Source organism: Malania oleifera, chromosome 3, assembly GCF_029873635.1.
Source record: "Malania oleifera isolate guangnan ecotype guangnan chromosome 3, ASM2987363v1, whole genome shotgun sequence".
Classification (NCBI taxonomy): Eukaryota; Viridiplantae; Streptophyta; class Magnoliopsida; order Santalales; family Ximeniaceae; genus Malania; species Malania oleifera.
In genome coordinates, this window is record NC_080419.1 from 62,888,759 (window position 1) to 62,960,847 (window position 72,089).

The following is a 72,089-nucleotide window of genomic DNA, read 5'->3' on the forward strand; positions in this document are numbered from 1 at the left end:
TCTAGTTGAGGTTGTGTATAATAATAGTTATCAGACCAGCATTGGGATGACACCATTTGAGGCATTGTATAGTAGGAGATGTCGATCTCCATTGTACTAGGATGAGATTGGGGAAAGAAAGATATTGGGGCTAAAGCTGATACAACAGACTTAGGAAAAAGTTAGACTTATTAGGGACATGATTAGAACAGCGCATAATTGGTAGAAAAATTATGTAGATACTCACCGACGAGAGTTAGAGTTTGACACTAAGGACCACGTATTTCTAAGGGTGGCACCATTGAAAGGAGTTATGAGGTTTGGGAGGAAGGGTAAGCTGAGCCCTAGGTATATTGGACCATTCGAAATTCTTGAAAGAGTGGGTCTAGTTGCCTACAAGTTAGCTTTACCACTAGTTTTATCGAGAATTCACAACATATTTCATGTTTCCATGTTAAGGAAATACATCCCCGATCCCTTTCATGTGATTAGATATGAGACATTAGAGCTTAATGATCCTTTGTCTTATGAAGAAGTGCCAGTGCAGATTTTGGATCGGAAAGAATAGAAGCTGTGTACGAAAAACATACAACTGATAAAAGTTTTGTGGTGCAACCATGCAGTAGAGGAAGCTTCTTAGGAATTAAAGGAGCAAATGCACCATAGATACCCACACCTGTTTGGTGGGAACCTGGGTTAAGGTAAGTGTTTTGATTTGTATAGTGTAAGATAGTTAGAGTTTTGGTTTTCGAAAAGAATGGTTTTGGGGAGAATTTTCTTTCAATGGTTGTAATCTCCCAGAACCCCTTTGTAACCATGGTATTCATCCGCCATAAGTGAGGGTGATTAATAAAATGGTGATGATTTTCTTTAAGAATGGAAATGTGATGAATGACAAATTTTGAGGATGAAATTTTATGAGGGGAGAATGTAGAGACCCTAGAAAATAAAATAATAAAAGAAATGGGAAAAAGTGGTTTTTGGCTTAAAGGGGAGAAAACTAGCGATGATTTTTTGGAGAGACTAGAAAACCAGCAATGGTTTTGGTTTTACCGCGAAACGGTAACGAGTAAATCGTTAAAATTGGGCCGGTTAAATAGAAAATCAGCAATAGTTTTTTGAGGGTTAGAAAGCATGGGGCGTTTTAAGAAGGGATCCCGCAAGTGTGTTGTTAAATAAAACCCAAACACACACACACACACACACACACTCTTTCTCTCTCTCTCTCTCTCTCTCTCTCTCTCTCTCTCTCTCTCATGCAAACCCACGACTCCTCTTCCTTCTCTCTTCGATTTTGGCCTCATCTAAGCCTGGATTTACGATCAGGAATGACCACGGGGTTCCTGGGAAGACTATTTGCAACATACGCAGAGCAGATCTTCAAGTTGGGGTTTTGGGGCACCATCCCAAAACTAGGGTAAGTGGTGTATTTTAGGCTTTTTAAGTTAATTTGGAGTATATGAAATGTAGGAAATGTTAAATGGAAGTTATTCTGGGAGTTGTGTTGAATAATTTGGGGTAAATGTGAATTTTAGGTTTTTGGGCTGCGAACACCAAGGGGCATAGAAATTGGGCGTTTTAGCGAGATCTCAATAATTTAAGTAAGGGGAATAAATTATTATAGTCAATTCGAGAAATACCAATTGAATGATTTTGTGAAAATGGTATTATAATATTTTACCTGAAATTTATTATGATATAAATATCAGATGAAATTTGTGTGGCATATGACTTATATTGAGAAATGTTTAAAACTGGGTTAAATGATTTACCCTGAGAAATATGAGATTATGAAATGTGAATGGAGATATGATATTTGAAATGGGGAAGAATGATGAAAGTGAAATGTACTGAAAAATGTATATCTTCTGAGAAATGATGAATATGAGATATGAAAATGTTTTATTGAGAATGTGAATTACGTGAAATGAAATATGCATATGGATTTATGAGATGAAATAAGTTGTGAATACTGAATTATGGAGGCTACATTTAGAATATTGCAATGTTAATACTGCAATGAAAATAATGAAATGTGAATATTGAAATGAGAATATAAGAATGTGGGTATTGTAATGTGAATACTACAACACGGATATTGAAATGTGAATATAAGAAATATAAGTATGAGAAATGTGAATATGAGAAATATGATTATGAGAAATGTGAATATGAAAAATATGAATATTGCAACGTTTATTTTGCAATATGAATATTGAATTGTGAGAATTGAAATATGAATGTCTGAAATATGAATACAGAAATGTGATTGATGAAATACCAATACCGCATAATGATTGCGGATATGTGGTATGATAACTCTAATGGATGGATATGGAAACCCTAATTATGGGTAGTGATATTGAGCATGGTACGGTTGCTAGTGGAGATAGTGCAACCAAACGGACTCGTGGAGCGTGTGGCATGACAGTAGACTGAGTTGTATAGTACAGTTGTTGTGCCCCTTGAGTCCAGATCAGGGCTATAAACCAGCCAGTCATACTACGGACACTGGATATATGATATGATATTTTGACCTAACCAAGTCGGCCAACCGCGGTTAGGTCCAGCCTTCGGGCCGCACAACCCTATTAATGGGGGGGAAGCATGACGTGGAGAGATACCCTCAAGGCAGCCATGAGTACAAACACTGATATATCGATAACTAGGGACACTCATGAGCTAGAAATGAATGGAAATGAAAATGGAATTAAGAAAGAAAATGAGAAATGAAATAGCATGAGTTAATAATATAAATAATTAAAGCGAAGTAAAACACACCACTTGAGGGCTTACTGAGTAAGATGAGTGCTCTGATAAGTATCAGTTGTAGCTGAACCCGAGTTAATCGGGCTAGAATGCAAATGATAGGGCCGAAGGAAGCTACTTGTATAGGCGGGTAAGCTTCCATGTTCTTAGGAACTTTGTTGGTAAACTTGGGTGACGAATGAATGATTTTGGAAATGAAAGTAAAAACTTATGAAAGCTTGTGTTTTATATCTATACAATTATGATTGTGGAAATGGTATATTTTCTCAGAAGATATTATTACTGAAATGAATATATGTGATGATATAATGAATCTCATACTACCACACATTGTAGATAATCTATGCCGTCTTACTGAGACTTGTCTCACACAATCATTTAAATATTTCACGAAACCAAGATAGACCTGTTGATAGAGCTTCGAGATAGAGGGGAGCCGATACCCTGAGTAGACAGGGTGAGTGTTTGAGCTAGGGAGGTTTGATTCCCCTAGAGTTTTTGTGTTAGACTTGTATTCATGGACAGTTAAAACTCTTCTATGTGTATTCACTGTGGTATGTGAATGTATATGTGAAATGACTCCCGCTGTTAGGTTTGTGTACATAAATATGATTATGTACTCGGTACCTACTTTTGGTTCGGGTTATGTGTTGTGGTATTAGTGGTTGATGTGGCTAATAGGTGATTCATGTTTTATTTATATATAAAAAAATGGTATGAAAAATCGGGGCGTCACACCTAAGATCCAGTTGTGGTATATACGAATAACAAAAAAAAAAAAAAAAAGCTGATCATGCAATCCCTAATTACGTGATTAGGATTATACCTACGAGATCTGTCTAGTTTGATCTTGAATCTACAAGTACTAAAACGAGCTCTCGAAGACGACCAAAAATATTTTACTGTATTCCTTGAACACGCCTTTCTCATTAGAGAGTGGGCTCATGAGCGGCTGCTAGGGTTTTCTTCTATCAGGAAACCATCTACCTCTGTGAGAGTTCGCTCTTATTTTTCTTGCTGCTAAGTGGAGCGCATATATATAGGCTACAATAGGAACCTCTGGGAAAATATGACTAGGGCTTCCCACATAATTAAGAATTCCTAATCTGACTCGGATTGATCCTTAATTATGTTAATTATAATTCATACCACTAAAGAATTATAATTTCACTCCCTGTCATATTCGAAATTAAATTTTGAGCTCCTATTATTAAATGCTTATTTATCTCCCCACATAAATATTACAGTTACCCATCTATTAAATTAAATTACTGACAATTTAATTAATCGACATACTAATTCCCTGAGACCTTCCACAAAACTTGTTTGATGTGTCGGATTCAAAATCCACCTGCAGGGTTTGACACAATCAAAACTTATAAGTTTCCTAAAATGAGTATCATCAATCCCAATACCGGGACGTGGATTCCATCAATAATTAATGTTCACCATACACATAATGTCATCACCAAACCCACCAAATTTATTGACCCAAAAAGAATCTCACTCTTCTTTGAATCAAAGTAATAAACACTATATGCACGTGTCTAGTAATCATACAGGATTAAGAGCATAAGCACCTGTAATAACTATGAGGTATTAATTGTTTTATATAGTCAGTATAAAAACAATTACCCCAAGATGGTCTTGTTTAATACACACAAAGTGTATTAGCACAAGGAGTTTGAACTGTACCATTACTAATAGTCAAAACAGGCCTATTAAAACCTTGTGCTATAGTCCTACCAATGTGTGTCCAACTTCATTTAAGACTGTTAACAATAAACTTATATTCCAAAAGAATTGATGATCTAATCTTCTTTGTATAAGTCGTACTCTACACACTAGATCACCTACTATATAAAATAAAAGACACATATGCATAATCATGAAATAAATAATGTCAGACAAACATTGCTCACAAAGATTCTCATTAAAATGGAATAAGTGAAGTTATTAATAAGTACTAAAACCAATTACATAAAGCATGTAGCATGTCTTTTAGTATAAATCCCTAACAATCTCCCACTTAGACTTAAAGCCATGCTACCATATATCTCACTCCCATCCCCTCTACATGACTATCAAAAGTACTAGCTAGTAAGCTCTTTGTAAATGGGTCTGCCAGGTTGCTTGCCGATGCAATCTTGATCACCATTACATCACCTCTCTGCATGATATCTCGTATCAGGTGACACTTACGCTCGATGTGTTTTGCTCTCTTGTGGGTCCTGGGTTCCTTTGAGTTAGCAACCGCCCCGCTATTATCATAGTAAAGTGTAGTATATGATTGTACTGAAGGCACCACTCATAGAAACAATAGAAAGTTCCTGAGCCAAATGGCCTCCTTGAGGCAGCCACATATTCAACCTCCATAGTGGAATCAGCAACACATAATTGCTTGATACTCCTCCAACTAATGGCTCCACCTCCTAGGGTAAACACATTTCCCGAGGTTAATTTTCTGGAATCCTTATCTAACTGAAAATCTAAGTCTATATACCTAATAGGTACTAGACTATCTGCCTGACAAACCAAGATATAATCCCTAGTCCTTTTCAGGTACTTGATTATATGTTTTACCACAGTTTAGTGTTCCCTCCCTGGGTTAGACTGAAATCTTCTGACCATGCCTGCGACAAAACAGATGTCAGGTATAGTGCAAAGCATAGCATACATAAGGCTTCCTACTGCTGATGCATAATGAACTGTCTTTATGTTCTCTACTGAAATTAGGATAACTTCCCAAGAGGGGGGTGAATTGGAATTTTTAAAATTAATTCAATTTTAATTCTTTGTTTAATATCAATAACCACAATAAGTAAATATAAAACAATTCAATCACAACTAATCAAGAATTCGATCTTTGTCTCAATAGCCCTGTAATGAATTGCAAATCAAGCTGAATTTATGTAAGCCCTGTGTTTATTTCAAACTCACAAGTCTTCTTTATGTTTAGCTTTTAAACAAACTCCCGGATTAATAAGTTTAGGTTGATCAACCAACGTAGTCTCTTTCCGTTTCCCCAGTCAATGCTGATCAAACCAAAAACAAATTATCCTCTGTTCTATTTAACAACTAAACACTTAGAATTTACAATTTAAAAAAACATACACGCAGGTTGTAAGTCTTTGCTGAAAAAGTAAAGAGTAAGAAAGAAGAGAAACACAAGATTTTACGAGGTTCGGCTTATACCCAGCCTACGTCCTCGCCTTTGACAAACCACCAAAGGATTCACTAGTTTAGTTCCATTGACGGGTGGAACAATACCGATTACAAACACTCCTTCCGTTAGGCTAAAGCCTGCCTCTCCAAACTATATACCCTCATTTGGTCCAACGATTCTATAGCCCTAAATCGTCTATGAATAAGAATCAAGATATAGAGATTATGTGTACAAGAAAACACTCTCACAGCAGAGTAGGTTAGTACAACATTCAGCATAATAATACTTCAAAGCAATTCAAATATAAAAGAATTTGAAGCTCAATATTTAATATGAATCACCAAATATCTTCCAAAATATGAAATATTCTGAATTTGAAAGCTTTGCTTCAGAGTTTGAATCAGTAGCATTTCAGTAGTTGAACACAAGAGAGTTTGAGAGCCTTTAAGAACTTTGATTGCTAGAAAATTGCTTGGATGTCTCAAACCTTTGAAGATTGGGGCTATTTATAGATGTTTAGAAGAAATTCCTTACCCCCAAAGTTTCCTTGAAATAGTTTCCAAGTTTTTTAAAATAATAGTGTCCAAAAACTTTGTTTAAAAAATCTTCCCGTTGAGAGTTTTTAAGCCAACGTTCGAGTGGTAGTCGCCTACCACGATTTGGCAGCCGCCTATCATAGAACAAACTCACAACACAGAATACTGGCAGTCGCTTGCCAGAACCAAGGCAGCCACTTGGCATGTTCAGGAAGTCGCCTGTCTTGCTATTGTCTCTTTGAAAAATCCCTTACTTAATTTGGCAGTCACCTGATCCTTTTTTATTTCAAAAGTTTTTCTTTTAAAAAACTCTTTCTTTTTATTGATTATAAAAATTATTCTTTAGAGTATAAAATATATTTCTAAATATTTTGAGGGCTTCAATTCAATTTATATTTGAAATTGACTTGAAGTACTTACATTTAGAACATCCTTTAAAAAATGATCCTTTAATCTTCAATCTTGTTCTTCCAACATCTTTGAGTATTTGTTCTTCTCTTTAAGCTTTTCACCAGATTATCTTTAATCCTTATGCTCTTTAAGATCTCTTTGTAATCCATAAGCTTTCTCATGCTCTTGAACTTTGTCACTTCCTTTAAGCTTTGCCTTATTCCTGAAAAACTTTCACTTGAACCACATTAAACACATCATGATTTGTTATCATCAAAATAAAAATTGTAAGCCTTATTAGGCCAACATCTACCATATAGATGCACTCATCAAGACTTCCATTAAGGAAAGCTGTCTTGACATCCATTTGTCAAATATCATAATCTAAATGAGCTGCAATGGATAAGATAATCCAGATAGACTTTATCATGGCTATCGGCGAGAAAGTTTCCTCATAGTCGATTCCCACTTTCTGAGTAAACCCTTTCGCAACAAGCCTAGCCTTGAAGGTTTTCACCCTCCAGTCTACTCCTCTCTTCTTCTTATAGATTCACTTGCATCCGATGGGTTTTATCCCTTCAGGTGGCTCTACAAGATCTCATAATTGATTAGAGTACATAGACTCCATCTCTAATTTCATAGCCTTCTTCTAGAGTTCTGCATCTTTATCTTGAAGTGCTTCACAGTAGTTATCAGGTTTGGTATCCAGTTCAACAGGGATCCTGTTATAAGACTCTCCTAAGAACATATACCGATCATGTTGGTGTACAACCCTCCCACTATAACAAGGCACATTTTGCTATGTTGATCCTGATCCTTGTGCACCATCATTCTACCCTGGTTGTACAACCAGCGTATTGATGGTAGTTGCACTTGATGGGTCAGACTCAGCTTGAGTTATAGAACTCCTCCCACTACGATAAGGCAATGGGATGTCAATAACTCTGTCTTGTGGCGGTTCTTCTTACACTATTGGCATAGCTGATATATCTCCTCTCAACTATTCTAGAACAATCCTACTTCTGGGTTTATGGTTCATTACTAGTCCTCTTCTAAGAATCGAGCATTGGTGCTAACAATGACCTTCTTATCCTTAGGACAATAAAATAAACCACCTTTTGTTCCTCTAGGGTAGCTAACAAATAAACAGACACCTGTCCTTGATTTCAACTTATATGTTTTCCCTTTTAGCACGTGTGCTGGACTACTCCATATCCGAACATGTCGCAGACTAAGTTTGCACCTAGTCCACAATCTTGTGGGTGTAGTAGGTACTGACTTAGATGGGACCAAGTTCTAAATATAGGCTGATGTTTCTAGTGTGTGCCCCCAAAACGAATTAGGTAAATATGAATAACTCATCATAGATTTGACCATGTTTGTAAGAGTCCTATTCCTTCTTTCTGCTACACCATTCTATTGTGGCATACCAAGTGTAGACAACTGGGATTCAATTCCCTCCTTTGATAAGTAATCCACAAATTCTCCTAAGAAGTACTCACCACCATGATCAGATCGTAGTGTCTTGATACATTTACCCTGACGCTTCTCCATTTTTGCCTTAAATACCTTGAATTTCTCAAAGCATTTGGACTCACGACGCATCAAATAAATATACCCATACCTTAAGTAATCATCAATGAAAGTAACGAAATACTCAAAGCCACCTCTAGCTTGGAAATTCATGGGGCCACACAAATTAGAGTGAATCAGTTCTAATGCCTCTTTTGCATTATAGTCCTTGGCCAAAAAGAGCTGCTTGGTCATTTTACCTTCTTAGTAGGATTCACAAACTGGTAGTGCCTCCACTTCTATTGAACTTAATAGTCCAGTTTGAACCAGTCTTCAATTCAAAAGGTTTCTTTCTCTTACATGGTAGTTTATCAATGTTATTCAATTCATTTAGTTGTACTGTAGAAGAAACATGATTAATAATATAAAGACCATACACCAATGTACTAGAACACACAAAACATTTATTTAACTTAAAAACAATGGAGTTATTAAAATAAACGGAATATCCGTGGTCAACTAACTTGGAAAATGAGATCAAATTCCATCTAATGGAAGTTACATAAAGGGAGTCTTTTAATATTAAAATCCTATCTCTACCAAAAGAAATGCGAATATCTTCTATTGCAACTACTGACACTCTTATGCCATCTCCCAGAAATACGTAAATCTCCCCATCACTTAGCGGCGGGTTTGCTAGAACCCCTGCAAAGAATTGCATATATGATTAGTGGCTCCCGTATCCACACAACAGGTATTGGTAGATATCATTGCTAAACATGTTTTAACTACTAACGAATGAGATATACCTTTGTTGTTCAGTTTGGTGAGATAAACTAGACATTGTGATTTCCAGTGCCCTGGCTGCTTGTAGTGAAAACACTTACCCTTAGACTTTTTCACTCCATCCTGCGGCCCATGTACTACTGGAGGAGCTCCCTGTGGTTTCTGAATCTGCTTCTTTCGGCCTTTCAGCTTAGAAGAAAAACCTTTCTCGGTCACAAGGGCAATAGTTGGCTTCCTGATGAGGCCCTTGGCTACTTGAAGCTCTTTAAGTAGTTCTGCCAATGAGTAAGAGAGCTTATTCATGTTGTAGTTCAGGCAAAACTTTTTGAAATAGTCAGAAAGCGACTGGAGAACGATATCGACCTAGGTTTCCCCATCAATTTCAGCTTCCAGGATCTCTAGCTCATTGAGAAGACCAATCATCTTCAAAACATGACCCCTTATTGGGGTCCCTTCTGCCATAGTAATATTCATAAGTTCCTTCATAGTAGTTTGCCTAGCAACACGATTTTGATCCCCAAACATTTCTTTGAGGTTCTGCATTATATCATAGAAAGAAGGCATAGACTGATGTTGATGTTGCAAAACATTCGACATAAATGCCAAAATGTAACACCACGCCATCTCATTAGCCTTAAACCACTTTTGGTAAGTTTGGGTTTCCTTATCGGTTGCCCCTTCACCGGGTTTTTGTAGACATACCTCTACGAGCACGTACTTGTACTCCTCTGCAGTCAGTATAATATCCAAGTTCCTTTTCCAGCCAATATAATTAGGTCCAGACAGTTTGTTTTCTTTAAGAATAACAGCCAGGGGATTGAAAGGCATTTCAATCTTGAGAATCACATATTATAACAAAATATGGTGAGCAATAATAAACTTTTAATTCAATTAAAAGAATATGGTTTTCTCTACTAATATTTTCTTTTAAAGAATCTATCAGTAGCCTAGCACACCGTGAGTAGTATACCTCGATGGGAGGTCATCTACTATTCAACATTTGTGTAGACAGGTGAGGACCTATTAATTTTACTATCTAAGCAAGTAATTATTACAAGAAAAATTAAACTGCTGACTTAGCTTTGGTCCTATAAACAATAGTAGTGACTTAGATGGTGAGGATACTATTATTCATAGTTAAGTGTATACCATCACATAATACTAGACCTATTGTCCCGTAGTGAATCCCCAGATGGAGAAGTGACGCAATACTAACAATTACTAGAGTTTATACTTGGTGAGTTTGTAATTATTCCCATCCGATGGGGAGGAAGATACTAATATCATCACATAAAGTTAATTATTTCACCTATAAACTAGTGATGGGGACCATGGGATTTATATGTAATAAATTTCCTCACCCACTTAGTTATTTAACTCATGAGGGATACAAACATGTGTTTAATTTTCAAATGAATTTAATATTCCAATATTGGAAACTAAATTACACGCAACAAATAAAATTCCAAATTTCCTTAATATTTTTTATAAAAAATTGTATTATAACTTGGGAAATAATTTTATTCTCTAGTTGCACATGCATAAACCAACATTGAAATTTTAAATTTTACATGCTAATGACATAACACAAAAACAAAAAACACGCCAAGAAAGCATATATAAACAAGAAATACGATATAATAAATATCTGGCTATTATGGTCAAGCAGCTTGCATCATAACATTGTGAATCCTTGTTTGCCATTACGCAATGCTGAGGTTCAGCGGGGCCCCGGGGGCAGTGCCCCGGGCAGGGTTCGACCTACCCAGTTAGGTCGTAGGGGTCCAGCTAAATTTAAATTCAAATTCAAATTCAAATTCAAATTCAACCTGTTATAGGGTTTTTCCTATTTTTCACCGCTGCTATGCACACGCCACAACTGTGCCTCATTCTCGGATGAAGTTGCATCAGATTACAAATCCTAAGCCTCCATAACCAGAGTTCACATGCTATGAGTCTTGTAATAAACTATCGCAATCACGAAACATACATTCGTGTGATGAAGCTACATCAAATTACAAAATCCTATACCTCCATAACCGGAGTTCACATGCAACGATTCTTGTAATAAACAATCGCAATCATAAAACATGCATTCATGTGACCATAATTTCCAGACAGAACGCTGCAAAACAGATATTAGTGCATACATACATTCTACCCTAAGCATGCATTGATTCGACTTTCGAAGAACATGGTATTATTATCCGTATACAGTATCAATCGAGGCTCTGATACCAATTGAAGGTACTTGAGGAATAGCCCTAAGATCTGGCTGTAGTGCATACAGATAACAAAAAAAACCAAATCATGCAATCCCTAATTACGTGATTAGGATTGTACCTGCGAAATCTATTTGGTTTGATCCCAAATCTGCAAGTACTAAAACGAGCTCTTGAAGACGACTAGGAATCTTCTACTGTGTTCCTTGAACATGCCTTACTCCTGAGAGAGTGAGCACATATGCGTCTGCTAGGGTTTTCTTCTCTCATGAAACTGCCAGCCTCTCTGAGAGTTCGCTCGGGTTTTTCCTAGCTGCTGAGTGGGGCGCATATATATAGGCTACAGTTGGGACCTCTAGGCAAATATGACTAGGGCTTCCCATGTAATTAAGAATTCCTAATTCAACCTGGATTCATCCTTAATTACATTAAATATAATTCATACCACTAAAGAATTATAATTGCACTCCCTCTCATGGTCAAAATTAAATTTTGAGCTCCTATTATTAAATGCTTATTGATCTCCCCACGTAAAGATTACAGATACTCGCCTATTAAATTAAATTACCAAACATTTAATTAAATGACATATTAATTCCCTAACACCTTCCACTTAACTTATTTGATATGTCAGATTCAAAATCCACTTGCAGGGTTTGACACAATCAAAACTTATAAGCTTCCTCAAACACGTATCATCAATCCTGATACAGGGACGTGGATTCTAGCAATAATTAATGTTCACCATACACAGTCTTCTTTGAATCAAAGTAATAAACACTATATGCACATGTTCAGTAATCAAATCAGGATTAAAAGCGTAAGCACTTATAATAACCATAAGATATTAATTGTTTTATATAGTTAGTATAAAAACAGTTACCCTAAGACGGTCTTGTTCAATACACACAAAATGTACTAGCACAAGGAGTTGGAACTGTACCATTCCCAATAGTCAAGACAAACTTATTAAAACCTTGTGCTACAATCCTACCAATGGTGTGTCTAATTTCATTTAAGACTGTGAACAATAAACTTATATTCTAAAAGAACTAATGATCTAATTTTCTGTGTATAAGTCGTACTCTACACACTAGATAGACTACTATATAGAATAAAAGACACACATGCATAATCAATAAATAAATAATGTTGGGCAAACATTGCTCACAAATATTCTCATTAAAATGGAATAACTGAAGTTATTAATAAATACTAAAACCGATTACATAAAGCATGTAGCATGTCTCTTAGTATAAATCCCTAATAGTATTAAATTCCCCCAGCTATTTTTTGGGAGATTTAAAATGGTAAATGGTAAATTCCCCAATCATGTAAAGTGATACTTGACAAATTGACATATAAGACATCATGTATGAAGGTCTACATGAGCACACTTGGCAAACTGACAAAATATGTTTTTAAAACAGTAAATAATAAGGTAATTGTCATTTTTCCAAGTGTGATTATGAGGTACTAAAGTCTTTTTTGTACCTTAACATTTTACTAATATCTTTATGGATTATTTTTCATAGATATGCATAACTCATTAACAATTGAAACATAAAACAACCATAGAGACATAAATAAGAAGAAACAATGTTATATGATAGAAGCACTCATCACATAATACGAAAACCATTTATTTAGCGAAAATATGCGACTAACCTAAATATCACGCCTTGTTATGACTCACTCCATCTGTATTATGCGCTAATGTATAAGGCATAGTAATATGAAGCATATTGTGTAACAAAAAGCATGATATTTTTATGACTTTTGTGTAGTTCCATTGTTTATTTAGAAGCATTAGTAGACCCAAAGTGAACTCGAATATAGGCAAGTAGTTTATCTCTAGGTGGTAGATAATCCATAACGATGCCGACGAACTCATCAGACCATACACACAATTTGGGATACTTGTTTGCCAATAATTTTACTGATCCTACCTCTTGAAACACTGCCATCCAATAACCTATGAAGTTAGTAGCAATGTCTACTAGTCCAATTGACTCTCCTCCAAAAGAATTTTTTATCCTCGAGCTCATTTTCAAGTATTTTTAGGTATTCGTGTGCTTCTTCTACTGCCTTGTCATCGCCATGGTAAGCTTTTCAAATTGCAGGTCGGCACTGTAGTAAAGAATAAATTGGCACGAGCTTTGACACATTCAATTAAGTACAAATATAGGATAGCAATACAATAACATTATAATATTTAAATTCTCAAAAAAAAAATACATAATATGTAAATTTGCTTACTATTTTAATTTTTATATACTAGTCATAAAAACATGTAAATTACATGAGATTAAAATTTTTATGCATGAAAAAAAAAAACAATGATTAGAACATGTAAAGCAAAGATGCCTTTAACCTATTAGTTTGTTGTCTCCTCCTACAATACTTGAGGGAAGGGCTGAGTTTAAGTCTATGAGAGAATGTATGAGAATGGGTTGGATTAAATTGTGTTTTGTAATTAGAGGCCCTGTGAATCCCAACAAATTCAAATTATAAGAGTAAAAAAAATAACTAAATTGTTATATAAATTATTTTAGTTTATGTAATTAAATAGATGTGTTAATAAAAATTAACTATTATGTTTATAAAATAACAAAAATTTTAAAGAACATTTACACTATAGCATTATAAGAAATTTTAAGTATCCCATTAGTATTATTATACCATAAATTGAACATTTTCTTTGTGAAATTCAACAGTTAATATTATAATCATAACTCATATGAAAATATTGCGTGTAAATTATTTTAATTCGTACACCATTTGGGAGACCTTTTGAAAGTTCTAATTTTAAAGCATGATTAAGTTATTTGGCAGTCTATATTTGTTTCATGTAAGTTTATATATGAAGTAACATAAGATGCATGTATAATGGATAAGAATTAATAAATAGTTATAACCTTATTTTTTGGAAGTAAGAAAAAAAATTTCTGAACAATTAATTTTTTTACTATATGGAAGTATGAACAATGCAAATCAATTGGTTGACAAAAGTACTCTAATTTTTCAAAATACACATTTCAAAAACAATAAATTTGACAATATAAACTTCTAAATAAAAATTTTTTTTAAAAGAAATAAATTTCTATATTGTAATGTAATTCGAACAAAATAAAATAAAATTACATTTAGAATGACTAGAAATTATTGTTAAAAATAAAAGAAAATTTTTTATTTAGTTAAAATAATAATATTAACCAACAGTGAATATATATATATATATATATTCATAAATATATATTTATATCAATATTATAAATTAATAAAAGTAAAAATTGGATAAAATTAATTTTATTTTTCTTAAGACCCCGTTTGGAACTTAAAAAATATGAGGGAAATGAAAGGAAAACATAAAGAAATCCAATTTCTCATGTCTATGAAAAGTTAGGTGAACTCCAAGAGAGGGGGGGGGGGGGTGAATTGGGTTTTTAAAATTTCTTTGCTTAACTTAAATTCGTTAGTTGAATTTTACTTTCAGTAATGTTTACTTTCAGCAAGTAATAAACTTTTAAAAATCATGTAACTTATATACTATTAATCGAGTTGAATCAATATTTAATCTCAAGTTCAAATCTTTGATGTGAAGGCACAATTGATCAATTTCAAGAATCAATTTTAAAATAGTTTAGAAATCAATATCAGATTTTAAACTTAACTTCGAATTTATTCCTTTACTATAATCAATGAAATATGATTCTCAAAGATTTGATTTTTGAAAACAATTCAAAGTACCTTTCTAACGTTTCAATATTCAAAAAATCAAAGCTTTGATGAATTTATCAAACCAACCAATAAGTTATTTTATGCTAAGTTTGGATATGCTTCAAAATCACGATTCCAGCAATCCCCAAAGGTTAGCAAGACATAAATATCATACACACATATAATATCTTGTTTAGAAATTTAGAGAGAGTGGGGAGAAGTGCTGAGAACCATATTTTTACAAGGTTCGACCTGCAGCCTACGTCCTTACCCCAAGCAACCGTTGTGAGGATTTTCCTTTCCAACTTTCCTACCATGCAAAGTTACAACCTCTCTTTATCAAGTGGAGACCCCTCTCTAACAAGAATTCCCCTTCTTGTTATCCAACGATTCAACAATCCTGAATCGTCAAACAAAATAACTAGAGAAAACAAGAAACAATCTTGTGTACAAGAAGAACTCTTAGCAAAAGCAAATTAGTACAATTGAATACCAATATACTTCAATCAAAAATCAATATAAAAGAGTGAAGCTCATATTTTTATCACCGAGATTCAAATATTTGAAAAACTTAGTAGAGGATGAATAGAAATCGTGAGTTTTTATCAGCAAGAACACAACAAGACTTCAGAAAATATTGGAGCAAGAAAGCTTTGAAAAGTAGAAAGAATTTAGCTTGATTGCAGCTTGTAGGTATGGTGTGATCTTTAGTTTTACCCTGTATTTATAGATAAAAAATTTAATTTTTGTATTCTGCAAGTTTCTTGCAATGTTTCCTAAGTTTTCACAAAGTTTGGGGACCAAGTAATCAGTTTTGGAAACATTCCATCGCTTTTTAAATTTAAAAGACCAAAGGTCAATCGACTATGACTATCAGGGTCAATCGCCTAATCTTTTATAGAATAGCAAATTTTGAAAGTCTTTGTAGTGTCAGTCACGTGATCTTGAATGGTCAGTCGCTTGAACTTTTACAGTTTAGTATATTTTAAAGGTCAGTACTAAGTCAGTCATCTAAGTTTGAGAGTTCAATCTCCTGATTCTATTCTGTTTGCTCAAAAATTTTTAGTATAAAAATGTCAGTCAACTGATGAAACACTATCAGTCGCCTAATCTTACAACTTTCATAAATTTCCAAAAACTTTGATTTTAATCTTTAATCTTGGAAAACATAATTGAGTATTTAAAAACATTTTCCGAGGTGTTAAAAAACAAGTCTCTAAGTCCATAGTGATTTCTAAGAGCTTCAAACATTTATATTGAGATTTGTGAAGTACTTACATGAGACTTCTTAAGATTCTAACTTTCTATAACACCAAGTCCTCATGCTTTTTGCTTCCATTTTGTAAGTCTATCTTGTCTTCATTCTTCAATAGACTTTAAGCTTCATTAGATCTTCTATCTTTGAGTCCAAGCTTTTAATGAACTTCATCAAGCACTTGAGATCTTGAACCTTTTATTAAGACCACTTGAATCCTGAAACATCATCACTTAACCAAATATGTTAAGTTCCCTTGATTTGTTATTATCAAAATAAGATTCTTAAGCCTTATTAGGCCAACAATCTCCCCTTTTTTTATAATGACAAATAAAGAGCAAAAAATGAGTAAGCCTTAAAAAGACTCTCCTTTACAATAAGCATAGTCTTAACACAATTTGGAAAATAAGTCATTTATTTATATGATTGCATATCAGATTTAGTTTCCATTCATGAAATTCAATTTAATTTCATATTTCAAGATCATCAATGTTACGTTCATCTTTGTCAATTCATAATCATAATATCATCAACAGTGTTTATCGACATTGTATATCTCTATATTAGCAATATATATGTGTGTGTGTGTGTGTGTGCTTTCTGTTTTGCTCAAAATTTCTCCCCTTTTTGACATCAATCAAAAAGAGATAAACACAAACATGCTAAAGCAGAGAGCAGTATCAGCACAAAATCAAAGAATAAAAGTCCTTATGTTGTAATCAAGTAGTCCAAAAAACAACATGAGAAGCATCCAAGAATTACAAAGCAATTTTCTGAAAGACAAATTTCGACAAAAATATCTAAGCATCTGCAGCTGTATCTTCATCTTCAGTTTCTTCTTCTTCTTCTTCTTCTTCTTCTTCATTTTCATCTACTTCTTCATCTCCTTCTTCTTCAGTGCCTACTTCACTTATTTCCATAGTATCTTTTCCACATAAAGAACCAACTATATGTTATTCAATACAACCAAATCGTTGATCCAATGAGGAATAGTTAACTTGAAAAGCAGCAAATTTGTCCTAAAGAGTTTAAAAGCCAACTCTCATTTCACTACTAAAATCAATGAATTGCTAATGGTAAGTTAAAAACCAAGATGGTGCATCATCAGTTGGAGGAGCAGGGTGTTGATCTAGTTGTGGAACTGGTTGTTGTTGTTCCTGAGCATGTAGGTGTCTATGATTGAACTTAGAAAACCAACCTTGATCAAGTTTCTTGTAACCCATTTTTAGGTATAGTAGAGGTGAAGAGGTCATAATGGGTACGCTTGATGAATAGGTCATATGGAGAGGTTACATTGAGATGAGCAAAAAGAAGGTTCAGAATTCCTCAAAAAAGAAGAATTACTTGACAAGCTTTTGTGCAAGAGATCATCCATTTGAGAATCAAGCTTGATAAATCAAGATTTTTCCCTTTCAGTAAGCACCACACGACAAAATAGTCCAAATATGACATGTAGTCGTAAGAACCAACATGAGGCAAGATGTTGTATGTGATTAGCTTCTATAGGATCTATGCCTGAAGGTTTAGTTGCTTATATAGTGGAGGATGACCAAAATAAACTGGTTCTTCAATCATGATTAGTGGGAAAAAATATTCAGGGGTGAAACCTTGTTACATGATTCAAGTTTGTCCAAATGCTGGACATTCAAATTCACCTTATCGTATATTGAGAATCATTGCCAAGGTCTGTGGAGTGAAAGCAATAGATTTTCTTATGATTTGGGTAGTGATTACCATTTCTCCTTTAACCATATTAGCATAGAAAATCTTAACCAAGTTCGAATAAAGTCCTTTGGATTGATAAGTGATAAACTTCTTCCATCCTAAATTTATAAACATATATAAAATGTCGGGAAATTATTCTTCAAAGAATGTTGTGTCAAGAATTTTACCAAGAATAGGATCAGTTGAACAAATATGCTCTCTGTATAGCATATTTACATGAGGAGTTACAATCCATTGCTCAATATTGTTGTCATCCTTTCCCAAAGTAGAACCATGATTTGTTGTTTGTTTTATTCTTGGAATTTTGAAGAAAATGAATGGTGAAACCCTAGAAGACTGTGGGAGAATGATGTAGAGGGATGTTCTTCAAAGTTTAAAAGGAGGATTTTGAGTGATGGAGGCACTTGGGATCAAAGGAGAACAGGTGGAGGAGAAGAGAACAATAGGGTCAAGTGCTTGGTAAGTTGAAAGTTTAGGGTTTTGCACACTATAGGTATTTAAATCTCCGTTAGTCAGTTGACTGAAATCGAGGGTCAGTCGCTTGACAATTTAGCGCATTTAAATTTGCCTAGACAGTAGCAATAAGTCGACTGAGGCTCAAAGGGTCAATCACCTAACTTTATTGATTCCGAAAAACTAACAAAGTAAGAAAGGGTTCAGTCGACGTGCCTTATGTTTTAGTCACCTGACCTCACTGGCCTTTCAAATTCTACTTTACTACTCATTCAATGTCCTCTTTAAACAACTTCTCTATTATGTAACAATCCAAGTTCTCTTCTTATAGATATAAATCTATCTTGTGGAAGAGGTTTGGTAAAAATATCTACCCATTGGTCACTTGTATTCATAAACTCCAAATTAATGTCTTCTTTTTGCACATGATATCTTAAGAAATGATGTCTTATGTCTATATGCTTGGTTCTTGAGTGTGATATGGGATTTCTAGAGATATTAATGACGCTGGTATTATCACACTTTATAGGTATAGCTGAGTATTCCAACTTGAAATCTTTTAATTGTTGCTTCATGTAGAGAGTTTGTGCACAACAACTCCCTACTACCTCATACTCAGCTTCAACAGTAGATAAGGCTACTAAATTTTGTTTCTTAGAGAACCAAGACACAAGAGATCTTCCTCAAAAGTGGCAAGTACCACTTGTACTTTTTTCTATCAATTTTACATCTAGCATATTCAACATCTGAATAGCTAATCATTTCAAAGCATGTGTCTTTAGGATACCATAAACCCAAAATATCATAAGATTCTTTTGACTGCTATTTGGTGAGATTCCTTAGGGGCTGCCTGAAAACGAGCACACATGCATACACTAAACATAATGTCCGATCCACTAGCTGTCAAAGATAGTAGACTTCCTATCATGCCTTGGTAATATTTCATATCTACCAATTTTCTTTTTTCATCCTTATCAAGACTTATAGATGTACTCAATGGGGTTCCTATAGGTTTGTTACTGTCCATATCAAACTTCTTAAGCATATCCCTTATATATTTTGATTGATTTATGAAGGTTCCCTTTTTAACTTGCTTAATTTGAAGTCCTAGGAAGTAAGTCAATTCTCCCATCATACTCATTTCAAATTCATCTTGCATACACTGTGCAAAGTCTTTACATAGATCTTCGTTTGTAGCACCAAATATTATATCATCCACATAGATTCGAATAATAAGCATATCTTCATTTTCAGATTTAATAAATAATGTACTATCTACTTTTCTCTAGAAAAGCCATTATCTAATAGAAATCCACTCAACCTCTCATACCAAGCTCCAGGAGCTTGTTTTAGTCCATATAGTGCTTTTGTTAATCTAAATACATGATTACGGTTATGAATATCATCAAAACTTAGAGGTTGTGCCACATAGACTTCTTCATTTATAAATCCATTTAAGAATGCACTTTGTACATCCATTTGATATAGTTTAAATTTTTTGTGAGATGCATAGGCTAATAAAATTCTTATGGCTTCCATTCTACCTACGGGAGTAAGGGTCTCATCGTAGTCTATTCTTTCTTCTGGATTATATCCTTGAGCTACAATTCTAGCTTTATTATGTACTACCATACCGTTTTCATCCTTTTTATTCCTAAATACTCATTTGGTTCCAATTACCGAATGATCAATGGGTTTAGGAACTAAATTCCATACTTTGTTTCTTTCAAATTGATTAATTCTTCTTACATAACTACTATCCAAGAATCATCCCCTAAAGCTTCTTTAATATTCTTGAGTTCCTCCTGAGATACAAACGCATAATGATTACACAAATTTTTCAAAAAGGATCTAGTGGACACACCATGGGAAGGTTCGCCAATGATTTGGGTTTTTGGATGATTTCTTACAAACTTCCATTCTTTAGGTAGTTCAGAATTTTTTATAGGTTCATCATTTGAGATTGATTCACTGTTCTCATATTTTACTACTTTAATTTCTAAGTCGTCCAATTTTTGTACTGTTTTAGCTTCCTCAATATCAATTGTTTTAGTGAATGGATTTGCCTCATCAAAGGCTACGTGTATTGATTCTATGCTTGTGAGTGTTCTTTTGTTATAGATTCTGAATGCTTTACTTTTTAATACATACCCTAAGAATATTCCTTCATATGATTTTGCATGAAATTTTCCTAAGTCTTCTTTATCATTTAGTAAAAAACACTTACATCCAAATACATGAAAGTAAGATATGTTAGGTCTTCTAACTTTCCAAAGTTCATAGGGAGTCTCTTCTAGTTTTGATCTAATGAAAATTCTATTCATCACATAACATGTAGTATTTACTACTTTAGCCCAAAATTATTGAGGTAATTTATGCTCATTAAGCATGGTCTAGCCATTTCTTGAAGAGACTTATTTTTTCTTTTAACAACTCCATTTTGTTACGGAGTTCGAGGTGCTGAAAAATTGTGATTTATCCCATGTTCATTAAAAAATTTATCAACTTCTTTATTTCTAAATTCTCTTCCTTGATCACTTCTGATATTTAGAACTCCATACCCCTTTTCATTTTGGAGTCTCTTACATAAGTTGATTAACATCTTGCAAGCTTCATCTTTGGAGGCCAAAAAGAGTACCCCAGGTAAACTTGGAATAATCATCAACAATGATGAAAGCATATTGCTTTCCTCCTAGACTTTGTGTTCTAGTAGGGCCAAATAAATCTATGTGGATGAGTTCTAAGGGCCTACTAGTTGAAATATGTTTCTTCTTTTTAAAACTAGTCTTAGTTTGCTTTCCAAGCTAGCAAGCATCACAATTTTTGTCTTTTACGAACTTTGTGCTAGGTAGACCTTTGGCTAAGTTCTCTTTACCTAATTTAGATAATAATAAAAAAATCCGTACTAGCATGTCATAGTCTTCTATGCCACAACCAGTTAGCTTCATTTATGGCTGTTAAGCATGTGATTTCCTTAGATTTTAGATTTTCAAAGTTTATACAATACACATTATCAACTCTATTTGTTGAGAATAAGATATCATGACTTTCTCTATTTTCAACTACACATTTGTATTTTTTAAAAATTACATCAAGGCCTTTATCACTTAATTGACTAATGCTAAGTAAATTGTGTTTTAACCCATCAGCTAGTAAAACATCATCAATGGTCAAGGAGGGTTTTTTACCTACTTTTCCAATACTAATAATTTTACCTTTAGAATTGTCACCGCAGGTGACATATCCACCATCTTTTTGCATTAGTGTGGTGAATTTTGATTTGTCTCCAGTCATATGTCTTGAACACCTACTGTCCAAGTACCATTTTTCTTTTGATAGAGTGGTCCTAAAGCATACCTACAAGAAGGGTTCAAGGTGATGCCTTTTTGTACCCAAACCTTCTTAGGTCTTTTTATTTCAGGTTTATTTTCAGTTTCGACTCTCCATACTTTCTTGATTTTGATATTTTTCCTTTTAAATGGACATTCAAACTTTATATGTCCATTTTTCTTACACAAGAAGCAAGTAGTATGTTCATAATCATCTGTGGAAGATGTGATGGCATAATATTTTGATTCTTTTACAAAGTATCCTATATCGAGATTCTTTTTCTTCTTGTTTTCAACTCCATTTTATCAAATTCCTTCTTTATTTAATGACATTCTTTGTACTCGAACTAGCTTTTCAAAATTTTCATTTCCTTTTGTGAAATTGTAGATGATTTGGTCTTTATCCTCAATTTTACTTTTAAGTTTTTTCAATTCTAAATCCTTCTTACTTTCACCATTTACTTGCGACTTTACTAGGTCTTGAGACATCTCATTTATTTTATCCATGAGATCATGAATGTGTGAGTCCTTTACTTTTTTAGCTGATTTTGAAGTCTCAAGTTGATTTTTGAGTATTTCACTTTGTTCTTTCAAGTTAAGTTTCTTTTGGTTACTCTTATGAACCTCTTATGTAAAGTAAATAGTTTAGCTTGAATTTCTCTATATGAAGGTATGCTTTCACATGAGTCACTACATGATTCATCACTAGATTCTTCAGATGAACTAGTGTAGGAATTTACCTTAGTATCTTTAGCCATGAAGCAGCGGTTTGCCACATCTCGATCACTTAATTCGGTTTCTCATTCGCTTGAGCTTGTGTCATCCAATGTAGTAGCTTTTCATCGCCTTCTTTTTCTTCTTCTTGGTGTCTTTCTTAAGTTATGGACAATTAGGTTTTATATGCCCAACATTTTTGCAGTTATAACATGTAAGAGTTTCATTATTGGTTTCCTTTTTACTTGTTTCTCCTTTATTATATTTTGAGCCTCTGAATTTTTGAGTAAATTTCTTATTTTTCTTAAAGAATTTTTCAAGTCTCCTAGTAATTAAGGCTATATCATCATCGTCTAATTCATTGTCTTATTCTTCTTCACTAGAACTTTATTTAGTAGCTTTAAGGGCTATTGATTTTTTGTGTTTGTTGCTTTCATAATTTATTTCATTTATAGCCATCTCATATGTGAGAAGCGATCCAACCAATTCATCAAGGGAAGTATTTTTCAAGTTTCTTTTTTCCATAATTGTTGTGGCCTTAGGTTCCCACAATAGTGGAAGTCCTTTAAGGATTTTTCGGATTATTTCATATATAGAGTAATTTTTCCCTAAAGCATTGAGAGAGTTTATAATATGGGTGAACCTAGTGTACATACTACTGATAGTTTCATCAGGATTCATCTTAAATGCTTCATATTCGCTAGTGAACATATCAATTCTACTATCTCTTACAACAACTGTTCTTTCACAAGTTACTTCAAGTTTATCTCAAATTTCTTTAACTAATTTGCATCCCATAATTCTATTAAACTCATTTACATCTAGAGCGCAACATAGGGCATTCATAGCACTAGAGTTTACTTGCAGCATTTTTAAGTCATTATCTGTCATTTCTTTTTCTTCTTTTGGTATTTCTTTATAATCTATGGTTTTGGTAGGGAAGAGATCACCACGTGTGACAACTTTCCTAGTTTTCCAATCCTTGGTTTATAGGTATATTCTCATTCGTTGTTTCCAAAAGGTATAATTAACTCTGCAAAAGATGGATGGTCTAGAGGAGGATGGACCCTCAGCAAAAGAAGATACACCTAGGTGTGGATTCACTACAATCGACCCTCTGATACCAATTGAAAAGCAAGGTGAACTCCAAGAGGGGGGTTGAATTGGGTTTTTAAAATTTCTTTGCTCCATTTAAATTCTTTAGTTGAATTTTATTTTCAGCCAGTAATCAACCTTTAACAATAATCATGTAATTTATATACTATTAATCGAGTTGAATCAATATTTAATCTCAAGTTCAAATCTTTGATGTGAAGACATGGCTGATTAATTTCAAGAATCAATTTTAAAATAAGTTAGAAATGAATATTAGATTTTAAACTTAACTCAAAATTTATTCCTTTACTATAATAAATGAAATATGATTCTCAAAGATTTGATTTTTGAAAACAATTTAAAGTACCTTTCTGACATTTAAATATTCAAAAAAATCGAAGTTTTGATGAATTTATCAAACCAACCAATAAGTTATTTTATGCCAAGTTTAGATATGCTTCAAAATTAAGATTCTAGCAATCCCCAAATTTTATCTAGATATAAAGATCATACACACATATAATATCTTGTACAAAAGTTTAAAGAGAGTAGGGAGGAGAGCTAAGAACTGGATTTTTTCAAAGTTCGGCCTATAGCCTATATCTTTGCCCCAAGCAACCGCTATGAGGATTTTCCTTTCCAACTTTATTACGAGGCAAAGTTAACACCTCTCCTTATTAGGTGGAGACCCCTCTCTAATAAGAATTTCCCTTCTCGTTAGCCAACAATTCAACAACCCTAAATCGTCCAAAAACAAGAGAAAACAAGTTTTCTTCTTGTGTACAAGAAGAACTCTCAACAAGAGTAGATTAGTACAACTAAATACCAATATACTTCAATCAAAAATTAATATAAAAGAGTGAAGCCATATTTTTATCACCGGAATTATGATATTTGAAAAAACTCAATAGCGGATGAATAGAAACCATGAGTTCGTATCAGCAAGAACACATCAAGACTTCAGAAAATATTGGAGCAAGAAAGCTTTGAAGAGTAGAAAGAATTTAGCTTGATTGCTACCTGTAGGTATGGTATGATATTTAGTTTTACCATGTATTTATAGATAGAAAAATTTAATTTTCGTATTCCCCAAGTTTCTTGCAGTGTTTCCCAAGTTTTCACAAAATTTGGGGACCAAGAAATGTGTTTTGGAAACGTTCGCTCGCTGTTTTTGTTGGACTAACAAGGCTTTCAAATCTTGTTTTGATGATAACAAATGAAGGATGGATTAACATATGTTGGTAAAGTGGTGATGTTGCAGGAATATTTAAATACAATGTTCAAAAGAAAGTATAAATGCAAGCTTAAGATCACTAAAGGTCTAAACAAGTCATATTCAAATTTAAAGTGATCCAACAAAAGCTCAAGTAACACCAATATGATGAAAGCATGAAGATATCTAAACCTAACTCAAGCTCAAGTCAAAAGGAACTCAAAGTCAAATATTTTGGAAGACTTCAAAGCTTAGATTACTAAGGCTTTAGGATATGCGATGTAGTACTTCATTTCAAAATGTCATATGAAAATATTTTTGAAGCTCTTTAGGGGTTATGGACTTCTACTCTTTAACTAAAATTTTATTTAAAGTCTAAACTTTTGGAAAGAGTGTTGAATGTGATATTGCTTATCATCTTGAAAGACAAATTTCATTCTCTACAAGTTTTACAAACATACACAGGGCTGTAAAAACTAAAACTTGTATAAGAGCTAAATCTCATATCTTGGTTGAATATATTGTGGGTGGATTGGTTAATTAAGTTTTTGTTTAATTGTGTGGTTGTGGATTGAATAAAAAGAACTAAGTTTTTGTGTGATTGCTAAATCAACAAAAAGTTAAGAATTCATTGAAAGAATTAAAAGAGTTTAAGAATTCATAAAAAGATTTAAAAGAAAAATTTTAAAACCCAATTCACTTCCCCTCTTGGGAATACATCTCAACTTTCAATTGGTATCAGAGCGGAGTTATAGAAAATCTTAATTAGTAGCTATATAAAGATCTAGATGGCACATATAGGAGCAACTCCCTTTGGAGAGCGTCAATCCTCAACTAGGCCTCCCATCTTTTGTGGTTTAAATTACACATTTTGGAAACAGCGTATAAGAATCTACCTTCAAATAATGGATTGGAAGGCTTGCAAGGTTGTCACACATGGTGACTTAATCCCTACCAAATTAGTGGATGAAAAATAGGTACCTAAGGAAGAAAAAGAGATGATCGAAATAGATCACAAAATGCTGCAAGTTAACTCTAGTGCAATAAACGCCTTATATTGTGCACTTGACATTAATGAACTCAATAGAGTTATGGCATGTAAAACAGCAAAGGAAATTTGGGATAAACTAGAAGTAACCTATGAAGGTACTATTGATGTAAGGGATAATAGGATTGATATGTTGACTAGTGAGTATAAAGCCCTTAGGATGAACCCTGATGAATCTATCACTAGTATGTACACTAGGTTCCCAAAAATCATAAACACCCTCAATGCCTTAGGAAAAACCTACACCACTTATGAAATGATCCGAAAAATTCTTAAAAGACTTCCACCATTTTGGGAACCTAAGGCCACTGCAATAACTGAAGGAAGAAATTTGAAAAACACCTCCTTAGATGAATTAATAGGTTCTCTCCTCACATATGAGATGTCAATTAACGAAAGAAGTGGAAAAACTAAACCCCATAAATCTATTGCATTTAAAGTCTCAAATAAAAGCTCTAGTGATGAAGATGAAGAAGAGATAGATGTAAATAAAATAGCCTATACATCTAAGAAACTTGCAAAAATTCTTAGAAGAAAGAATAAATTTAAATGAAAATTCTGGAACTCAAAAATAGAATCAGATGAAGAAGAAACAAATGAAAAGGAATTAAAGAACAAAATCCCTACATGTTATAATTGCAAGAAAATTAGACACATAAAACCGGACTGTCCACTGCTCATGAAGGATTCTAAAAAGAAAAAGAAAAAGGCAATGAAGACTCCTACATGGGACAATCTAAGTACTAGTAGTTTAGAGAATGAATTTTGTGACCAAGAGGTTGCTCATACTTGCTATATGGCATGGGATGATGATGATGAAGCACAAAGCTCTTCATCCAAATTGGTTAATGAATATAGTAGTGATTCATCTAATGAATCCAATGATGAGAGCATGTCATCTAATGAAAAATTACAAAATGAATTATTCAAAGTTCATAAAATCGTAGTCAAAGTAACTAAACAATATACTTCATTGAAAAATAAGAATGAAGGTACAATAAAGGAGTTTGAATCCCTCAAACTTGCTGAAAGAGAGAAAGATCTAAAAATCAAGAGATTAGAAAGCAATAATGAAAAGATGATGAAAGAAATAGAAGATCTAAAGTCCACAACCTCCATGGATAATGAAAAATACATACATTTCTGAATTAGAAAGAAAAATCAGTAACATATCCCAAGAATTAGTGAAATCACAAGTAAATGTTAATGACAAGAAAGATATAGAGATAAATGATCTCAAATGTCAAATTGAAGATAAAGAAAAGATCATTTACAATTTTACTAGAGGAAAAAAAAATTTTGACAAAATGATTGGATCACAAAGAATGTCATTAGATAAAGAAGGCATAGGATTCAATGGAATTAAAAATAAAAGGAAAAAGAATCTTTGCATGGGATACTTCACAAAAGCATCCAAAAATTATGCCAGCACCTCCTCTAATGCCTATACTCACACTATATGCTATCTATGTAAGAAAAATGGGCATATTAAGTTCGAATGTCCATTAAAGAGGAAAGATGTGAAAACTAAACATGTTTGGAAAGTAAAGAAAACAACTTCTTCTAAACCATTCGGACCCAAGAAAGTATGGGTATCAAAATGAAAGACTAATTCATTAAAGATATTTGGATTAGTTATTCCCCTTAGAAATTAAGAAAGCTACTTAATCCAAAATCAAGAATATGAAACTAGTTGAAATGAAAAATCTCAAAGAAGAGTTTAAGAGCTAAATTGAATTGAAACAAATCAAAATGACATTGTTGGCTAAAATCATAAGATAAATTGTACAAGGCTTAACTCAGAGAAATAGATTTAGAAAGCAATATGAATTGGGTATTCATATGAAATCAAAAGAAAGAAAATCATAAGCAAATTGAACTTATTACATGAGTATTTTGATAAGAAAGAAACATGAAGACAATTTGAGCAAGTAGTAGCACAATGCATAAATACAATAATATGCTCCATGCTTATATATGCTGATATGCTACATGCTAAATGTTGATATTCTGAAATACAATGTGGTGAAATATATGATATGCTACATGCTGATATTTTGTTACGCATCTGTGGTGAGATACTAATGACATGATAATATGAACTATATGCTGAGCTATGCTATGCTTAAAATGCTGACATATATGATATCATGATATTGACTTGACGTATATTTATGGCTCACTATACATTGAAAATTTGAGCATGAAATTAATAAGCATGATAATTATTAAGAAGCATGGATCTTGGCATGATATGATATTTGTATTAGTATCTCTGAAATACATTGGTATCCATGAGAATGTTAAGTGATACTTGAGAATAATAGTATATTGGTATCCATGAGCAGTGCATGATGTGACATTAGCATTGGTATCTATATTGGTATACATGAATATATCAATTGGTATTTGAGCATGACAGCATAATTATATCTATGAGCATGTTATAATAACGACATGATATTGGTATTATTCTTCATATTAGTATCCATGAGCACATACATGATATAAATCAATATTTGAAGCATGGGATGATAAATTTAAAAAGCACACTTGGTATTTTCATGAATATATAGTTCATGTCACGAATGAAAATCTGAATGTATTAAATTCACGGGGAGTCTTATGACTTATTGGTATCATGAATTAATGTCAAATAAGAAAAAATTGTTGTAAGCAAAGATAAATTAATATGCATGATGAATTTTGAGCTAACATGAACCTTCACTAAGATCTATACTTTTACTTATGGTTGCTCATAGCCTTAGTATTTTTATGTTATTCTTGATACCTTAATTCTTTTTTATTGATGTCAAAGGGGGAGAGAATATTAAGCAAATGTGAGCAAAAATGAATGTTAAAGCAAAAAGAAGTGTGAGGATAAAATGTGAGCAAGGTATGTTGAAACATATGCTTTATATATGCTATAGATGCTTAATTGTAATTCTTTTTGAACTTATACATATCATCATTTATCAAAATGCATGCTTATTGTAAGGGGGAGCCTTTTTAAAGGATTTCTCACATTTGCTCCTTATTTGTCATCGTAAAAAATGGGAAGATTGTTGGCCAAACAAGGCTTTCAAATCTTGTTTTGATGATAACAAATGAAGGATGGATTAACATATGTTGGTAAAGTGGTGATGTTGCAGGAATATTTAAATACAAGGTTCAAAAGAAAGTATAAATGCAAGCTTAAGATCACTAAAGGTCTAAACAAGTCATATTCAGATTTAAAGTGATCCAACAAAAGCTCAAGTAACACCAATATGATGAAAGCATGAAGATATCTAAAGCTGACTCAAGCTCAAGTCAAAAGGAACTCAAAGTCAAATATTTTGGAAGACTTCAAAGCTTAGATTACTAAGGCTTTAGGATATGCGATGTAGTACTTCATTTCAAAATGTCATATGAAAATATTTTTGAAGCTCTTTAGGGGTTATGGACTTAGAGACTCTTTAACTTAAAGTTTATTTAAAGTCTAAGCTTTTGGAAAGAGTGTTGAATGAGCAATATCACATTCATTGCTTATCATCTTAAAAGACAAATTGCATTCTCTATAGGGCTTACAAACATACACAGGGCTGTAAAAGCTGAAACTTGTATGAGAGCTAAATCTCATATCTTGGTTGAATATATTATGGGTGATTGGTTTGGTTGATTGATTGGTTAATTAAGTTTTTGTTTAATTGTATGGTTGTGGATTGAATAAAAAGAACTAAATTTTTGTGTGATTGCTAAATCAACAAAAAGTTAAGAATTCATTGAAAGAATTAAAAGAGTTTAAGAATTCATAAAAAGATTTAAAAGAAAATTTTTAAAACCCAATTCACCCCCCCTCTTGGGAATACATCTCAACTTTCAGTTTTAAATTTGAAAGACCGAAGGTCGGTCGACTATGACTATCGGGGTTAGTCGCCTGATCTTTTATAGAGCAACAAATTTTGAAAGTCAGTGTAGTGTTAGTCGTCTAATCCTAAATGGTCATTCGCCTGAGCTTTTACAGTTCAGTTTTAAAAGTCAATACTGAGTCAATCGCCTAAGTCTGAGAGTTTAGTCACCTAATTCTATTCTATTTACTCAAAGTTTTTCAGTATAAAAATGTCAGTGAACTGATGAAACACTATCAATCGCCTGATCTTACAACTTTCAGAAATTTCCAAAAACTTTGATTTTAATCTTTAATCTTGGAAAACTTAATTGAGTCTTTTAAAATATTTTACGAGGTGTTCAAAAATAGGTCTCTAATTCCATAACGATTCCTACGAGTTTCAACATTTATATTGAGATTTGTGAAGTACTTACATGAGACTTCTTAAGATTTTAACTTTTTATAACACTAAGTCCTCATGCTTTTTGCTTTCATTCTGAAAGTTTATATTGTCTTTATTCTTCCATAGACTTTAAGCTTCACTAGATCTTCTATCTTTGAGTTCAAGTTTTTAATAAACTTCATCAAGCACTTGAGATCTTGAACATTTTATTAAAACCACTTGAATTCTAAAACATCATCACTTAACCAAATATGTTTAGTTCCCTTGATTTATTATCATCAAAATAAGATTCTTAAGCCTTATTAAGCCAATAGTTTGGTTATCAAGGAAATTGAAAAAGAAAATAAAAATATATATCAAATCAATAAAAAAAATTGATTTTATACACCATTCATGTTTAATTTTTTCTTAATTTTAAATCGTATTTATTATAGCAAACTTTTTTATTTTTAGTAGTATTTGATATAAAAAAAAAAAAAGTATAATGGAAGATGAGTTTCCTTCTTATTTTCTGTTCCTTTCTTTTTTCCACTAAAATCTTTTATCCAAACAGACCCTTAAGGTATAAATTTTTTTTTTTAAAAAATACTTAAAATAGGCACGTTTCTTCACATAAGATTTACAACCCGCCCATTACAAAATATTATTCCAATGGATGGACGCACTAAAGTGATGTGGGATCCACACCAACTCGTACCTCACCCTTGTATGCATCCAAATGCATATTACTTAAGGCTAAATAATTAATTTGAACTTATTCTTAACCCTTATGAAAATTTTATTGTTATTAATAATTTTAATAAAATAAGAAATCAAGTTTAGAAACATGGAAATACTTCATTCATTTATAGTAAAACTGTTTTCATTCTCTCTTAATCAAATTAGTACAAATGTGAAGTTGAACTAAAAAAAATCATAGCCTATACTAATTTAAAGAACAAGTACACAATTTACCAAAAGCATTTAAATCCAAAAGTACACCCATATATACCTTATCATCAATGAACTTGGCCCAGAAACGAGCCATGGCTCTCTGGTATGGATCTTGAGGCAAGATGGAATAATTGGTTTTCCATGTCTCATCCACGTACTCAAGAATTACAAGAGACTCGGCGATGGGTTTTCCGGCATGGAAGAGAACCGGAATCTTCTTGTGAACCGGGTTTGACTTCAGTAGCAACTCGCTTTTCTTGCCATGTATGTCCTCTTCTTCTATGTGGTCGTAGGGTTATGCCCTTCAGTTTAAGGGCAGTATCAACCCTATTACTTTATGGGTTTCTTCACAGCCCCAATACCTTGACTCCTCCTCCTCTTCCATCTTAATTAATTCTGTCCTTTTTTTTCCCCCTTTGCAGGCGTGAATTCCTCATTTTTCTTCCTTCTCTGGAGCTAGCTGTATATATTGAGGAACCATGCAGAAATTTTCTTGGCAACAGACAAGCCATAATCAACGTACGCCTATTGGTCAACTTTTACATGTTATGCAATTAACCCTAATTAACGTGATGATCTGTATGTGCAGACTTGCTGCTTAATTAGCTACTTCGAATGGTCACTTCAGATCTCTCTCTCTCTCTCTCTCTCTCTCACACACACACACACACACACACACTAAATTGCTGGAGGCGTCAACTTCCCTCTTCACATGCACCCATTTTTTTTATCTCAAGCAATGCTATTCATTGAGAAATTATACAGAAAATTTATCCTTACATGTCTCCCAGATTTTATAGTCACATATTTTACATCTAAAAAATAGACATGTGAGTTTGTGGAGAGAGAGGTCTTCTTTATAGTTTTTCTTATTCATCGCGTGACTGTTGTTGATAGTCATATATTTTTTCCTTATAAAGCATAGATCAATTTGAATGTATGTAAAGTTAAGACAAAATATACAAAGGAAAAAAAGTTGGCTAAGATAGTTGATCAACCGTCTTGGAATTGGTGTATTCTCAAGAGGTGGGGGTGAATTGAAAATTTAAACTTTCCTAGGTCAATTTATATAAATAACAGTATTTCACAACCTAGGGTCTCTCTATACAATATCAAATGCGCAGATAAATATAATATTTAGAAATTTAAATCATACGCAGCATTCGCCGACTTATTGAAAGACAACATACATGCGCAGTAATTAAATTGTGAAATAATAAAGTGCACACACGATATGTTATCGAGGTTCGGTCAACTGTGTTTACGTCCCTGCCTCAACTCGCAAGGCCAAGGATTATCACTATTGCTCACTTAATGGGTGGAGAGACACCGATTACAACCAGCTCAAATTTCCAGGGCTAACCTCAACCTTTACAAACTCTCCTTACGGGGTGGAGAAGCCCCTAGGTCAAATTCACAAGACTGACCCCAACCTGATCCTTATGAGTTAGATCAAGCCCCCTCAGGCCACACCTAGAATACAACAATGAAATACAAATTTGTGTACAATTCAAATTGCTTCCACCACAAGCATATTATGTACCGATACGCACATATAATAATCAACGCACGTCAATATGATAAGAACTATAAGCTCACTGTTAATGAAGTGTAATTACACTTAATCTAGTGACAATAGTCAATCATGCACAAGAGTGTATTCACAAACAATCTTTGAAACAATAAATCAATATACCTTAATCTTACGTAGGGTTTCAAAGATATCCAAATAGTGTAGTTAAAATATCTCAATAATGATTTTCTCAAAAAAATCTAGTGCAAGAGATATTTGTAATATAATCTTGTCAAAATAGTTTTCACAAGAACACAATACAAGACAAGTTTAATGAGTCTTTCAATAATGGTGCAAAGACTCACTAGCTAAAACTTTTCCCACTCAATGAGTTTATTAATTAAATCGGGGGGAAAAACTTTGGCTAACAATTCTTAATCAAAAATCAACATGTAATCAAACACAATGAGAGTTATAGCTTTGGAAAGCAATGTAGGATGATTTAAAATACTCTCACTCAAATGGATTTTACAAAAGAATGATCAAAGGAGGAGTATTTTGGCTTGGACTATGAAAAAGGGTTCCAAAAAATTCACAGAAAATATTTTCTAATTAAATCCCTAATCATGTCTAAATTTTTGCAAATGAGGACCTATATATAGAGATGAGAAAAATTACAGTAGTTGGGGACACGCTGGGTATTTTGAAAAAATATTAATTGAGTTTAATTAAAAATAACCCAATTTAACCTCGATAATAATTGAACAACCCGAAAGGATCGGTCGACTACTTTTGAGGTTCGGTCAACCAAGTTGCTTAGTTCGGTCGACCAGGGTGTTTTTGAACTATAGCGATGGTCGACCAGACTTGAGACGATTTTTGAACTTCGAGGTTCGGTCGACCGGTGCTAAGTTCGGTTGACTGAAATTGAATGTTCAGTCGACCGAGCCATTTTATAACTGGAAGTTCGGTCGACCAGGGCGTTGGGATTTCCCACGTGCTAGTTCGGTTGACCAAGGCGTTGACACTAATTTTAAGGAAAGTCGACCAACTGGTCAAACCATTGACCCTGGGGAGGTTCTGTCGACTGAAGGTCTTAGTATATTTTGGTTCGGTCGACCGACTATATAAAATTTTTGCATTTAAGTCCTAATTTCATTTGACGTCACCCCTATTCATATGATTATCACTTCTAAGATAAATGGGAATTTTTTATGCAACATATGGGGACATATGGTCAGTCTAATGTCTTTGAGCATTTTAATTAGTCCCAAAAATTAGGCGTCGGTCGACCGAAGGGTGATCCCTAAGGTCCATCTATGGTCGTTAGTTTATAATCCTTACATGCATGATATGCATTAATTATTACAGATTTTTCATCATAATTATAGACCCAAATGATAAATATAAAAATATAATACAACTTGAAACAGACAAAGGCTTCATGCACTGTTCCTCGAGAATTCCATGGATTGCGCCAAAAGATGTGTTCGTTTGAGTGGTTCTCAGCTTCCATTTCTCATATGTCATCTGTGCTTTAGAAAGGTAGACCTGTTCATACACAAAGCATATAGATGAGATATTGTGGTTTGTCATAATCAAAACAGGAGACAGACTCAAAAAGTCAACAATCTCCCCCCTTTTTGATGATAACAAACATAGGAGCAAAATGTAGGTTCACCTAACAAGGCTCCTCCTAACAATATGCATTAAAACAAGATATTCAATAAAGTTCACATACACACATGAAGACTTTAGAATAATTCAAGTTGTGCATTTAAGTACAACCATCATTTTCAAATTGAATAACAAAATAATCAAGGAGAAAAGACTAATTTTGCTCTTATAACACATCTCCCCCTTTTGTCATCAGTAAAAGGGCATGAAAAAAATATAACTATTTTGGAAAAATATGGTAATTGAGTACACAAAAACAATACAACTGATCATTACAAGATTTAAATGACATGAAAAACATAGTCAAACCAGAATTATCCACAAACCATTTCAATTCAAATATTTCATAAGACCTATAAAAGATTTTAGTTCAAAGCACATGGCATATGAAAGCACATAGAAGGTTTGAGCAAAAACACAGTCTAAGTAGTTCGCATGCATTTTCATGTGAAGTGCCGAACCAGTTATGCAATTTAAAAACATATATATATAGATTCCCCTTTAAAGTTTGCAAAAAGCCACTGGGGGTGCGCTTGTTGAAAAAGAAACTTTAATTTTTAAGTTCAAGCAAGCAACATTTATCTGATTAAGCATTTAAGCACATCCTCAATATAACCAAACAAAAAGCAACCATATAAATCCTAAGGATCTCAGGAATTTAAAAATAAGGATCATATGGCAAACCGATGACAGTGGCAAAACAATCATATATCAATTTAAGATTTTTAAGAAAAACATTCCATTTAAGCATATACCACAGTGAATTCAAAGTACATCTAAGCTGAAAATATTTGTGAGTAAAGAAAAATAGGAATTTATGTTAAGATGCTCCCCCTTTCGTTTTGAATGATGGCTTAGACGCTTTTAAGTGCTTATACATTTCAAAAGTAACTTTCTTTTAACAAGCCAAGAAGTATAAGCAGTCATTTGAAAACTTTTAACATAACTATACTCGATATTAACTGATTTATTTCAAATATGGAAGCCAGTATAGTCTCCTTGAAGCCTTCAAAATGCATTAGAGAATATATATTAAGGCATACAATAATGTCCATAACCAAGAACAATCCATATCTTCTCATAAAACTTTAAGCACCAGATATGATGTTCAGGATTCTTAGAAGAACCTCAAAAATCAAAGTGAGGCGATGCATTTGAGTCTTTTTTGTTCTTTTCCCAGGGATGGAGCTGAGCTCCCCTAACTATTTGATGATTATGTTAGGATGAAAATTAATATTCAACTGGTTTGCACTCTTCCTTTCAAAAAAAAAAAATTAACTTTTATTATTTCATAATTGTCTTTGTATAAGGTTCTATATGGGAAAATCCTAGCGAAATTTCAGCAGCATGTCATTTGTATATAGGACATTTCCATAAAACCTAAACCTAATAAATGGTTGTTCTCAAAAGATAAATCATATATGGCATGCAAAAACCTAAAATCAACTACCAACATGCAGTTCACATCCACTGCATCCACCATGCAGGAGGCATTCTAAACTAAGCATGCAATCAGGTAGTAATCAACAACTTAAGAAAATATAATACATCCATCAATGAATATAAATAGTAGAGTGCAGATGATAGATTTGAGTTTAGCGCAGGTTGTTAGGTTGTTATTCATTAAGGCCTTGAAGCATGTAGTATAATTAAGAGAGCATTTTGTTAATATAATAATCAAAGAAAGATGCTTCCCCTGAGTTATGCACTTAATCATTTTATGCCCTTTCTTATTATTCAAGCTCTTTAGCTAAGACTTTAAAGTTTTATATCTTGGCTTTAAATGCTTTCGGCTTAGAGGACCAAAAAGTCACAATAGATACTTCTTTAAGTGAACTAAGCCAATGTTTGCCTCTTTCTTTATGATTTTTAGTACGTGAGAGGACCAAGTTCGAATGGCTTTGAATGATAGTTACATGTGCATAGGTCACTTTGAGATATACGCATTCATCAAGATTTGGACCTGGGCAACCAATTTAGCCATTCAACACAGTCAAAGAATATGAAGCCCTAATGGATTTGATTTAAAGTTTAAGAGCTTACAAAGGGAATTTAATCAAATACTCTTAAGGATTAAAATTTATGTTAAGTTTGAAGAGTATTCATTTTGAGTGGACATGATTCAAGATATTTACGTGAAATTGAATGTGTCCAAACCATCTTACTAAAGAGGATTTATGAGTATATGAATTTTGTGAAAAATACTCTTTAGGGAATGGAAAGTATCCTTTAGATATGAAGAAAGAATACTAGCCAAGGAATGGGTGAAACCTTACCGAATATGAAATTGGTTTGGTAAGGATTTCTTGTGGATGAGATAAACCAAAATTAGAGGATTCATAATTTAAACTCAAAGGGAAACTTTTATGATAGCTAGATGAAGACTTGATTCCCTTAGTGAATGCCCCCTAATTTGGTTGAGAAAGGATGTCTTTTCAATAAGCACTTTGAAATATTTGGAATTTATGATCATCCGTGCTTAAACCTAGAGTAATGTCTAAGTTTTGATCTAGGCCTTTATGTTAAGAGATAAGTTTATGGATAAAGGATATACAGTGAGACGAATCCCTAAACCTCAACTTTGTGAAATGGACAAAATATGCTTAACTTAAGATATTTATATTTTAGTGTGGGTTAAGCATTTTGAATTATATACCAGGTATAGTAGCCTTGTCCACTTGGAAGTGGATGTGTAAGCTTCTACATTTTAAACTTAAGCCACTTCCCAAACCCAATGTCATTACTAACCCCTAAATATAGTCCTAGGGTCTAAGGAAGAATTAATTAATTTGGTAATATTAATTTAAATTCATTTTTCCTTAGGTCCTAAGGGGTTTTCTTTCATGACAACCCACTCCATTTCTTTATCCATGGTTTTGACACCTCTACCTGAACAAGTGTATTTAATGTGCCCCTTCTTTCCCATGTATAAGCAAGTTTTATATACACATGAACGATTACACTTATTTGTTATACTACTACTTGACGAGCCATGGCAATGAGATTTATAAAATGAACCCTTTTTGAACGATTTACTTCTTTTAATTCCTAAGGGTTGATTTCGGTTATCTCTTTCATTTGTGGCTTTGAAAATCATTCCAGAATAGTCTTCAATTTTTCTTTTCAAGCAAATGATTTTCAAGACCTTCTTAATCTTTTTCTTATCAAGGATAGCATAATGTTCCTTTAATTCTTTTAATTGCTTAGCTGTCCCCTTATTCACAATTTTCAAAAATGATTTTTGCTTAGATAACTTAACTAGAAATTGATTCATTTTCAATAAAGTCTTTTCTAGTTTTTCATACGACAATGTGCTTTCGTTATTCAATTTGGCACATGATTCATTACAAGATATATCACAATTATTATATGAATCATTGCATGCTTGTTCAATAGGACTATCATAAAGATTATCAGATGATTCATCATACGATATGCTGCAATACTTTTCATAAGAGTAACATATGATTCAGCATGTGACACAATACAACATTTAGCATAAGAATCATCGATCGAACTAGAGTGAAAATCATATACCTCATCGTTGATTACTAGCTCATGATTTACCTCCTCCTGATCATATGGAGTAGCAGACTCCTCCTCTTTGCCTTGTCCATATCTCCTATCCAACTCTTCCCACATATCCTTTGCACTAGAACATGCCATAATTTCAAGTAGAATATTAAAATCTAAAGCGCAATACAATAAATCCATGGCATGTGAATTTACATACAGTTGTATCATTTTTGTTTACAAGCATACAAATTCCTTTGACAATCACTTGCCAGACCCTCTAGCCCATTGATTTTATAAATATGCTCATTCTAATTTTCCAGGCGGTGTAATCAACACCAAAAAATAATGGAGGACTAGAAGGTGATCGTCCCTCTCCGAATGAGGACACGCCAAATGTAGCCATTGCGATCTTTTTGCAAAAACGTTTAAGTCAAGTCCAACGAGACCCTGATACCAATTGTCGGAATTGATGTATTCCCAAGAGGGGGGTGAATTAGAAATTTAAACTTTCCTAGGTCAATTTATATAAACAACATTATTTCACAACCTAGGGTTTATCTATGCAATACTTAATGTGCAGATAAATATAATATGTGGAAATTTAAATCATGTGTAGCATTCACCGACTTATTGAAAGATAAAATACATGTGCAATAATTAAATTACAAAAATATAAAGTACACACACGATATGTTATCGGGGTTAAGCCAACTGTGCCTACGTCCTCGCCTCAGCTTGCAAGCCCAAGGATTATCACTTTTGCTCACATAATGGGTGGAGCGACATGGATTACAACTAGGTCAAATTCCTAGGGCTGACCTTAACCTCTACAAACTCTCCTTGCAGGGTGGAGAATGCCCTAGGTCAAATTCACAAGGCTGACCCCAACCTGATCCTTATGGGCTAGATCAAATCCCCTCAGACCACGCTTGGAATACAACAATGAAATACAAATTTGTGTACAATTCAAATTGCTTTTTTCACAAGAAGATTATGTACCGATACGCACATGTAATAATCAGCGCACATCAATATGATAAGAACTATAAGATCAATGCTAATGAAGTATAATTACACTTAATCTAGTGTCAATAGTTAATCATGCATAAGAGTGTATTCACAAATAATCTTTGAAACAATAAATCAATATATCTTAATCTTACGTAGGGTTTCAAAGATATCCAAATAGTATAGTTAAAATATCTCAATAATGATGTTCTTAAAAAATCTAGCGCAAAAGATATTTGAAATATAATCTTGTCAAAATAGTTTTCACATAAACACAATACATGACAAGCTTAATGAGTTTTGCAATAATGGTGCAAAGACCCACTAGCTAAAAGTTTTCCCCACTTAATGAGTTTATTAATTAGACCGAGGGGACAACCTTTGGCTAACAACTCTCAATCAAAAACAACAAGCAATCAAACACAATGAGAGTTATAGCTTTGGAAAGCAATGTAGGATGATTTAAAATACTCTCACTCAAATGGATTTTGCAAAAGAATGATCAAAAGAGGAGTATTTTGGCGTGGAGTATGAAGAAGGGTTCTCAAAAATTCAGAGAAAATATTTTCTAATTAAATCCCTAATCATGTATTAATTTTTACAAATGAGGACCTATATATAGAGATGGAAAAAATTACAGTCGTTGGGGACACACTGAGTATTTTGGAAAAAGATTAATTAAAAATAACCCAGTTTAACTTCGGTAATAATTGAACAACCCAAGAGGATTGATCGACCACTTTTGAGGTTCGGTCGACCAAGTTGCTCAGTTCGATTGACTAAGGTGTTTTTGAACTGCATTGATGGTCGACCAGACTTGAGGTGATTTTTGAACTCTGAGGTTCGGTCAACCGGTGCTAAGTTCGGTTGACCGAAGTTGAACGCTCGGTCGACCCAGCCACTTTACAGTAGGGCGTTCGGTCAACCAGGGGGTTTGGATTTCCCACATGCTAGTTCGATCGACCAGCACATTGACGCTCATTTTAGGGACGGTCGATCAACTAGTCAAACCATTGACCCTGGGGAGGTTTGATGGACCGAAGGTCTTAGTATATTTTTGTTCGGTCAACTGACCATATAAAATTTTTGCATTTAAGTCTTAATTTCATTTGACGTCGCCCCTATTCATATGATTATCACTTCTAAGATATATGGGGGCTTTTGCATACAACATATGGGGACATATGGCTAGTCTAAGGTCTTTGAGCATTTTAATTAGTCCCAAAAATTCAGCGTCGGTCGATAGAAGGGTGATCCCTAAGGTCCATATATGGTCTTGAGCTTATAATCTCTACATGCGATATGCAGTAATTATTACAAACCCAAATGATAAATATAAAAATATAATAAAACTTGAAATAGACAAAGGCTTATGCACTGCTCCTTGAGAATTCCATGTATCGCACCGAAAGATATGCTCGTTTGAGTGCTTCTCGACTTCCATTTCTCATCCATCATCTGTACTTTAGAAAGGTAGACCAGTTCATACACTAAGCACACAAATGAGATATTGTGGTTTTCCATAATCAAAATAGGAGACGGACTCACAAAGTCAACAAACCACTTTGTGCAATCGATCAAATCTATTAAAATTTAAAATTTTGAATTATTTTCTCAAAATTGGCTAGAAACTTTGAGCATGACATGTGTTCTTTTGATGTCACATGTCAAGTTGCGACATTAGCAATTAGTAGTTGGTAGTTAATGGTGGTTACTTGGTAGGCTCGCCAAGGCTTGGGTTCTTAACTACCAAAGATAAAATTTATACTAAAGAATTATTCTCAAGTTCAATAGAAAGCGGATAAGTTAGGTGTCGATCCATAGAGACTTAAAGCGCAATTATGAAACCTCTTCCAACTTAGTTTACTAAAGCCTTGTTATGAAAAGAAGTAAAAGATGATATTTTTTAGGATATTTTCTATCTAACTATTGGAAATAATTAAACAAAAGCATGTAAACTATAACACTACTGGAAAGCAAGTAAAACCTATGTTACCCTACTCTTACAAAGCAATGTTGATGGATGAATCAGGAGCTGGACGCCATGCCTCTAACTACACTCCTTTAGGCTTTGATAGAAGTACCAACCCAAGAATCCCAGGCCAAAGTAGGAGAGGGACATACGAGGGCACATGGTGGCAAAGGTGCACCAACCATCCAGAGCACGGTTAGGAACCGGAATATACCTTGTCTCAACGATCACAAACACCTCCGGGGAATCCGTGGTCAACTACTTCCCTCTAACGGAGACATAGTAATGCGTATCCTTATCTGCAAACTTTCATCACACACACAGCAGTAAATCGAAAGCAAGTAAAGAAAGCAATAAAGTGAAAGAAAGTAAAGGAGAAAGCATGTAAAAATATCATCCTTTTGCATTCATCACATCTATCACTGACTCCACGAAGTACAAAAGAAGTTCGTGTAATATACACGGAAGCACAATGTTGGCCTTACAAGGCTTAATATCCTATTTTGATGCTAACAAACAAGTAGAAATTAATATGTTTTGTTTAAGTGATATATTTTTAGGACTCAAGGATAGAACGTTAAAGAATTGATGAAAGCTTGTACTTCAAAGAATGAATTCAATATGAAGCTTAAAGCATGGATTCAAAAATGGATTTAAAGTTTAAAGCCTGAAGATCATGAGAGCATTGATATTAAAGAAAAGGCTTCAAGAATAAAAGCCCAAGTGATTAGCATGGAAAGCTTAAAGAAAGATGAAGCAAGCATAAAGACCTCAAGGAATTCAAGGATTGAAAATTTGAAAAAGTCTAGGAAATTTCATGTAAGTACTTCAAATAATCTCAATATGGATACATGAAGCTCTTAGGTAAATATATTGGACCTAGATACCTTTTAACATACTTGGAAAATATTTTTATAAGGTCAAAAACTGTTTCAAAAGGCTTAGAATCATTTTTGTAATGAAAAGCACCAAAAAGAGGATTTTCAAAATGCTGTTAATTTTTCTACATCTGCATTGAGGTGTATTTTTCTCTATCAGAAACTCTTTATTTTAAAAAGTGTTCAACATTAAAGTTGTAGGATTTTATTTTAGCTTTCATTTGACACCAAGATCATCAAATTCAGAGTTATAAAGAAAATGTTATTACTGAAAACTAGAAGGGTTCTCAAAGCTGACCGCAGCATGTGTGCATGCCAGGCAACTGCCTGAACATGCCAGGCGCCTGGGTGGCTATGCCAGGCAACTGACTTAGTTCTGGTAGGTGACTGCCAAGCTACTGCCTTTGCTGTTCCTTTAAAAATAACATGGCAGACGACTAGTGGTTGGGGGCAGGCGACTGCCATGCGGCTGTTTTGATTTTTCTCATAACGGTCAAATTTTTAAATGGGGTTGTTTATGGCTCAAAATTTATGGAAACTTGGGGGATATTTCAACACACTTGGGGACCAAGTTACTTACCTTTTAAAGTCTATAAATAAGCCTCAAATATTATTGAATCATACACCAAGAATTCAAATTCAGCAAAAATTCAAAATCTCTCTCAAGTTGCTCTCAAATTCTCAAAGCTCTCTCTTTTGCTCTCAACTTGCACGAAGCTTACTGAGTTCTTGTTGATTTTACTCACCAAGTTTGTGCCACAATTCTAAAATCATTCATCCATTTAAAGAATTAAATTGGTGAAACACTTCCTTGAGCTTCAAGTTATATTCCATATTATGATTTACTTTGAAGTATATTATTGTGTTGAATGTTGTACTAACCTAATATGCTGTGAGAGTGTTTTCTTGTACACAAACTCTTTTCTATCTTGGTTCTTGTTTATAGATGATTTAGGGTTGTAGAATCGTTGGACCAAATGAGAGAATATCGTTTGGAGAGGCGGGCTCTAGCCTAGTGAAGGAGTGTTTGAGCGTGGGGTATCGCTTGTAAAGGTTTTGTTCCACCCATCAAAGGAACAGGTTTAGTGAATCCTTTGGTAGTTTTCCAAAGGCGAGGATGTAGGCTGGGCATAAGCCGAACCTTGTAAAAATCTCCGTCTCACTTTCTCTTTCTCTACTTTTTTTTTTCAACATATTTAAATTGCGTGGATGGTTTAATTAATAATCATATATACTACGTAATATAGAAATCAAGTAAACTAAAAGTTAAATTTTGATTTGGGTTTCGGAAACCAAAAGGGAGTACGTTGGTTATACCATATCTTGCAGAAACCATAAAGGAGTACGTTACTTGGTTAACAGCCCAAGGATAAATTAACTGAGAGTTTAGTTGAGTTATGAATATTGAAGAAGTAGATATTGTGTTGATTGGATGTTATATTGCACATCATCTTAAAGAAGCAAAACCATCAATACAAGGCTTTACATCAGCAAGCATAAATTTTCATTCACTACAGGGCTTGGTTCAAATTTTGCTAATATCAACAAACAACCATTTTGAGTTTTTATATTACATAAGTGTTGTGTGTTGGTTTGGTTGTTTACTTTCTAATTATAGTTGATTGGTTTGGTTGAATGATTGGATGTTTGTATGGTTAAGGATTAAATAAAGAAACTAAGTTCTTGAGTGCTTAACAAATTAAACAAACAAGTCATGAATTGGTTAAAAGAAATAAATTAAGTTTAAGAATTCTAAAAAGGAATTAAAAAAAAATTTTAAAAGCCAATTCACCCCCCCTCTTAGGAAGCCATTCCTAATTTCAATTGGTATCAGAGCCTAGTTATAACAACTCTTAACTAGAAGCTCTAAAAAGATCTAAATGGCTCAATTAGGGGTAGCTCCCTTTGGAGAGGGACAATCTTCAACTAGGCCTCCTATCTTTTGTGGTTTGAACTACATGTTTTGGAAAAAGAGAATGCAAATCTATCTTCAAATGATGAATTGGAAAGTATGGGAAGTTGTTGTAGATGGAGATCAAATTCCCACTAAGATAGTGGATGGAAAACAAATACCAAAAGAGAAGAAAGATATGACCGATCAAGATTATAAAATGCTCCAAAAAAATTCAAGTGCTATAAATGCTTTATATTGTGCCTTGGATGCTAATGAATTTAATCGAGTAATGTCTTGTAAATCAGCTAAGGAAATATGAGATAAGCTAGAAGTTACTTATGAAGGAACAACGGATGTTAGGGATAATAGCGTTGATATGCTTACAAGCGAGTATGAAGCCTTTAAGATGAACCCGAATGAATCAATTACAAATATGTTTACTAGGTTCACTCACATAATCAATTCCCTAAATGCACTAGGAAAAACTTACACTACTTATGAAATGGTAAGGAAAATTCTTATAGGGCTACCAACCGTATAGGAACCAAAAGCCACTGCTATAACCGAAGGAAGAAATTTGAAAAACACTTCCTTAGATGAACTTATAGGTTCTCTCCTTACATATGAAATGGCAATGAATGAAAAGAATGGAAAAACCAAAACCCAAGAATCAATAGCCTTTAAAACATTAAAAGAAAACTCAAGTAGTGAAATGGATGAAGATGAAGAAGCCTTTATATCTAAAAAACTAGCAAGGATACTAAGAAGGAGAAACAAATTCAAAAGAAGAAATCAAGACTCCGAATCAGAAGAAAAAGATATCAGCAAAAGGAAATCAAAGAATAAAACTCCTAAATGCTACAATTGCAATAAAGCTGGACATTTAAAACTAGAATGTCCACTATTAAAGAAAGAGTCTAAAAAGAAAAATAAGAAGACCATGAAAGTCACTACTTGGGATAATACAAGTAGTTCGGAGAATGAAATAAGTGACCAAGAGGTTGCCTACACGTGCTTTATGGCATGGGATAACGAAGAAAGCTCCTCAACTAAATCTTCAAATAATTCTTGTAGTGATGAATCAAGTGATGAGGGTATGCCATCATATGATGAACTTCAAAATGATTTATTCAAAGTACATAAGATGCTGATCAAAGCAAATGAACAAAATACTTCATTGAAGAATAAAAATGAAAGAATTAGAATCCCTTAGAAATGCTGAAAGAGAAAATGATTCAAGGATTAAGAAAATAGAACATAAGTATGAATTAGCAATGAAAGAAATAGAATCCAAAACTCTTTCTGAAAAAGAAAACAACTTGAAAATCAAGAAACTAGAAAACAAGAATGAACAAATGATAGAAGACCTTCGATCCCTATCCTTTATGGTATATAAGAAAGATATGTATATTTCTGGATTAGAGGATAGAATAAGAAAATTATCTCTAGAGCTAGAGAAATCATTAAAGAAGGTTGATAACAAGAAAGACATAGAGTTAAATGATCTCAAGAATCAAATCAAAGATAAGGATAAAATTATTTACAACTTTACAAAAGGAAAGGAAAACCTTAATAAGATGATTAGCTCACAAAGAATGTCATTAAACAAAGAAGGCATTAGTTTCAATGGAGTTGAAAATAAAAAGAAAAAGAGTCTTTACATGGGTTATTTCTCAAAAGCCTCCAAAGATAATGCAAGCACATCCTTTAATGCTTACACCAACACCATATGCTATCAATGTAAGAAAAATGGGCATATAAAGTTTGAATGTCCATTTAAGAGAAAGGGTGTGAAAATTAAACAAGTATAGAGAATTAAGGAATCATCCCTTGTTAAACCAACCGGACCAAAGAAAGTATCGGTACCAAGATGAACTTTAAAAACACCATGGATTAAGTCATTCCCTTTAAAAATTGAGAAAGTAACTTAATTCATTATCAACAAACAAACTAGTTAAAATAGAAAAACTTAAATATGAGTTTAAGATAAGTTTGAGAATGAATGACTATATGAGATGCTATATGCTTACATGCCTATATGATATGCTACATGATATGCTTAACTTATATTGAAAATTTATGGCTTATTATGTGGAAAATTTGAGTATAAGATTATTAAGTATAAGCATGAATTTCGATATGAGATTAATTCTTAATCATGCATGCTATTGATGAATTACATGGATAGACTTACTGCTTTTTATATTGGTATCCATGAGCTGTGTATAATGTGATAATGACTTTGATATCTATAAAGTCTTTGGTATCCATGAATATTTTTGGTATCACATTTTAATAATTTAATTGGTATCACAAATTTAAAAAGCTCACTGGGTATCACAATCTAAAAGTTAAATTTGTCTTTTAAGCATGAAAAGTATGATTATGTCTATGAGCATAATATGACATTGATGACATTAGTATGATATTGATATTTGATACGTGATAAGAATCAATGTTTTGAAACATGGGATGATGAAAGCAAAATTGATAACAAAACTAAATGTGTTAAATTCAGGGGGAGTGTTATGTCATATTGCTTATATCATGATTGTTTCCCTATTAATCAATTTAGAGAATTTTCATTTGGTATTATAAATTAAATTTTCAATTGGTATCAATTCTCAATTGGTATCATGAATTTTAAATAGATATCATGAATTCAATTTTAAATTGGTATAATAAAATCAACAATTGAAATATTGAATAATGTCTAAAGGAAAAAGCTGTTAGTAATGAAGTTACAACTCATATACCTGAATGTTATAACACACTACACTTGCTATATTGAAAGTTCATATGTTTGATACGTATGTTTGATGAAATGCTCAACATGTGATTTTACTTGAACTTAATTATTTTTTTTCTTTTTGATTAATGTCAAAAGGGAGAGAAGTTTTAAAGCAAAAATTGAGCATAGTATTGAAAATTGCAAAAACTGAGCATGAACATAATATATATCAAAGGGAGAAGTATTTGAAAGTGATGAGCATGACTGTAAAAGAGGTTTTGATATTGATATTGATCTTGCAAATATTGTTAAGATACTGCATATTGTAAGGGGGAGTCTTCTTAAGGCTCACTCCAATTTTTTCTTCTTGTTTGTCATCATCAAAAAGGGGGAGATTGTTGGCCTTACAAGGCTTAATATCCTATTTTGATACTAACAAACAAGTAGAACTTAACATGTTTTGTTTAAGTGATATATTTTTAGGACTCAAGGATAGAGCGTTAAAGAATTGATGAAAACTTGTACTTCAAATAATGAATTCAATATGAAGCTTAAAGCATGGATTCAAAAATGGATTTAAAGTTTAAAGCTTGAAGATCATGAGAGCATTGATATTAAAGAAAAATTTTCAATAATAAAAGCTCAAGTGATCAACATGGAAAGCTCAAAGAAAGATGAAGCAAGCATCAAGACCTCAAGGAATTCAATGATTGAAAATTTGAAAAAGTATAGGAAATTTCATGTAAGTACTTCAAATAATTTCAATATGGAAACATGAAACTCTTAGATTAATATATTGGACCTAGATACCTTTTAACATACTTGGAAAATATTTTTATAAGGTCAACAACTGTTTCAAAAAGGTTAAAATCATTTTTGGAATGAAAAGCACCAAAAAAAAGATTTTCAAAATGCTGTTAATTTTTCTATATTTGCATTGAGGTGTATTTTTCTCTATCAAAAGCTCTTTATTTTGAAAATTGTTCAACATTAAAGTTGTAGGATTTTCTCCTATCTTTCATTTAACACCAATATCATCAAATTATGAGTTATACAGAAAAAGTTATTACTAAAAAATAGAAGGGTGCTCGAAGTTAACAACAGCATGTGTGCATGCCAGGCAACTGCCTGAACATGCTAGGCGCTTGAGTGGCTATGCCAGGCGACTACCTTAGTTCTGACAGGTGAATGTCAAGCTACTTCCCCTGCTGTTCCTTTAAAAATAACATGGCAGGCGACTAGTGGTTTGGGGCAGGCGACTGCCACGCGGCTATTTTGATTTTTCTCATAACGGTCAAATTTTTAAATGGGGTTATTTGTGGCTCAAAATTTATGGAAACTTGGGGGATATTTCAACACACTTGGGGACCAAGTTACTTCCCTTTTGAAGTCTATAAATAAGCCTCAAATATTATTGAATCATACACCAAGAATTCAAATTCAGCAAAAATTCAAAATCTCTCTCAAGTTGCTCTCAAATTCTCAAGACTCTCTCTCTTGCTCTCAATTTGCACGAAGCTTACTGAGTTCTTGTTGATTTTACTCACCAAGTTTGTGCTACAATTCTAAAATATTTCATCCATTGAAAGAATTAAATTGGTGAAACACTTCCTTGAGCTTCAAGTTATATTCCATATTGTGATTTACTTTGACGTATATTATTGTGCTGAATGTTGTACTAACCTACTCTGCTGTGAGAGTATTTTCTTGTACACAAACTCTTCTCTATCTTGGTTCTTCTTTATAAATGATTCAGGGTTGTAGAATCGTTGGACCAAACAAGGGAATATCGTTTGGAGAGGCGGGCTTTAGCCTAGTGACGGAGTGTTTGAGTGTGGCGTATCGCTTGTAAAGGTTTTGTTCCACCCATAAACAGGACATGTTTAGTGAATCCTTTGGTGGTTTTCCAAAGGCAAGGATGTAGGCTGGGTATAAGCCGAGCCTCATAAAAATCTCCGTCTCACTCTCTCTTTCTCTACTTTTTATTTTCAACATATTTAAATTGCTTAGATGGTTTATTTGATAATCATATATACTACGTAATATAGAAATCAAGTAAACTAAAAGTTTAATTTTGATTTGGGTTGTGGAAACCGAAAGGGAGTACGTTGGTTATACCATATCTTGCAGAAACCATACGAGAGTACGTTACTTGGTTAACAGCCCAAGGATAAATTAATTGAGAGTTTAGTTTAGTTCTGAATATTGAAGAAGTAGATATTGTGTTGATTGGATGTTATATTGCACATCATATTAAAGAAGCAAAACCATCAATACAAGGCTTTACATCAGCAAGCATAAATTTTCATTCACTACAAGGCTTGGTTCAAATTTGGCTAATATCAACAAACAACCATTTTGAGTTTTTATGTTACATAAGTGTTGTGTATTGGTTTGGTTGTTTGCTTTATAATTATAGTTAATTGGTTTGGTTGAATGATTGGATGTTTGTATGGTTAAGGATTAAATAAAGAAACTAAGTTCTTGAGTGCTTAACAAATTAAACAAACAAGTCACGAATTGGTTAAAAGAAATAAATTAAGTTTAAGAATTCTAAAAAGGAATTAAAAGAAATTTTTAAAAGCCAATTCACCCCCCCCCCCTCTTGGGAAGCCATTCCTAATTTCACACAAGAACGTTGCTAGTCGTCACAGGCCATCGGACACTTTATGCATAGATCAAAATAGGAATTGAAATCTACTCTACTTCTAATCTAAAGTGGCTCCCAATGACATTTTAATTCTATCACTAACCTAAGAGAGGACAAAGAGTAACCTAGAGCTCGTGTTTGTAGCGAATACTTATAGGCTCTAGGGTTTACAAGGTTTGTTTTACAAGTTAGGAAAGTTTGCAGAAAATCTCGCATAGAAGATAGTTGTTGTTGACCAAGTCATCCCTATGTCATTCTTGTGCATGCCCTGGTCGAGACTTGTGGAAAATAAGGAATTCAAATCTTCAATGTCTTCGACTACGTTATGCCTCAGGATCTTTCTAGTCGAGTTGATGGTTGAGACTTGTAGGACCTCGATCTTTAGAAAATCTCAGGGACTCGATATAGTCGCCCTTTAAGGTCTCTTGGTCGAACACTTCGTCGAGACTCTCGGTAATTATGCTCTCAGTTCTAGCTCGATATATCGACATGCTCTCCCTAGAGAGTCACTTGGTCGAGGGCTTGGTTGAACCTTGCAGCATTTTGATCTTAGTCTGAACCTTGGAGTCTGTGAATAAAGACTTAGTTGCCCCGTATGCTTCTAGTCGCACCACATGGTCGAGCATCATCCTTTTGTCCCTTTATGATATGAAGCATTAGGAGCTTGGTTAAGCATCTTATTTGAGCTTTGAGTCCTCCAAATCCTCTTTAGCTTCTTATAATTCCTAACTCCATGGTTTTAACATGTTTTTCTTGAAAAGACAAACAAACCTTGCATAGCTCTGAACAATAATAACTCTGGGTAAATACATAGTAAAATGAGGATAAACAAAGATAAATGAAGGTCTAAAATCATATATTTTAGGGACTCATCATTACTTTTGCATTTAAAATTTTAAATTTTAAATTTCGAAATGGGTTTTACATCCTTTTCATTGGAGGCCTATAAAAGGAACTTTTTAAGAAGAAAAATGGGCATGTCCAAGTGAGGATAAGGAGAGCGTTTGAAGTGATAAAAGGGAATTGAAAGGGGTATTTATTTGCTTGGAAAAAGGAAGAAAGTATTTATTTTTTTTTTTCATTCCATCATTGTTGGAAGTATTTGGGGAATGTTTTGAGAGAGAGAGAGAGAGAGAGAGAGAGAGAGAGAGAGAGAGAGAGAGAGAGAGAGAGAGAGAGAGAGGTCTATAGACGAGGACTCCTCAAATCAAGCACAAAATCATACAACCTGATTATTAGGCTAAAAATATGGTTGTAATAGCCAGAAACTTTCTATAACAATTAGGCAAACCAAAAGTTAAAGCTTTTTAACAGTTAGGCAAATCTCAAGTTAAAGCTTTGTAACAGTTAGACAAATCATGAGTTAAAGTTTTGCAATAGTTAGACTTATTTTTAACTTTCATTCATAGAATAGATTTTGTATTCTTGTATATACTTCCATACAAACATTTGTAATGAGTGTGAAATATTCTTCACGTGAGTAATAAGAAATTTATTGTCAATATTTTCAAATTTCATCATGGTATCAGAAGAGCCTTCCTCCCACGAGAACCCGATCACAACTCCACCATCTCGAACAGAGATCCCTCTTATTGCTCTCAATATCACTACCCAAACAAATGAAAAAATCACACCTTCAACCATCCCTCAATAGCATGCCCAGTTTGAAGCGCTTCTCATTGGGTATAATCTACTAAGTATGTTACCGGTGATAAACCATGTCCTAACTCCACTAATACCTCCACTTCAATCCTTCAAAGAACTCACCAGATAAGACAAGATAAGCTTATTCTCAGGGTCATTTTTGCTTCAATGACCACTATTATAACACGATTCATAACCTCCTATGAAGCATAGCAAAATTACACACCATGTATACGAGCAAATCCCGCACTTGTGCAATGCAGCTTAAAGAGGAACTCACCTTGATAAAGAAGGGAAATGAGATGGTTCAAGAATACTTGCACGCCATCAAATCTCTTATAGATGAAATTTGCCTCATTGTTCATCTTATCTCTAAAGATGATCTCACGCTTTACATCCTAAATGGATTGGAAACTAACTTCCGTGAAATTGCAGCCCCTATTCACACACGTGAATGCCCACTCGCATTCGAGGAATTACATGACCTTCTTATAGGTCACGATGCCAACTTGCGACGTCTTGAAGCCACATCTAAGTAGTTGGTCGCCTCTGCCAACTACTCCAATTGACAACCTGTTTCCAGCTCTTTTTTTGGAGGTCACAATTCTAAGGACTTCTCAAAGAAAAATGGTTTCGGTTGTAACAAAGGGTCTCAACAGAAAAAACTCTTCATTAGCCAAGTATTGAAATAATGGTAGCCCAACAGAAAAAAGAAAAAACAAGTCCACTGGACAACGCTGTTACATACCAAAATGCCAAATATGTGATCAATTAGGTCACATTGCCAAATACTATTCCTGAAAGTCAAGGTGTTGTCCCAAAAAGGGGGTGAATTGGATTATTAAATTTTTTTTTAATTTGTTTTAAGAATTCTTTAACCTTTAGCAACACTCAACAAAAATTTAGTTTGGTTAATTAATCCACAATCACATTTAATCTCAACACAAGTAAACAATAACCAAATAATCCAATCAAATACAATATACTCAATCAAGATATAAGATGTAGCACTTTTCAGCTTTAGCAAAAACTCAAGGTAGAGTTCGTTTGTAGCCCTGTGAATATGTGTTTGTTTCAAGCCCTATAATGAATGAAATTTGCTTGTCCTTTCTTAACTAATATTTTCGCAAATGATTAAACAACGTACTCCCTTTTGGGTTTCTGCAAAAGTTTAATCAAAAGTACTTTCTTAAGTTAAGAGTCTTCTTAATCTTGGTTTTTGATTTTTAGCAACCTGCACTTTGCATACACACCACATAATATATATATATATATATATATATATATATATATATATATATATATATATACAGAAAGTAAAGAGAAAGGTAAGAGTGAGACCGAGATTTTTATGAGGTTCAGCTTATCCCCAGCCTACGTCCTCACCTTAAGCCAATATCACCTAAGGTTTCCACTATTAGCACTCCTTTCTAGGCGGGGCAAACTTTACATATCCCTCCTTAAGGATAGAGCCCTCTCTACAAGTGATACCCCACGCTTGGTCCAATGATCCGAACAATCCTTAAATCGTCAACAACTACAAGAAAGATAATAGACAATCTGGTGTACAATGACACTCTCAAAAGAGCATATTAGTACAATTGAAAGCACTATATACTTCAATATAAAATATCAAAGGAAATATAATTGAAGCTCAAGAGAGATTTCACCAAATTTCTTCTCTAGATGAGAATCAGCGATTCAAAAGTTTAGAACTTAGAGAAGGATGATTCAGTACTTCAAAATTCTTCAGCAATTCAGATTTGCAAAAGTGAGTGAGAGAGATCTTTGAGAGAGCAAGAGAGCTTTCAGCTTTTGAGTAGATTTTTAATTACTTGGTATAGTTTGATTTGCTAAAACATGTATTTATAGGCTCATAAAATCATTTTTGTGTTGCCCAAGATTACTTGGAGCATTTCCCAAGTTTTGATGAAATTTAGGGCATAAGAAACTTAAGTTTGAATTTTAAAACATTTAAAAAATTGTAGTCGTTAATATTGTTCAATTGACTGAGCCATCGGGTTCAGGCTTCTCAAGTTCTTTAAAACAATAATAAAATTAACTAGAAATAGGGTCGGTCGACTGGGGTCACACAGTTTAGTCATCTGAGGTTATACTACCTCTTCAGGAATTCATCAAGAAATTCTTCAGTAGACTGAACTTAATCTTCAGCCGTCTAAGGATATACTTCAGCCTTCTGAGATTAAACTTCAGTCGTCTAGGTAGTTAAAAATCTGGTTTTTCAGTTTTGTTTTCAAAAAATCTTTGCTCACTTGCTTTGATTACTCATAAAAATTTTTTTCCCAGGGTTTTTAAAATAAAGTCTCTAAGTCCACAATAACCCCTAAAGAGCTTCAAAATATTTCCATGTGATATTTCAATATGAAGTACTTACATCATATGTCTTAAAGCCTTAAATACTCTAAACTTGAAGTCTTCCATGGTATTTTTGCTTTGAGTCCCCTTTGACTTGAGCTTAAGTCAGCTTTAGATTTCCACGTATTTTAATCATTTTGGTGTTGCTTGAGCTTCCTATGGATCACTTTGAACATGAACGTGACTTTTTAGTATTTAGCGATCTTTGAACTTTCATTGCTATTCTTTCTCTTGAACTTTGTCTTTAAGCATTCCTGAGACATCATCACTTTAATAACACATGTTAAATCAACCTTAAGTTGTTATCTTCAAAACGAGATTTGAAAGCCATGTTAGGCCAGCAGTATCCCCCTTTTTGATAATGACAAATAAGGAGCAAAGATGAGAGATCCTTGAAAAAGGCTCCCCGATACAATAAGCATGCCTTTTTAATAAATATGAAAAATAATGAGTTCAAGTATGAGAAAGTTCAAAAATAAGTTGTTGACTCTATGAGTCCAATTTGGTTTTGATAATGACAAATCACTTGGTATTTGATCTGTGCATTAAGATTGTGAACAGGAACTATATTAAGCATGCATGGAAGGATAACAAGTCATGGAAGCCATGAAGATTAAAGCATACATTTCTTGGCCCAATCCATGGAACTCAAAGAGTACAAGGATGAAGATGCAAGCAACAAGTTCAAGATTGCCATGGGAATGGGTACTTAGAGCTAATGTATTTACATTTCATTAAATTTAATTTGAGGCTCAACATATACCCTAGAATTACCTTAGGTCTCATGCATTCAATGAACATCATTAGGGGATATTTATGGACTTAGAAATACTTTTAAAACCCCATAAAATATTTTTTTATAAAAGAGCCAAGAAAGAAAGCAAAACAGATTTTTGAACTTGAAAGAAGAAATTTGGGAAATGGTCACTTCAGTAGCCTGAACTCAACCTCAGTCGCCTAAAGAATTTATTTAGAAGATCGAAGATTAAGTTCAGTAACCTGAAGAATTAAAGGTGAAACACAGAACCTGACCGAGACACCTTAGTAAACTGAACCCAACTTCAGTCGCTTGAACTCGTCACTTCAGTCACCTGACCCTTAACTTCAGTCGCCTGACCCTCTATCTAGGTTAATTTTTTTGAAACTCTAAAGAACTTTAGTCACCTGGGCTTTTAACCTTAGTCGCTTGAACTTGTGGGAAAACTTAAAAATATAATTTTTAATAAGAGAACTCACGAGATATTTTTTGATCCAACGGTTAGGATTGATTCTATGGGTAAGATACCTATATATTGAACATCTAAACCCTAGTACGTTAGTTAAGATCAATGAGAAGAGAAGGGAACATATTTTTGAAATAGAATTGAGAAACTTGAGCATGTAGCTATACGATTGCCTGCACTCTAACTTATACTCATCAAGCTTGGGCAAATCAACTCAGAAAATCAAAGGGAATTCAGTTACACATCTTGAGTTTATCTTGGTATTGAGGTTTAGTCAATCCATTTATTATTTTCAAGAGTTTCTCATCTCATTATTTGTTATTGAATATTATTATTATTAGAGAGATCGATCTTGATTTTTTCATATACATATAGAGAGTGTTTTTGACAAGCTCATTACTTGAAAAAGTTTTTCTTTGGGGATTGGTTAAACAGTTATCATTCAAGTGTGTCCTTAGTTAAAGACTTGATATTTTGGATACTTTAAAACCATTTGATTAAATATCCTTAGAAGCTCATAACTATATATATATATATATATATATATATATATATTGTATTGAGGGATATTTTTTGTGGAAAACTTTATATTCAGTGTTTTGATCTTTGGAATACATATTCTATATATATTAAGTTGCATATTTCAAAGACCATATTGTGGTTAAAAACTTGAGAGAAATATTGTTGTGACAAAGTTTGTTTCAAATCTTTACTATCTTCAAAGTTGTTTGTGTATTCAAAGATTTAACCTAAGTTCTCCAAAGCATTGACTTGTATAAATATTTTTAGGAGATTTGATGAAAGGGAAAGTTAGTTAATCATACTCTTCCATATAACGATTATATTGTTACAGTCATTCTGAGCTTCAAGTTTCATCATATGATTATGTAATAGGAATTTCAATTGTACTCACTAGCTTTGTTGGAAGCAACTTTGAGTGTTTTACATATTTGATTATACTCACGGGTCAGGTTGTGAACCGGGTGTGAGGAAAGAGTTGTATCTCTTGTAAGCAGCAAAGTAAGAGGAAGTTGTACCTCTTGTAAGCAGTGGATGTAAGGGAAGCTCCGTCCCAATTTAAGGAGCAGGGATTTAGTGTAATCCTTGAGTGGGTTGCTCAAGGCGAGAATGTAGGCTAGGTTGGCTGAACCTCGTAAAATCACGTTTGCCTTCTCTCTTCCCTTATCTTTTTAATTTCCGAAAAGCACTTCATTACTTACATTGCATGTATGTTTGTTGAATAATCTCACACGAACTTGATTAGTAATTGGTTAAATTTAGACATAGGGACTAAGTGGTGAATAAGTTTCAAAGAATTTTTAAAATACCCAATTTACCCCCCTCTTGATATTACACCTAAATCAACATAAGTCACAATCAAAAAATGCTTATATCAAAAAGTGCTCATATGCTTTTGTTAAGTTTTCATGTTTACTCTAGCTTTGACTCCCCCTTGCTATATTCCAAGTTTTTATATGCTTTACATATTCGCCATATTCTTACTTTTCATTCATGTTTGCTCTCAAAATTTCTCCCCCTTTGACATCATGTAAAAAGAATTTAGGAGCATAGACACAAAGTAATTTAGCACATTAAAAGCATAGTTATTCTATGAGCATAGTCATTTTAAAAAAAAGTCACAAGTAATAGAGGGTACAAGCCAAATTGGAAAAATAAAAAAAAATAAAAAAAACAACATAAGACATAACTAATACATAGAAAGTGCTTAATACAACCCAACATGACAAACATAAATCAATTGTCAATATCATCATCTTCCTCTTCAACTTCTTCTTCATCTCCTTCCTCTTCATAACATTCCTCTTTATCTTCTTCTTCATCTCCTTCCTCTGATTCTTCATCATCGCTCCAAGGAGCAGAACTAGTGTCCATAGGATAAATACCGTGGGATGAGCTAGCCTGATATTTTTCAATATGAGTGAGGTGTTGATCGAGTGAGGAACAAGTAGAGTGAAGTGAAGATACATCCTCCCGAAGGGATTGAAGTCCCGATATCATGTCTCTATTGAAGGTGGAGAATTCATGATGAAAGGGAACAAACCACAAAAGTGTATTAGCAGGAGGTCCTTGGTCTTGAACTGGAGGAGGAGGAGGTACTACTGTTGGTGCTCTTTGAGGTCTTCCTCCTTTCAAGAACCAACCCTGATCGTGCTTTTCATAGCCCATCTGCTTGAGGGTTGTGGAGGTGAAGAGATCATATCGGGTACGTTTCATGAACAACTCAAAAGGTATGGTTATATCAAGCTGAGCCAAGATAAGATTCAAAGCACCTCCATATGGAAGAGTCACTCTAGATGCTTCTAACTTTGCCCACATCCACTTCAAAAAGAGACTAGACAGATCAATTTTCTTTCCTTTAAGTAAACACCATAAAACAAAGCACTCAACATAGGAAAGATGATCGAAGGAGCCAGTCTTGGGTAAGATGTTATATGAAATGATTTTGTGAAGGATTTGGGCCTGAAGATTCAATTGTTTGTACAATGGTGGATGTCCAAAATATACGGGTTCATTTTCCATAACCAGAGGCAAAAATGCTTCATATGTGAAGTCTTGCTCTAAAATCCAGGATTGAGCAAAGGCGGGACATTCGAATTCTCCTGGGGTGATATGTAGAATGGGAGCTAAAATTTGAGGAGTTAGAATAATTTTCTTGCCTCTAACATCTGTAGTTAAAACACCGTCTCCATGAATCATGTTGGCATAAAAAATTTTGATAAGATTGGGAAACATGCCTTTGGCTTGGTAAACCACAATGTTCTTCCAACCTATATTCCTAAACATAGGTGGTATTTCAAGGAATTTTGTATCAAAGAAGGAGGTGTCGATCACTTTACCAAGGATAAGATCTGTAGAATGGAGAGTAGAACAATAACGAAGCTAGGATGGAGATGTGACTAGTCATCTCTCAATGTTGTTATCGTCTCTGCTAGTAGAAGTTCCTCAGTTTGCTATCATCTTAGTGCAAGGCATATTGAAGGTTAGAGAGTAAAAAAACACCAGCTGTGAAACCCTAGAATCCATAGGTAAGGAAGTATAATCGTGTTGGGAGGCTTGGACTCAATAGATATTTGGTAAGGATTAAAGGAAACAGAGAGTGGGTACCTCGGATGAGAGATGGAGCAATGTTCATAAGTCTGAAGTTAGAGTTTTTGCGTGTTAAATATATAGATCCTGCGACTTCAATAGACTGAAGATTAAGCTCATTCTTCTGAAGATTTTCATAATAGGAATCTGAACAGGCAGTAGCACCTCAGTCGACTAAGGTGTGCTAGCTCAGGTGCCTGAACCTTTTAATATACAATGTTTAGTCGCCTGAGCTTCCAGGCTCAGTCACTTGAAGTCCTTAACCTTCTAAATATTTTCTTTTCTCTTAACATGAAATCTTCCTTCTTTTGTTTTATCACATTATCAGGCTTCAATTGTCTTTTAAAATTTGCTTTTGAGACTTATGACTTCCTTGATCTTTGAAGATAAGCTTCCAACACTCCAAGTCTTATTGATGTTCGGCCAACAATGACATTTTGTATTTATTTTATTTACCCTATAAGCTCTTCATTTAGTTTTCTACATTTCAACGAGTTCAATGTTCTTTAAATTAAATTAAGTGGTTTCCTTATTAAAACATCCTAATATCTTTGGAGTCCATTTTATCTAGGTACCCATACTTTCTTGGGTCCGAATGGTTTCGCAAGCGATGTTTCTTTTATTCTCCAAAATTGTCTAGTTTTCACATCCTTTCTCTTTAAAGGACATTCAAACTTAATGTGTCCTTTGTTCTTACATAGAAAGCATGTGGTGTGAGTGTAAGCATTTAAGGAGGTGCTAGCATAATCTTTGGAGGCTTTTATAAAGTATCCCATGTAAAGATTCTTTTTCCTTTTATTTTCAACACTATTGAATCTTATGCCTTCTTTATTTAAGGAAATTCTTTGTGCGCCAATCATTTTTTCAAAGTTCTCCTTTCCTCTCATAAATTTGTAGATTATTTGATCTTCAATTTTTCTTTTAAGATCACCAATTTCTAAGTCTATTATATTTTTTCCCTTTTCTTGTAACTTTACTTGGTCTTGAGACATTTTGATGATTTTGTTCTCTAGTTCAGAAATATATTGATTTTTCTCATTATCCATGGAAATTTGGGATCTTATATCTTCTAATTCCTTCATCACTTTTTAATTCTTACTTTCTAATCTCTTAATTTTTAAATATTTTTCTCTTTCAACAAGTTTTTGAGATTCCAATTCTTTTATTACATTTTCATTCTTATTTTTCAATAATGTGTATCGTTTAGTCATTTTAATTAGGATCTTATGAACTTTGAATAGTTCACTTTGTAGTTCTTCATAAGATGGTATATTCTCATTGTTAGCTTTGGTGTATTCCCAAAGGGGGGGTAAATTGGAATTTCTAAAACTTATTCCTAGGTTAAACCAGATGTTAGTAGAATATCACAACCTAGGGCTTTCTATGTAATCCCAAATGTGCTGATAAATATAATATGTGGAAATTTAAATCATGCGCATTATTCACACCACAACATACACGTGCGATAAATGTAAAGTGCGGAAATATAAACAGACACACGATATGTTATCAGGGTTTGGCCAACTGTGTCTACGTCACCGCCTCTAGCTCGCAAGCCTGAGGATTCCACTAATGCTCACTTAGCGGGTGGAGTGGCACCTAATACAACCACGTCAATTAGCACAGGGATGACCTCAACCTTTACAAATTCTCCTTGCGGGGTGGAGAAGGCCCTAGGTCAAATTCATAGAGCTGACCCCAACGTGATCCTTCCGGACTAGATCAAACACCCTTAGGCCATGCTTGGAATACAACAGTATTTTTCTCAATAAGAATGGTACAGTGATTACGCTTTCATGTAAAGCAGATATGTACCCAATACGCGCAATCACATACACATCAACAATGTAGGTAAATGTAAGCTCAGTGATGTGTATTTTTGTGTAAGATACACTCAACAAGATATGATCGCTAATATGCTCAAGAGTGTTTTGAACAAGCGGTATCTTCGAAACAAGCTAAATGAAATCTCAATAGCAAATCGGGGTTTCAAAGATGTTAATCAAGTATTCAAACTAGTTCAAAAGATTTTCCTTCAATGTAATGAGCACAAGAGTAGTTTGAAAATATTTTAGCTTGTAGAAAAATATTTTGCACAACAAAATCAAAGCCCGACACTTGCAATAACAATGCATATATCCTAAGCTTGCTAGTTTATCCCAAGACAAGATTTATTATATTCAAATCTGTGAGATAAGCTTTGCTAACTCCCTGAAAATAAATAAATAAATCAAATAAGAATAATGGGAGTATTAGCAATATCTAATATACGCTAGCACAACCAATATGCTCTCACAATACTAAAATATATCAAGGGAATAGAGTTATGAGAGTATTTGGGTAAGAATAGGATTTTGAAATTGAGAGGATTTTTATTAATGATTTTCTACTAATCACACACTAATCCATACAAATGAACTCATATTTATAGGCTAGGGTAAAATTATAACCGTTTAGGACCCATAGGGAATTATTCGAAAAGTTCCAAAAAGATTAAGCCCATTTAACCCTTATTAACTCAATTTTAACTGAGTTAAATAATTTTTAACCCACCAAGGTTTGGGTGGCTAAACTGTGGTTCGGTCACCCAAACAAACTCATTTAAAAAGGCCTTTAAAAACAGTTCGGCAGCCCAAGTGAAGGTTCACTAGCCTGAACAAAATTCAAAAACATTCGTTCGTAGGTTCAGGTGCCCAGTGCTAAGTTTGGTTAATCGAACTGACCAATTCGGTCGCCCAAGGTCTGATTTGAATGCAAAGGTTCGGAAGCCCCAGTTGGTGAAAAGTAACCTCTTAAGGGTTCGAGTGCCCGAGGGCGATAGGGTTATTTTGGGTTCGGTCACCCCAAGCCTAGTCAAACTGTTGACTTTCTAGCAGTTCAAGCGCCCGAGGAGTTTTGAACTCCTAGGGTTTGGTCGCCCGACCTCTCCCAATTTTAGCAATTTTGCCCAATTTTACTTCACTTAATTCCCCAGATAATATATGTGATTATGGGGACAATGTGCACTAAGTGTTGGGACCTAGGGTCTTTCTAAGGTTTTACTGAGGCTGTTTGGAGATAGTCCCAAAAATCTAGCGTCGGTTAACCGAAGGATGCCCTAATGACATTTGGTACCCTAACATCAGTGTATGGTCATGTTGAGCTTACAGAAACCTACATGCATGACATGTAGAGATTATTACCGACCATATCCCTAGTTACTATTATAGACCCAAATATTACATTAATTGAATTTACAAAATGAAAGAGAATCCTCAGGGTCTTCAAGCTTTGCTTTCATGTGTCATCAATTGGTTTGCTTATATAAACATGCACACAAACTACATAGACATTAAACACTAGAGTATTTGTCATAATCAAAACAGAGCATGACCCATAGGGTCAACACTCATCATTGGATTCGTTAGATGAATCGTTACTATACTCATTAAATGATTTGGAAGAGGAGCTTTGTTCTTCATCATCGTCCCATGCCATAAAGCAAGCAACCTCTTGGTCACTTGATTCACTATCTGAGCTACTTGTACTAATATTATCAATGTAGTGGCTTTCATTGCCTTTTTCTTTTTCTTTTTGGAATCTTTCTTAAGTTATAGTCAATCTGATTTTATGTGTCCAATTTACTTACAATTATAGCATGTAGGAGGTTCTTTCTTTGTTTCTTTCTTATTAGTTTCTTCTTCATCTGATTTTGAGTTCCATATATTTTTTTTAAATTTATTCTTTCTTCTAAGTATTTTTGCAAGTTTCTTGGATATGAAGGCTATTTCATTTACATTCATCTCTTCTTTATCTTCATCACTAGAGGTTTTGTTTGAGGCTTTAAATGCAATGGATTCTTGGGCTTTATATTTTCCACTTCTTTTATTAATTGTCATCTCAAAAGTGAGAAGCGATCCAATCAATTCATCAAGGGATATACTTTTGAAATTTCTTCCTTCCGTAATTGCTATAGGTTTAGGTTCCTCCATTTTCCGGATCATTTCATAAGTTGAGTAATTTTTCCCTAAGTCATTAAGGGAGTATATTATGTGAGTGAACCTAGTATACATATTAGTGATGATTTCATCCGGGTTCATCTTGAAAGCCTCATACTCGCTTGTGAGCATGTCGATTCTACTATCTCTAACATCTATAGTTCCTTCATAGGTTACTTCAAGTTTATCCCAAATTTCCTTTGCTGTTTTACAGGCTATAACTCCATTGAATTCATTGATATCAAGTGCACGATATAGGGTGTTTATAGCACTAAAGTTGACTTTCAGCATTTTATGATCCATCTCGGTCATCTCTTTTTCTTCCTTAGGATCCTCTTTTCCGTCTACTAGTTTGTTAGGAATTAAGCCACCATTTGTGACAACCTTCCAAACTTTCCAATCCATAGTTTGAAGATAAATCCTCATTCATTGTTTCCAAAAGGTGTAATTAAGTCCACAAAAGATAGGTGGTCTAGTTGAGGATTGACCCTCTTCAAAGGGAGTTACTCCTACATGTGTCACGTAGAACTTTATATAACTACCTTTTAAGATTTGGTATAACACGGTTCTGATACCAATTGAAAGTCAAGGTGTAGTCCCAAGAGGGGGGTAAATTGGGTTATTGAAATTTTATTTTAATTCTTTTTAAGAATTCTTTAACCTTTAGCAACACTCAACAAAAACGTAGTTTGTTTAATTAATACACAATCACACTTAATCTCAACAAAAGTAAACAATAACCAAACAATCCAATCAAACACAATATACTCAATCAAGATATAAGATGTAGCACTTTTTAGCTTTAGCAAAAACTCAAGGTAGAGTTTGTTTGTAGCCCTGTGAATATGTGTTTGTTTCAAGCCCTGTAATGAATGAAATTTTCTTTTCCTCTCTCAACTAACATTTTCGCAATCGATTAAACAACGTACTCCCTTTTGGGTTTCCGCAAAAGTTTAATCAAACGTACTTTTCTAAGTTAAGAGTCTTTTTAATCTCAATTTTTGATTTTCAGCAACCTGCACTTTGTATACACACCACACAATATATATATGATGAAAGTAAAGAGAAGGGTAAGAGTGAGATCGAGATTTTTACAAGGTTTAACTTATTCCCAGCCTACGTCCTCACCTTAAGCCAATACCACCTAAGGTTTCCACTATAGAACTCCTTTCTAGGCAGAGCAAACCTTTACAAGTCCCTCCTTAAGGGTAGAGCCCCCTCTCCAAGCGATACCCCATGCTTGGTCCAACGATCAAAACAATTCTTGAATCGTCAACAACTACAAGAAAGATAATAGACAATCTGGTGTACAATGACACTCTCAAAAGAGTAGATTAGTACAATTGAAAGCACTATTTACTTCAATATAAAATAGCAAAGGAAATACAATTGAAACTCAAGAGTGATTTCACCAAATTTATTCTCTAGATGAAAATCAGCGATTTAGAAGTTTAGAACTTAGAGAAGGATAATTCAGTACTTCAGAATTCTGCAGCAATTTAGATTTGCAAGAGTGAGCAAGAGAGAGTAAGAGAGATCTTTGAGAGAGCAAGAGAGCTTTCAGCTTTTGAGCAGATTTTTAATTACTTGGTATAGTTTGATTTGCTAAAACATGTATTTATAAGCTCATAAAAGTATTTTCGTGTTTCCCAAGATTACTTGGAGTATTTCCCAAGTTTTTAAAATTATAGCTGTTAACAGTGTTTAGTCGACTAAGCCATCGGGTTCAGTCTTTTGAAGTTCTTTAAAAAATTGAAAAAACTAACTAGAAACAGGGTTAGTCGATCAGGGTCACATAGGTCAGTCATATGAGGCTATACTGCCTTTTTAGAATTCATCAGGAAATTCTTTAGAAGACTGAACTTAATCTTCAGTCATCTGAGGAAATTTTTCACTCTTTTGAGATAAAACTTAGTCGTCTAGGTAGTTAAAAATCTGGTGTTTCAGTTTAGTTTTCAAAAACTCTTTGCTCTCTTACTTTGATTACTCATAAAACTTTTTTCGAGGTTTTTAAAATAAAGTCTCTAAGTCCACAATAACCCCTAAAGAGCTTCAAAATATTTCCATATGATATTTCAATGTGAAGTACTTACATCGTTTGTCTTAAAACCTTAAATACTCTAAGCTTGAAGTCTTCCATGGTATTTTTGCTTTGACTCCCCTTTGACTCGAGCTTTAGTCAGCCTTATATTTCCACATACTTTAATAATTTTGGTGTTGCTTGACCTTCCTATGGAATATGAATGTGGCTTTTCAGTCTTTAGTGATCTTTAAACTTTCATTGCTATTCTTTCTTTTGAACTTTGTCTTTAAGCATTCCTGAGACATCATCACTTTAACAACACATGTTAAATCAACCTTAATTTGCTATCATCAAAATGAGATTTGAAAGCCATGTTAGGCCAACAATTCCCGTGTGCAATACTCTGAAGCAACGACAAACTATACTTCAACATTACTAGACCAAGAAACAAAATGGCTTATTAACCCAGCAGCATCCCACAATATCACTGGTGATTTGTCTAATTTATCAATTCATTCAGAATATGATGGCACTGATGAGGTTGTAGTTGGTGATGGTTCAGGTTTGCATGTCAAACACATTGGTTCATTGTTTCTTCACTCACCCACACACACTTTTCATTTAAATGATACTCTTTGTGTTCCTAACATGTGAAAAAGTCTTATTTTCATCCATAATTTTACAACTCAAAACCATGTTTTTGTTGAATTTCATCCTTCTATTTTTCTTATTGGCGGTTCTACTCAAAGGCGCATGTGAAAATGGAGTTTACACCCTACCGGAGTCAATGGTGAAATCTTCTCCAAAAATGGTTGTAAATGGGCATTAACGGACGTCCGTTGATGGGTGGCACAAATGTCTTGGACACTTGTCTAATAAAATTATTCATAATCTTGTCAATTCTTTTTCTCTTCCAATAATAAAAGCAAAAGTTTCTCAACTTTGCACTTCTTGTTCCGTCAATAAAGCACATAAACAACCATTTCGGCGCGCTAATATTCAATGTCATGCACCACTTGACTTAATTTATACTGATGTTTGGGGCTCCTCCAATTTTTTTGGAATTGACAGATCTCACTATTATTTGATTTTGGTTGATCATTTCACAAAATATATTTGGTTCTATCCTATGGAAACAAAATCTAGTGTTAGCAAAATATTTCCTCAATTTAAACATCTCGTTGAAACCATACTTCAATCAAAAATCAATAGCATTTATTCAGATAATGGTGGTGAATTTGTCGCTTTAAAAGAATATTTTTCTATCCATGGAAGAAGCCATTATACCACTGCCCCTCATACACCACAACAAAATGGTGTTTCCAAGTGTCTTCACGGCCACTTAGTGGAAACGGGCCTCACACTATTACATAATGCTTCACTATACTTGAAATATTGGCCCCATGCTTTTTCCACTACTGCATACCTTATATATCATCAACCAACACCACTTCTAAACAATAAATCAACATTTGAAGCATTATTTAAACAAACGCCAAATTATCTTAAGTTAAAAAAAATTAGGTTATCTATGCTTTTCACTCACTCGACCTTATAATACCAACAAACTTCAGCCCAAAGCCATTCCCTATCTATCCGTGCACTATTCTTCGGACTAAAAAGCATACAAATGCATTTATCCTAAAACTAAAAGAGTCTATCACTCTCAGCATGTCCTCTTCGATGAAAACCAGAATGGGCCTTATGACAACTTAGAGTATTCGTCATCCTCAATAGTTGCTCCACTCATCAAGGTGTTGTCTCCACCGTAACCTCCACTAGTGACTATGGCTAGGGATAACACTTCCGCATCACCTCCAGGTAATGCCTCTGTTTTCTCTTCTTCTAATTCCTAAAATTTAGACTATGTTCCTTTTTGTCCTAATTTCTCTTCATCGCATGATAGTAAGGCATCCTCATTAAATTCACATGTGCTTCTAGTCACACACGACACAACTTTGCACCTAGATCCCATATCTATTCCATGCTACTTACCTACACAACAAATTACTCGAACCCACTCCATGACCACTCGGTCAATGAACAACATCCATAAACCCAAACAACTGAATTCAACAACCAAATATCCCATTCCAAATACCATTAAACTAATTTGTGTGGATCAAGCACTCTGTGAAACACACTAGAGAACAGTAATTTCAAAAGAACTCACTACTCTCATGCACCATGGTACATGGGAACTGGTTCCCCCACCAAATAACTGTAAACTAGTGGTTGAAAATGGGTATTCTTTACAAAACACAAAGCTGATGGGTCCATTGATCGTTTTAAAGTGAGTATTGTCGCTAAAGTTATAATCAATGTCCTGGGTTAGACTATAAGGAAACCTTTAGCTCTGTTGTGAAGCCTTCTACTATTAGAACTGTTTTGATAGTTGCTGTGATGCAGGGATGGCCTTCGAGGCAATTTGATGTCAACAATGCATTTTTTTGATGGCCTTATTTAACCTGAAAACATGATTAGGTTTCGGGGCTTCTTTGAATGTCAAAAATGCATTTTTGCATGGATAGTTGACTAAAACAATATATATGGTCCAACCCCCCGGATTCAAAGATGCCTCGAAACCTAATCATATTTGCAAGTTAAATAAGGCCATCTATGGCCTCAAATGGGCTCCTTGAGCCTAGTACTCAGCACTAAAAAGGTAATCATGAATCTTGGGTATCAAAATTCGAAAGCGGACTCCTCTTTTTTCATATATAACCACAATTCTATTTGTGCTATTTCTTGGTATATATGGATGAATTAGTTATCACTGGCAGTGACACGAAATTTGTGTCTTATATTATTGAACAACTTGGAGTTTGATTCTCTTTAAAGGATATAGGCCAACTTCATTAATCAAAAGCTAAAGCTTTGTAACAATTAATCAAATCACGAGTAAAAATTTTGTAACAATTAGGAAAATCATGAGTTAAAACTTTGTAACAGTTAGACCTTTTTTAACTTTCATTCCTAGAATAGATTTTGTATACTTGTATATATTTTCATATAAACATTTGTAATGAGTGTGAAATATTCTTTGATATCATTAACTGCGCTGATATTGTTAGTGTATAACCTTCTTCGTTTCAAATTTTATTCATTTTCATGGATGTTAATATGCATTATATATGAATGTTCTTTCTTGTTTTTGCTTTGATTTGTTATATTTCTTATATCATTTCATGTAATTGATCATGTTTCAGTGGTGTTATAATGTTTATCTTCCAATCCTATATAAGAAAGCACACCAAAATGCTAAAAAATTGCATGCATCTTCATTTTTATGTTTCAAGCGGTCGATCAACCTATACAGGTGATCTACCAGCTCCCTAGTATTTCAAAAAAGTAGCTATTAGGGCTATTAGACAATCAACTAGCTCTCTAGAAGTGGTCAAGCTCCATATCTAGAAAGCGCATTTTTTACACTTTTCTCTTAATTTTCTTCAGGACTTTTCAAGTTTTTGAGTCTCTACCCTCATTAAAGTGTAGTTGATCGAGTTTTCCTACAATTGAATGACGGTTTTCATAGTTTTCTCTATTAAAAAACCAAATCTTTCACTTCAAAAGCATATTTACTCAAACTTTCCAAAAAATCTTCAAGTTTTTGAGGATTTTTTTTTTCCAAAATTCCTTGGAGCCATATATATTCATGATGCAACTTTTGGATATTTTCCAAGTTTATAAATATAATTTCAAGGAAGGTTTGTGATTCTCTTACCAAAAATTCACGAAGTTTTTAATTTTCTACAATGAATTTTTTTTTTTTTTCAAAGCAATTGCCCATGAAGTGGCTTGAGCGTAGAAGAAAGGATTTTCAAGGAATGAATATTTTAGGATGCTAAGTCTTTCAAATCTTAAATTGAAGAAATTTGAAAACCTACCTTCCCCGTTCACAATGGCACTCTCTAATCAGAACTTTGGAAAGAAAAAAATTTCTTTTATTTACCTTTCTAAGAACAAAATAAAGTGGTGACTCTGTGTTTTAATAAAATAGGTAAATAAGATAACCAAGGAGAGTTATGTTACTTACTCTGGTTTATCACAAGTCGCCATATGTTCACAACCTAAAATAGTTCTTCAAAATCTGATGTCAACAATTGTCAAGGGACTACATGATGGAAGCACAGAGGAGTTAGGTGAGGGCCACAAGGATGAGATGGCCCTTCCACGCGACTATGCACTTTATGTGCACATGCTCACTAAGAGTAAGAATATATACCGATTCTTTAATTGTTTGAAAAAAAATATAATTTTGTAAATTAGAAAAGTGAAAAGAATTCACCTTGTATGTCTTTAAATTTCTTGAGTTGAGCCCTTTTTATTCCTTTTTCGAGCTTTGTGCAATCGGGAGGGTAGAGTTTGAGATTTACATTTAATGAAATATAATTTAATATAATAAATCCATTGAAACTTAATATTCAATGGAAGGCCACATGTGTGCTATTACGAAAAAAAAGTTAGTTTTAGATAAATTTTTTCTTACAAGGTTGAAATTTCTATCTCTTAAAATTTCTTAACGAGTGTGAATACCATTGAATTTGTCTCTAAACTTTTTTCATTACATCTTCACCTTTTCAGATTGATACATTCATTTCTTATGCTTCAAATATATTTTGTAGCATAGATACATTTTTTTTTTACCTGCCAATTCAAGACACAATTGATTTGATTGTTTCAATTTTTTAGAAAATTAGGAATTGTAGTTCAACCAAAAAAAGAGACAGGGAGAAATTGCAATTTTTGCAGTCTAAAATCAACAATTCCAAGTGAGAATTCAAAAAATTCATATTAAATCCCTTCCAAAGCCTAAGTTCAAGGGTCTACTCCTTTGTAGGCTTTGGTTGAATACTTGCATTTTTGTTGATTTGTTGTCGCTTGTATGAGGAAATTATTAATAAGCATTACAACAATAATAAAGAGTTGAGTTGAGAAGATATTGGTTAATTGAACAGTATCTTTAGGTAAGGAAGCATAATACAAAGTCAAAGGAATTAATTTAATAAGCATTATTGTCTTGACCCTAATTACCATAAATAATTAATTTTTTTGTTAAGAACAATGGATGAGAGGAGCAATGGATGGGAAATTAGGGGTGGCAAAACAGGTGGGCGGGTCGCTAGTGGGCTGAATCATAAACGATTTTGGTCATAAATGGGTCAATGTTAAATGAGTCACACACGTGGCAACTCAAATCTGTCCGTTTAATAAACGGTCGGGTCACAGGTAACCCGTTTAAAAAATATAATTTATTTATTTGAATTTTTTTTAAAACTTTCATATAAAATGACATTTAAAAAAAAAAAAAATACTGCATTTCATTTATTATGAGCAGAAGCAAAGCATGAGTCCAACGGATCTGACAGGAGCTCCTCCGGTAGCCTAGCAGGTCCTCTCCCGACCTCGCCATCGCCCTCAGCCTCAGCCTCAGCTCTATGGCTGAAGCTCCATGTTCCACAAGCTCACAGCTACTGAACCTCATCATCATTGTCATCTTCTTCTTCTTGTTGCTCTCATGCTTCCCTTGCCTCTCCTATTCATTTGTGCTTCTGTAGATCTATTACATTTATGGATTGACCCCCTAAACTGGAAGGTTTTGCCAATTTTTTGGCAACAATTGAAGAAGATTTGCCAATCAATCGTACATTATGCAGGGGTGACCGTGGCGTTCATCACAACGCCCGCCGTCGCCCGTCGGGAACCTTGTTCCGGCCGTCGAGTTTGCGCCTAATCGATCGCGGCTCTCGAATCTCAGCCACCATCCTCATCATCACAATCCCCCAGCAGCCCATCGTCACCGAATACGCAGCGTCGCGCACCACCTCCGCCGCTTTCGGCCTCCGATTCGTCCACCTCCCACCGGTGGACCCTCCTCCACCGGACCATTCCCAGTCCTCCGTCAGCTTCATCTCCATTCTCATAGAGAGACACAAACCCCACGTCAAGCGCGCCCTCGCAGACCTGGTTTACTTAGTGGGTTATGATGTATAATATAAAGGATCCAATAAAGCCGGTGACTCGCTTATTTATTAAATAGGTTGGCTTTTCTAAATCCGAACCAGTTTTAAACGGATAGATCACGGGTGACCCGACGGGGTACTGACCCATTTTGTGGGTCTTAGATGGGATAAATTATTAGGTTGATCTAGGGCACCATTTGCTCATAGAATAACCTAATAATATAGCCACAACCCATCTATTAATCATACAAGCTAGTAAATGATTAATTTTCCTTTAGAAAAGAAACCATGAAAAACCATTATACTTGTTTTGCATAAATATAATGTTAATCCAGTATCACACCTCATCACTACTCACTTCATCTATGGTATATATACTTGTTTTGGAATGACGACCAAGGTTCTGCGCATATAGCAAATATGAAAAATAAAGAAAATCAAAAGAGAGAAGAATAACAACGTAAATTCGTTGGTTAGAAATTTAAAATTTTATGAAAAGCTTACTACTTAATGTCTATTCAAAACAAATTTATAATTATGCAAAAATTAGAAAATTAACAAAAGAAGAAAGAGGGACTTTTTGCTTTTTTGGTTGGTATGACTGAATCTACAAAATAGACTGCCTACGTATCCTTAAAAAAGGATCAAGCCATTTGTAGTTCCTAAATAAAAATTTAATTTCAATTATAAAAATATTTTTTAAGTTATTTTATGAAAACTTTTGAATTTTAATGATTTGGTTTCTTTGGGAGGAAAACCATTTAACTGAACTTAAAAATACTGATTTTACCTTTAAAAAAAAAGACTTTTTAATCCATTCAATAAGCATATAATAAATGATTCATTAAAAAGTTAAATTTTCTAGAAATGATGTTTTAGTTTCTTTGAAAGGAAAACCATAAAACCTAACTCGAAGATGTGCGAATTTTTAGTAGGAGAACCACAAACCTACCTTAAAATATTGTTTGGGAACTTAGAGAACATCCAAAAGTTGTATCACGAATGTATGATTTCAAAAAGGTTTTGAAAACTTTGTAAAAGTTGGACTTTGAGAAACTTGAGTGAATTCCTTTTTGAAATGAAAAGTTTTTTTTTTTTTAATGGAAAACCACAAAATTCTCTATCCAAACAGTATGCAAATTTGACCACATGTACTCTATTACTTGTAGAGACCCAAAAATACTAAAAATTTTCAAATAAAATCTAGAAAAAGTGTAAAAAATAGCACTCTCAAATTTGGCGATCGACGACTTACGGAGAGCGGTCAACTGTCTAGTAGCCAACGACTACTTTTTCAAAAGGCAAGGGGACGGTTGATTGCCTGAATGGGTTAGTAATTGCCTGCAGACCAAGATTGTACACATAAGCATTGTTTTTTTTTTTTTTTTTTAAACGTGCTTTTTCTTATGAAATTGAAGTAAAAACATCCTAATGTCACTAACGTACAATTATTAACATGAAATGAGGACAAAAACATAACATATCTAATCATAAACATCAGAAGCATCCATACATTATACATTCAACAACTCATAAAAATGAATGAAAATTAAGAAAGGGAAGGATTGGGCATCGACATTGATGAAGAAGTTAACTCCATAGATCAAGTGGAGGACCCCTCTCTCAAATCAGTCTTAAATACCCCCAAGCAAATTGATAAGAAATTAATTTGCTTCTTTTTTTCCATCAAACAAGTCCCCAATCAAAATTAATTACCAATAACTATAGACCACTAACTAACAATGTTGATGCTTAACATGTGACATCATTGGGTCACATGGCAATGCCTAAATTCCCTAACCAATCATAGGTGGACAAGACAATATTTTTCAAATCTTGTTAGGGCTAGTCGATCACATAAAGGAGTCGGTCAACTACCTATTGGGGCACTAACTAACAGAAGTGGAGATAAAAAGGTCAATCAACTGTGTTGTTGGAATTGTTGTATTCCCAAAAGGGGGTGAATTGGATTTTTAAAACTTTTCTCTTAGGTTAAACCAGATATTAATAGTATTTCGGAACCTAAGGTCTTTCTAAAAGCATACTCAATTCACTAAGCAAATAACTGAGCAAAATTCAAAGATGTATGGCAGGCTCAATAATTAACGATTATACACAATAAAACATAAACATTCAAGTGCTGGAATTTAAACTGCAAAAATTAAAATTAGGCATAAGAAATGTTATCAGGGTTCGGCCAACAATTCCTACGTCTCCGCCTCAAACTCACAAGCAAGAGGATTCCACTATAGCTTGCTTAATGGGCGGAGCGGCATCTAATACAACACCTTACCAGGATAGTGCACCTAGTTCTCCTAAGCAAGTCTGAACCGGTCTGGTGCTCTCCTAATCGAGTGTGAGCAAGTCTAGGACTATTCACAGGGCTAATCTCCCTCTTCCGACAACCCGTCGGGAATACAACAGATAATCAAATTTTTTCATACAAACAAATATGCTTCTTACAATAAGCAAATATTTACCACAATAAGCATAATGTAATTAATGCACTCCCAAATGATAGGATATTAGGCTCAAGTCAGATTTCGTTAACCAATGTGTTAACTCTCAACAATATGTGTGTTATTATGTATATGTGAAAATGAGACCTTTGATTTCAAGATAATATACTTGCAATACGAATAGTTAAAGAGTCTCTACAACCGTAAGCAAATATCACAATAGTATTTTTCAAATATCAAGAACAATGGATATTAGGGTTTAAGCTTGCTAAAAAATATTTTTATCAAAACACAAAACAAGCTTATGAAACTTGTAATAAGGATGCAAGTTCTTAAGCCAATGAAGAGTTTTTCCCAA

At 33.8% G+C, this 72,089-nt stretch overlaps 2 pseudogenes; one reads left to right on the forward strand and one right to left on the reverse strand.

The window, feature by feature from the left end:
• Positions 1-13,156: 13,156 nt before the first annotated feature.
• LOC131151332 (glutathione S-transferase U8-like) lies at positions 13,157-37,975 on the reverse strand (annotated as a pseudogene).
• Positions 37,976-50,477: 12,502 nt separating this feature from the next.
• On the forward strand, positions 50,478-51,403 carry LOC131151333 (uncharacterized; annotated as a pseudogene).
• Positions 51,404-72,089: the final 20,686 nt, after the last annotated feature.